General features: G+C 34.5%; 2 protein-coding genes, 1 long non-coding RNA gene and 1 other non-coding gene across 4 annotated transcripts; 1 reads left to right on the top strand and 3 right to left on the bottom strand.

Moving 5' to 3' along the window:
- The first annotated feature begins 22,287 nt into the window (after window positions 1-22,287).
- LOC133823181 (nucleoside hydrolase 5-like) lies at window positions 22,288-23,631 on the top strand. Its single transcript, XM_062255806.1, has 3 exons — window positions 22,288-22,479; window positions 23,150-23,329; window positions 23,469-23,631. The coding sequence occupies exons 1-3, from the start codon at window positions 22,288-22,290 to the stop codon at window positions 23,604-23,606; spliced, it is 510 nt and encodes a 169-aa protein (XP_062111790.1). The 3' UTR covers window positions 23,607-23,631.
- Window positions 23,632-35,931: 12,300 nt separating this feature from the next.
- On the bottom strand, window positions 35,932-38,101 carry LOC133819665 (uncharacterized). Its single transcript, XR_009886411.1, has 4 exons — window positions 38,039-38,101; window positions 37,178-37,253; window positions 36,310-36,392; window positions 35,932-36,145 (listed from the first exon to the last, which is right to left on the bottom strand). It is a non-coding gene; the product is annotated as an uncharacterized LOC133819665 (long non-coding RNA).
- Window positions 38,102-38,857: 756 nt separating this feature from the next.
- LOC133823177 (phosphatidate cytidylyltransferase 1-like) lies at window positions 38,858-41,380 on the bottom strand. Its single transcript, XM_062255797.1, has 7 exons — window positions 41,230-41,380; window positions 40,847-40,979; window positions 40,402-40,655; window positions 40,118-40,276; window positions 39,812-39,868; window positions 39,150-39,306; window positions 38,858-38,872 (listed from the first exon to the last, which is right to left on the bottom strand). The coding sequence occupies exons 2-7, from the start codon at window positions 40,916-40,918 to the stop codon at window positions 38,858-38,860; spliced, it is 714 nt and encodes a 237-aa protein (XP_062111781.1). The 5' UTR covers window positions 40,919-40,979; window positions 41,230-41,380.
- Window positions 41,381-53,084: 11,704 nt separating this feature from the next.
- Window positions 53,085-53,191, bottom strand: LOC133813294 (small nucleolar RNA R71). The gene has a single exon (XR_009884323.1). It is a non-coding gene; the product is annotated as a small nucleolar RNA R71 (small nucleolar RNA).
- Window positions 53,192-72,089: the final 18,898 nt, after the last annotated feature.

The following is a 72,089-nucleotide window of genomic DNA, read 5'->3' as shown; positions in this document are numbered from 1 at the left end:
TTCATCAAGATGTAGTACCCATCTTTGTCCCCCTTCCTCAGACACTGCTGAAAAGCTATAGACATACAATATCTTAGCTAGGAAAGGTACGAGTTAGTTCTGTCTCCTATACAGGACGTAGAGCCTGGACAACACCTGATATCCATTTGGGGACAGCTGGAAAAGAGCTATGCCGTCGAACTTGAGGAATTCGACATAGGACTGGTGTAGAGGCAGGGTTGCACCAACCTGGAGAAGAGAGGAACTCCAGGGTCCAAACTCGTGAATGCTTTCATGCGTCCTCTCGAGACAAGCACACCAAAATCTCACGAGTGTCCACCTTGTAGTGGGTGAGAATCTTCTCTAAGGCCCCCCGGTTTCGTAGCTTGCTAGGGATCGCCTTGGCCTTGAATCTCGTGGCAGTGTAGGGTTTTCCCGTTGGCATCAGACCCTCATTGGCTACTTCCTCCAAGATGCCAACTTGAAGGGGTCTTGTTGTTGCCAGGGCAGGGTCCTCTCGTACAACGAGGGCTTGACTACTACTAGCCGCTTGCTTCCCCTTTTTCGGGATGTTTCCTGGCTTTTCGAGCCATCTGTAAAATCTCAGCGTCGAAGGTGTAGAACCCTTGTGTTGTGTAGTTGGTTGAGCTCTTCGGACATCTGAAACAACAAACCAAGCAGTTAGTGCCTTGGCCCGAAGAAAGATGGTTCAAAATGAAAATCCCTAAGACTACTACTTGAGGACAAGAGAGGAAAGAATTTCTAAGGACGTGGGGTGTCCTCTGGGCAAAAGAGTCGACACCGAAGAACACCACAAGAGATTATGAACACCGCTGAAATCTAGGAATTTTCCAAATTCCGGTCGAATGCCCATAAAAGGCAAAAGTTGCCTAAGGTGTGCAGTAGGTCATTTTGACCACTCTTAATGTCAAAATATGCCAAAAAAGACCTATAAAAGGTCAAAATATTCCCTCAAGTGCCACAAAAAGAACGTTCCTAAGCATGCACCTAAAATATCAAAGAAACTCGATGCAAACGCAAAGCCAAACATAAACCCAATAAATACTTACTCGAGATATAGCCCCGATAAGTGCTAAAACGAGCCTGAACTCTGAAATAAGACGAGATATAACGCGATTCTCATATTTTTATACTCATAGAACATGGGGTGGAAGCAATCCCACCCCGACCCTTGGATTACCTACAATGTGGGTACTCAAGAACAATCCAACGATCAGGATCCAAATGGTATGGATCGTGCATCAGCATTTGAAAAGGACGCCTTGGGTGCAGGGTGAAGGGACGCCTATGGTACGGATTGGATGTTTTGGGCAATGGAGTTGGCCTCGCATTAATTTCATGGATTGATGGGCCTAGCAATAGGGAGTCAACGCGCGATGTGACTTTCCGAAATGACGTCAGGGGAAGCCCAAATGTCTTCCACTAAAGATCATGTCAAATTACTCCTTTTAGTCTAAGAGTGAAAGCTTGGGGGGCAAATGTTGTTCGTGTTTTTCCCACTCGACACGTGGAAATTAGGAGTAATTAACGACAAGACAAGGTATGATGTTCTCAGAGTGTGAACTCCTCCAGGTACCCTGAACTGGCCAGACGCGGATGTCTCCAAGGGAGGCCACCCCCCGAGGTTCGTCCTCGAGGTGTGGATGCCTCTATGTGAGATCACGCCTCGAGGACTAGTTTAGAGGTCCCCGTGCCTTCTTTAGTCAGCTGTCCTCCAGGTCTAGGATTTTGTCATCGGGACCTAGACGAGCATCCAGGTGTCAGTCACTGCGCATGTAAGCCACCAAAAGATCGTTTGGAAACTTTTTGGAAGAGACTCGAGTGGTGGTGTCGAGTCGTACACTTGATAATTGACATTTCCCACTACACCGCCTGACACGAAGAAAGCGTGCGATCGCACCCTAACATTGTCAGGGACATGCTCCCCATAAAGTTGGAGACAACTTTCTGCAATGGGCCTCGTGCAATCCGCCTAGGCTGTAGTCTTTATTTAGTGCACCCCTCATGTATTAATTCAATATTAATACCCCAACAATGGGGGAATTTTTATTAAATATATATGATTGACATTAATAACCCCAGCCTCTATAAATAGGGATGGGGTATTCTCTTGTAAAAGGGCCTGAATTTCAGAGAGAGAAACTTTGTAACTCAATGCAATATATACGTTCTCTGAGAACCACCATTGAAGCTTGCTCAAACAAGCTTCAAGATCACTAAATACCACAAACTCATGGACTAGGAATCTTTTATAGCCTGAACCACATAAAATCCTTGTGTTCTTTTCTATTATTCTCTTTAAACTCTCGAATAGGTTGATAGCAAAAAATGCAGGCAACAATAACATATTAACTTTTTTTTAACAAAAACGAAATATTAACTTGATTAGTTTTCTAAATAATGACATATTATAAAACAACAAAATAAATCAAATAAATTAGAAATTTAGTATTACATTAATATTAAATTCAGATTAATAAAAAAAATTATCACAAACACATTTTTGAAAATCCATACCTTCTTAAATAATCAAATACATCTCTAAAACAATATTATCAATCATAAACACCTATACATCATCAATATAATATCAAAAACTAAACAAAAAATCAGAAATTATATATAAATATTAAAAAAACTCATATAAACATGAGTTTAACGATCCATACCTAGTATTAAACTCAAACCCTTATATAGAAGCTGAAAATCCGTTGAAAAACCCAAAACAATGGGTATTTTCGATCACCACATGTACCCATTTTCCAGACACCATGTGTTTCACTCAAAATTGAAAATAACCAATTTTCAATGATATATTTGAGTTTTTTTTAGCAAGATTGATTGAAGAAAATGAAGAAAAACGGTGGTAAATAGTGAAACTCTCATCTTTCTCACAATAGAAATGGTGGGTTTTATCTTCTATTTGGGGTTTGCTATAAGTGGCAAACCAAAAGGCGAAGTTAAAAGTCCTTTAAAAGCTTTAACTTTGCTTTTTATGTATTTCTCAATATGCTAATGTGTAAAAATCGAAGTTAAAGTCTATTTTTGTAGTAGTGTTAGACGACATCAGAATTTGTGCTAGGACAAGAAATTTCCATGGCTTCTTCTTTTGTGATAGAAACTCTAATGGTGTGGCTCATTGTATTGCTAAGTTTGCTCTAAAATCAAAAGCAACAACTATCTGAAATGGGGGAGTTCCCCTATGGCTCTTTTTGCGTTGCTGAAAGATAAGCCTATTCCTTAAGGGGGTGTTTGGTATGGGAGTTTGGTTTGGTGGGAATTAGAATGTCAAATCTAACTCATGTTTGGTAAATTCATTTTTAATGGCTTGGGGGTTTGTGTTTCCAAGTGACACTACTACAAAATTGGGCTTTCCCGACACCCAACTACGACAGTCAACTCTGTTGACTGTCGTAATTGCTTAGCGGGACTCTACGCCGATAGTTAAAAACTGTAGGCATAGAGACCAACGCCGACAGCTAATAACTGTCACCGTTGCTTTTGACTGTCACTATTGACCCCAACGCCGACAGTTAATTCAAGACCAATGCTGACAGCTAAAATGTGTCGCTATTGACCCCAACGTCGACAGTTAATTCGAGACCAATGCCGACAGTTAAAATGTGTCGCTATTGACCCCAACGCCGACAGTTAATTCGAGACCAATGCCGACAGTTAAAAATTGTCGTTATTGACCTCAACGCCGACAGTTAATAAAAACTCAATACCGACAGTTATAAAATGTCGTCGAAATCCAAATAAAAAAATCTAAAAATATAATTAATAGATAATTTAATTTTAAAAATAAACTAATTTTTTAAAATATATATTTATAAAAATTAAATATGTTTATTAAAATCTTTTAAAACTAATTTTTTTTATTAATTTTTCATATTATTAACTTTTATATTTATAATAATTTTTATATTAAAATTTAAATTTAATTATATAATGGGATAATAGATTGATTTATGTCCCAAATTAGGTATTATTTCTTGGAATAATTAATAAGTGACATTAAATTTAGAAATAGAGAATAAATTGAATTTAAAAAGTTTTAATTTTTGTTAAATTTTATTATTATTTCAATAAATAATAAGAAATTTTTAAATTTGATGAATGAGATTTATCAAGAATTAAAGATTTATATTTTAAATTATGAGAATTATAATAAAAAAAAATTTGATCAACCAATTGGTATATTATTATTAGAAATAAATATCAAGATGCTTTTAATTTGATTAAAAAAGAAATTGTGTTAATTAAAAATTAATTTATATATTAAAAGTCAGATATTTTTGTAATTAAATAAATAAAAAAAGTTAAAAAAAAACTGAAACTTAAAACTTCTCTTTCCTTCTTCTCCCCCTCTCTTCACCAAAGCTCTCTCTCTCGCTATGCGTTGCCTCTGCCAAGCCCGACCGCTCGTTGTCCCATCGCCGGAGTCGTACACACGCCAGCCCAGTCGATCCGCCGACCCTCGAAACGTCGACCCCCGTGAGCTCACCACGGTACGCGCCGCCCAGGGCTGTCAACCAACCGTCCGAAGCCGTCCGCCTCCTGCATTTTCCGGCAAGATTTCGACTACCCCGAGCCTCCCCAAGCCTAACCACCATCACCACCATACTCCTCGTGATCTAAGCTTCAAAACCCACCATACTTTGTATGCTCTTTCTTTCTCTTGAAATCATAAGATTGTTTTCATTTCGATTAAGATTATTTTATACTTATGTATACTAACTGTTTGATGAAATGCTTCATTCAATGTATGGTGACTTTTGTGATATCACTCATATTCTGGTTTTTTGAATCAATATTATTATTAGTTCTTTGCTTTGAATTGAGTGGTATACATTTTCTGATTTTGTATGTTTTCATATCAACATATTTTCACTTTCGAAGGTTGTGAAGCCTTTTTTTTCAGCTTTTATTTTTGAAATGCCTCTGGTAATGCAAGAAAAATAAAACAAATCCTTTCTACAAATTAAAAGATGTGGGTTGTATTCATCAGAAGCTTTTGGGAGAAGCTACTACCATCTCTCCAGGTACACAGTTGCTCATCCATTTCTTTCATTTGTTTATGATATATTTGCTTTAATGCTTTCCTCACTATTTTTATCACCAAACATTCAAGCAAAAAAAAAAAAAAAAAAAAACTAAGCTTAGCTCTGTTTTCTTATTTGGAGGAAAGTCTAAATGTAAGATGAAGGAATCAAACACTATAAAGACAACTAAGTTGGTTTGGGCTTGCCACCTTCGATTTACAAATCTGATTCTTATGTTGAGATTGACAACAAAATGCTTTTCATTCATTGTTTTCTACCCTACTTGATTGCTATCAAGAATTATCACACACACACATATAAAAGTCTTCCTTCACAGCTGCTTATGTGCCTTGATTCATGATTAATATGTTTGTTGTTATATAAAAATGTTTAATCAGTTTGTGCATATTTTTAGTCCAGTGGCACACCATCTGTTTGATAGAAGGTCTGAGTTAAAATAAAATTTCTCAGTGAATATTTTTCTTAATAACGTTGGCTATAACATAGATTTGTTTTTCTTTTCTTTTCTTTTTTTTGTTTGTTAGTTTTGTTAATTCATCTAACCTATAGACATAAATTCTTGTTTAACATTCTTAGGGCTTGATATAAAGGTTTGTGACATCAAAACCAATAATTTGATTCAATTGGATGTGTCCTTCCGTGGTTGAAACTACATACGATTCAATTAGATTTGAATAGTTATAGTTTCTATGTGGTTTGTTAAGTCTGTAGTGCAATGGAATTCAAAACCAAAAGAGCTAGTCTGAGATGATTTGTTAAGTCCGTGATTGAAAGTGTTAATTGATTCAATTCAACCAAAGTTTGTCAACTAGTATGTCCAACTTTTCAAGAAATTTTATTGCAAAATATATTTTCAGACTAGAAAATATATAAAGAAAAGAACACTCCCTAGCAATTGTGTTGCTGTGCTTAAGATTGCTTCTCATATATACTACCATGATGAAATATTAAAACTAGTATTTCCTTCTTGAATGTCATGGTTACCATTTTTTGAAATTCTCCAGAAGTTGCAAAATATATATACACACATTATTATGCAAAATCAAGAGGAAATGATTATATTTCACAAAATATCTATAGTAACAGAATCACAGCTTACCAAAATACTTGACTTGTTTCAAAATCAGAAACAATTTGATGCACATCATTATTTTTCCATTCATTGGTAATTAGCCAGTAAACTTGTTTTAAATCTTATTCAAGTAATTGCTATTATGAATCATCTAAGTTTTGTGGTTTCTTATCATTGCATTAAAGTCTCTTCTCTTTGCTGTATATTATTTTTTTTAGTGAGAATCTGGTATGGTGTAGCCTGCTGTAGGGCTATTCTTTTTGTCTATTTCAGATGAAATGGAAATGAGGTTTGATAGTTTGGTGAGCACTTCAAACTGTTCAATCCGACTTAGATCTTTTGTTAACCATATCTCTTTAAAAGCATAGTGTTGCTTGCTTGATTTGAGGTGCAAAACACTTGATCTCAAGCTTCTCTTCATTCAAGGGTTCACTTAGAATTTATCTGCCTAAGACAACTTTCTTACCTGCCAAATTTGGAACTTTCTTCCTCTCTCATTTGATTTAATATTCATTTCAATGTATATAACATGTATCCATTTACCAAGCATTTTTTCTTATAATTTTAAATATTTTAGTACTGGCATACTCATGAGGAAATAATTATTGATTTTTGTTTGTTTGTATATAACATATAGATCGTTGGTTGTGATTCTTCTACATGCACATAAATATTATAAAGATTGTAGGTATAAATATATGTGTAAATATATATATGTTAGTTTTATGTCAAAAGTGTAATCCATCTTTGCATTTTGAAAATAGTATAAACTAAGTTATGATGTAGTTTTCTATGTATTTTAGGTGGACAATAGATTTATATCAACTTTCAATTGGAAAAACAAAATGTATATAAACTTTTAATATTACCATTCATACCTTAGTTATATTTTATTTTTTCCTCTTTGCATTATTATTTAATCATTTTAATTCTGATTTGACTCACTTTCATTATATATTATAACATTGTAAATGTGTGTATGTGCTGAGACAGACTTCAAAGAAACTTTTTTTGCAAGAGTTTGCAAGAGGTATGCCTCTTAACTTTTATTTTAATAATATGCAACTGTTAGAGGAGTTTGAATATCTTAAATATTCATCCATAGTGAAGTAGGTTCTGGGATTGTTACTGTGTGCTGCGGTGATAACGGAAGGTTGAGAACTTGTGTGTTTTAGTGAAGTAGGATCTGAGAAATTTGTGTGCTGTGGAGATAAGAAAGAAAACTTGTGTGTTGTTTGAATTGATATTGACAGATGGTAGGTTGTTAGTTTGGGGAAAATGTTGTTCGATTTTATGTAGACTTGTCTATGATTATCCTATAATTGAATTGTGTTTGATTGGTTTGATTATAGCATATACTTGTATGAATGTACTTATTGCGTGTTGGCATACACATATAGCATAACTTTTTGTTGGATATTTCTTTCAAGTATTATTATGGTTAATTATATTTATGGTATTTTTTTTTGCCAATAAAGTTAAAATAATGAGTATGTTTATTATGTTGGTGATTATAGGACTTATTGTGCTTTTATATTTTTAAAAGTATACAAAGTGTCATAAATGCCCATAATAAGTCATTCTTTTTTCTTTATGAAATCTTTATGATGATTAAATTGGGGATATTCTATTATTAAATTGAGAATTTTGTTATACTGTAACTCACAACATCATTGGTCTCCCAACCGTCTCAAATCTTGTGGGCATTCTTACAATGTCAGTTTTTATTTAATAATTTCTAAGAGAGATTAATCAACTAATTTTACATATTTATATTGTTGGTTCTCTCATTCATTCATTAATATATTATGGTAAGATATATTATTTAATTATAATTTGAAGTCTTTAATTCATTGGTGCAGGGAATATCATAAGACCGACTTTTAAGGTGGATGCCTAGATTTATTAGGAAGAATATTGAGAAAAGAATCATGATTGAGTTTGCAGTGATTTGGAGGAGAATTATGTTGTCTTGTTGATATTTGTTGTATTATATATTTTTAAGTTTATGGATTTATAATATTATAACAAGTTTTTATTGAGAATTATTTAATATCATGGGAATTTGATGTATTATGTACATTTTAATTGTATGAATAAATGTTATATGTAAATGAATTTTTATTATGATAAATATAATTTTTTTTACAAGTTATGGTAATAATAATTAATTATGTGAGTAGTTTTTTTATTTAAATTTATATCAAATTTTAATTGTTAAAAATATAATTAAAAGTTTTAAAAAATATATATCAAAAAAATATTATTTATATATATATAAATTTAATGTTACGGCGACACGTATTAACTGTCGGCATTGCTAGCAACGGCGACACGTATTAACTGTCGGCGTTGCCAGCAATAGCGACACGTATTAACTGTCGGTGTTGCCAGCAACAGCGACACGTATTAACTGTCCGCGTTGCCAGCAACGACGACACTTATTAACTGTCGGCGTAACTACCCTACGCCGGCATAGGCAAATACGACAGTTAGTCGACTGTCGTCATTGCTCAATAGCGACAGTTAAAAACTGTCGGGAAAGCCCAGTTTTGTAGTAGTGTGAGTCTCATTTTTTAGCTTGATCTCAGGGTAATCTTAATCATTTTAAACACTTAAGTTTTTTATTCCCTTAATCTAAAACCCTTCTAACTTTACTCTCCCAAACTCAATACTCGTACCAAACACCTCCTAAGTGTTCTTTGTTTGTATCGTTTTACCCTAAAAAAAAAAAAAGTCTTATTTATTTTTCTCTTAATTAGCATATTTGGGTCTCTAGTCATCTCCTTTTGATATTTGTAATTGCTCTGTGAACTTTTCTGACGTTATTAATTTGGACTTTGTGGGTAACCATTAATGAAATTTCTGTTTTCCGTAAAGAATAATAATATATAGATTGTTAGGATTATTTTGTTTAGTACATTTTTATTTTATAACTGGTACGCAACCAGAAATAGATTAGGTGGTTCTCCAACCGTAACTAATCAAACTAACAGAACTAATAGAAACAACAACAGGAATAGATACTTTAACTGAACAAACAGAAGCTAAACAAAACTAGCTAGACATAAAATTAAGTGAACAGAGTAGATTGTCCGAAGCACTCCAATTATCCAGGGTCAAATTCCTTGTTTAGTTAATTACTATAGTTGATGGAGGGTGAAGTCAGGCTGACATGTCCTGCAGAAAACGACCCAAACTTCATATTTAAAAAAGAAAAGTTGACCTTACTATTTGCTTTTCATACGAAAATTAAGTACACTTTAATTTATATGTTTCAACTCTATCTTGCACACGTACATTGATATCATCCACTTGTTCTTTATTATTAACTTTATATAAGTTTTTTTAGCTCAAGCTTGACAGAATATTATTAGATCAACTAACAAAAGATTAGATATAATGGACGAGTTGTGTGTAAGTGTGCAACTTTTACCTAACTTAATAATGTACACCAATATATTGCTCCTTAAAATCTCATTCATTTTTTGACCTCAACTTTTTTCTCTTAAGAAATTTGTTAGTTTGCTTAAAAAATAAATTTGTTAGCCTTTCTAACTTTTCCATTAAAAATAAATCGATTACTGCTGAACTATAATTAAATATTTATATATAAAATTGTATGGGGCGTTTGAATTACATTTCAATTAAGACTCTCTAGAGATTAATAGTGGGTTTGGCACTTTCTGCCAATAAAGTCAACTTCAAATTTGCACCATATAATAAAAATGTGCGAATTTGGAGTTGGACTCGTACATAACTTGTGTAGCTAGTTGTACGTTTATCTTTACAAAGGTGGCTTTAATCATACAAAATTTTCTGGGAGGGAAGTTTATATACAGGGATAGATTCTATGAACACATATATGTAGCTATTTTTACACTACTTTTACACCAATAGATAAAAAAAAATTAATAATCAATATTAAAACATTTTAATAACATACAATTAAAATTTCTGTTTATATATACACATATTTAAATAAAAGAGTTTTAAATAGAATTTCATAGAAATTTAGAATAAATATGTATCCATAAAAGATACACCATAATCAAATTAAAATCATATGAGAACAAAATACATGAATAATAAAAACAAGGACTCACTCTATGATTACTAACATTGATAATTAAACTTGATATTTTTAAAAGAAAATTGAAAATTCAATCCATATTTTGTATTTCCTTTCAAAAATTTGAAGATGTTATTTTTGTCATACATATCTTTCCTGTTTAATGCTTGCTTACTATCTTTATCTTCTTTTTTTTTTTGAAGTTATTTAGTTTCTATTTATTCCAATTATTATTAATATGTTCTAATCCTGACTATTATATATTTTTCATAACTAGTGTAAAAATATACGTTTGCTTAATTTTAATTAGAAAATGCAATAATTTATTTTTATTATATTTTTTAACTATCAAATAAATTTTAAATAAATAAATAATTTCATATATTATAAAAAAAATGACATAAGCATATTAAAAAACATAAAACAAATATTGTCTATAGTTTTAAAAAAAATTAAATAATATTATATTTTTTATTTTTTTTATAGAAAATAATAAACTGTTAAACCAAAAATCCATTATGTATAAAGATATGGTGTATTCTACTTTTAAAATTAAATACTTTTTTCTAATTTTCTTTTAGGAAAAATACATATAATTTCAATATAATAAAATTTAAAAATTATAAATTAAATGAATTTAAAAATGTCATTTCAATTATTTAATTTAAAAAATTTTAAAGCCAAAAAAATATTACATATAAATATATATAAATATTATTTAATTAATGGCTAGAGCAATTAAAATAAGTAATTTTTTATTAAATAAAAAAACTAAACATCAGAGAAAATACATTAAAGGACAAAATAAATAATTAATAAAAGAAAGAAAAGAATAAATTTAATCACAAAAATATTTTTTCGATTATAATTTTGAAATAATAATTGATAGAGTAATTGAAATACTTTAATATGAAATTTTAAATTATATGAGGAGAAAGTATTATGGCTCATTTATTATTTTTTATTTAATTTAATTATTTACCTTACTTAAATGACTTTATTATTTTTAATTTATTTACCTATATTTAGATAACTTTAATACTAACCTTCTTTAATAAAATAATAATAAAAAAGTTAAATCTAACGGATAACAACAATTTCTTTTAAATACACATTTATAATATATACTATGTATAAATAACGTATAATGCACGTTTGCATAATTTTATTTAGAAATTATTATATTTTTTAATTTTAAATAAATAATGAATGTCATATATTATAAAAGAATGATACAAACATATTAAAAAAATTAAGTCAAAACATTGTCTATATTTTTAAAAGAAATAAATAATATCATAGTTTTTATTTAAAAAAATCGTTAAACTAAGAATTCATTAGGTACACACTTTTTATATATAAAAATATGATGCATTCTAGTTTCAACGTAAATTATTTGATGTTGTATATTAGTTTAAATTTAGTGTTCATAATAACTTAAATTTTAGTATTATTTATGTTTTGATTTATATATTATATATGGTAATTTTAATTTTAAAATTAAATACTTTTTTCTAATTTTCTTTTAGAAAAGATATTCAATTTAATAAAACATTATTAAGAAATTTGAAATTAAAAGTATGATTTTAAAAAGTTTATTTGATCAAATTTTAATTATTTAATTCAAAAAATCAAAGTGAATAAAATTTATATATAAATATACATATATATATTATTCTATTAATGTCTAGAGAAATCAAAATAAGTAATTTCTCATTAAAAGATTAGGGAAATTAGCACGTGTACAATTTTTGGTCTAATTTTTTCATTTTTACGTTATTTATTATTTTATTTCATTTATATATATTGTTTCTTTCATTTTTACGTTAGTAAATTTACACTTTTATTTATACGGTCTAGTTATTAAACCTAAACTTTTTTAGTCTTTTCATCTTCTTTCCCAATAATAGACTTTTGAATGCAAATTATACTTCCTATAGATAACTAGTTTTGGATATGCTGAATATATATATATATATATATATAAATGATATCACTACTTGTACTTAGGAGAAGAAGAAAGTGTAACTTTTTTGTTTTGGAGCCACACTCATCTTTTTCCATGCACACATAAGCTGAGTTGAATAAGTGCATTTTATATATATACATATATTCAAATAAATACTAATTAATCTCACTGCAACCTTAAGTACAAGCTAATGCAACCCAGTGTAACATAAAATACAACTAAATCAAGTTAAGCAACCTCATTATGCATCTTAATCATCCTAATGCAAGTCATGCAATCTAGTGCAACCTCAAATATAAGCTAATGCAACCCCAAGCAACCCATTATAACCACAAATGCATGATTATGCAACCGAATGCAACCCCAAGCAACACATTACAACCTCAAATGCAAACTCAATGCAACATAAAACAACTTTAAAAATCTCAATTGCAAATTTCATCCTTATGCAACTCATGCAACTCAAAGCAACCTCAAGTGTAAGCTCAATGCAACCTATATCAACTCACTGCAATCTCATATGCAAGCTAAATGCAACCCCAAACAATCTCAAATGCAAATCCAATGAAACCTTATGCAATCTCAAATGAAAGTCCATGCAACCTAATAATTCAACTTAAAAAATCATATGCTAATTTTATCCTTATGCAACACATGGAATCCACCGCAACCTTAAATGCAAATTATAGCATGCCAAGTAACTTGTTATGCAACTACAACATCTTAAAAAAATTCATTTGCTAATTTTATCATTTTAAGCAACTATAGCAACTTCATTATGCAAATTAATCATCCTTATGCAACCTTAAACAACTTGTTAAAAAACCTAATTAACATGTTAAAACAACTAAGTCGATTTAGAAAAGAAACAAAAAATAACATGTAAAACAACCCATAAATATATCCAACCCGATGCTTATTCTTATGCAACTCACTACAACCTCAAATACAAGTCCAATGCTACTACGTGCAATCTCAAATGTGACCCAATGCAACTCGGTGCAACCTCAAATGCAACCCAATACAACCTAACAAACCCACTGCAACTTCTAATGCAAGCTCATACAACCTAATTATAAGTATAGAGAAATTCTTCTCAACTTTATAATGTGTATTATTTGATAAGTGGATCAAACTTTTTTTTAAATCTGAAATAAGTGGATAAAACTTGGGCATGTGATGTAGATGACATTTTTTTTTATCCCAATTACGTGTGAATCGCATGATTTGTATAACTTGATTCTAATTGTCAATATATTCTTAATTTTATTTTAATATTTTAGGAACACTATCTTAATTAATTGTGTTATTATTACAACTTTATAATTAAATTGAATATTAAAGAAATACTTTTTAGTACACATGATATAGCTAGGCTTTAATAAAGGATATATAGGAAATCTTCACTTATTAGTCCACATTAAATTAGTCATATTTCTATAAATGTAAACATGTATACTATATATATATGCCTTTAACATGAAATATATATTTTTATTTAATGATTTCTTTAGAATGTGAACAAAGAAATCCAGTATCAACACAAACCGTAATTTTGTAAAAAAAATATTTTGAGTTATATATAAATGAAACAATTTTTGAAACACCGTATAAATGAATTAAAAAATTTCTACGTATGAATTATTAAAAAATCCCAAAAAATTAAACGAAAAAAAAGAAATGTGTATATTTATATCTTATGTCACTATTACATATATGATTGGATAAACAAAATATATTAAGTGACAAAAGAAGTGATTAATAAAAGAAAGAAAATAATAAATTTAAACACATAAATGTTTGTTTTATAGTTTTTAAAACATAATTGATAGAGTAATTTAAATATTTTAATATGAAATTTTAAAATATGTGATGATAAATTAATATGACTCATTTATTATTTTTTTATTTTTATTTTCAATTTATTTACGTTATTTAGATACATTTATTTTTTAATTTATATATCTTATTTAGAAAACTAACGAAATTATAAAACATTAAAAAAAAAGTATTAAATCTAACTGAAACTAACAATTTTCGTTAAACTCATATTTATAATATATAAAAATATAGGAAAATTTGAAAAATTATGCCTGAAGAGCACTCTAACTATACACTACACCAAATACCCCCTTCCATAACACATAAATATAAGTTTATTAAAAAAGTATTATAATATCTAATGTAAAATAAAAGCGGTAAATAATAAATAGTTAAAAAAAAAAGTCGGGCTATGTTAAGTGGCAAACTAAAATGAAATGTATAGTTATACTTTCCTTTTCCCTCTTCCCGTTCTATTCTCTAGACCTAAACCCAAAGCTCTCGTTTTTTTTCCTCTAATCTAAAAACCCTGTCTCTAAGTCGGTCTCCTCACTCACTCTTCCCTGATCCCTCTCCTTCTCTCTCTCTCTCCTGCTCCCTCAACTATGACGGCGAAGGGATATACGAGGCTTCAACCACGGTGGAGGTCGATGGGGCTGACAGAGGCTCAGCGGGACTGCCGGAGGCTCGACGACGTGGACTCGGAGACTCGTTGCTGCAGGTAAAGATCTCTCTCTCTCTCGTTCTGTTGGTGGGTGAAAGATTAATATTAATATATAATAATAATATTACACGATTCAACAATGGCGGAGATCACATGCGAGTGCGACAATGTCCCACCTTCTAAATACCAGTGCCAAGCTCTACTTTGCCCCCAGAGCCCATCTCTTTACCTCTTCTTCTAGCTTTGCTCGTAACCCTTTTCTCAGAATCCCTTCTTCCATTCCAAAGCCCCTTTCTCCTCTCATTGCTAGGGTCTCTCTTTCTTCTAAAGCTTCCAATCCCACCATGGGAGACTCTGCCGACGTTGGAATGGACGCTGTCCAAAGACGCCTTATGTTTGAGGACGAGTGCGTTTCTGATTACCCTTTTTCCCATTTCTTCTTCTTTTTTGTTTGTCTTCTGGTGTGCTTTGTTTGGTTGCTTGGATTTTGAATAGGAAAAATTGTATTATTGATTTTTTGGGTTATATACTTCGTGGGTTTATTAATGTAGTGCACCAAATTTTTTTTTTTTTAGATTATTTAAAATTTTGTGCTTTATTTGATTTAAATGTTAAGTGTGATGAATTTTTTTATTTAAGTGTTGTTATTTTATTTAATTGTTTATTTTTTTTATTTGATTGTTTGTTATTTTATTTAATTGTTAGAAATGTTTTGGTTAATTAATTTAATAAGTGAATAATTGTGTAACATGTTATTTTACTATTAGTGTTACATTTTATTTAAGTGTGACAAATGAGGTAATTATGTGAGCTATGGTGGAATGCACTAAGGTGCATGATAGATAGTAATGCACCCTAGTGATTTAGTGTGTGCTAGTGCATGGTAGCATGGTGCACATGTGTAGATTTTCTACACATTTTATGTTTCCTTATTTTAGATTTATTTGGGTAATTTATTTATAAAAAAAAAAAAAGAAAAGAAGAGGGAAACAAGGAGTTGGGCGTGTGACCTAGTGGGAAAGGAATACTTTCCTTAAGATGGTAAAAATAAAAAATTGAAGACCATGATCATTTGGGGATAGGCATGATCACATTTTATTCCTTTGTATCTTTTTGAAATAAAGAGAAATTAAGAAAAATAAAAGAGAAATGGAAACTTACCTTATTGTCTTTGGGGAGACTTTATGGGGGGATTTGTGATAAAGGGGCTATGAAAGGAGAGAAGAGCCATTGCTCTTGTGTGTGTGTGTGGCTGCCGTGACCTAGAGAGAGAGAGAGAGAGTGGTGTGTAGAGAGAGAGAGAGAGAGAGAGGAAGAAAGAAAGAAAGGAAGAAGGAAGGAGAAAGTGAAGAGGAACCCCCTAGAGTATGTCTTCTTGTTTTTCTCTTTGCATAATCTTTTTTTGATAATATGATTTTGATTTGTGTTATTTTCTTGTGTGTGTTTGGGTTCTTCCTCCTCCTCATGGTGGCTTTCCCATAAAAACCCTAGGCTTGAACAAGGGTGTGGAGTTTGGGGTATTGATCTTTTGTGTTCTTGATTTTTACAATCAAGAGAGGTAATGGTCTTTTCCTTAGCCTTATATTGTTTTTGGTGGGTTGTATATGAGGTTTTGCTAATGGTGCTAATGGTTGATTTTGGTAGGATTGATGTATAGGATTTGGATTTTGTGAGAGTATGATTTGTGTTTAAGGGTTGTGATGTTGATTTTGCTATGCATAAAAAAATTGTAATAATCTATGAATACTTGTATGGTGATTTCGGCCTAGGTACACCCAAGGGTGTTCTTGATATGTTGTGTGATTTACAATATATTTGATCCATGTTTTAGGACCTATGATATATGGGTAAGAGAATAAGTGGTAATCTTGATATGTTGATCATGAAATTTTGTTAGATGCATGTTATATTTTGAATGATTAAATTATAAGATGCATGAAAATAATGATAGAAACATGTTAGGTTAATATAAGGCATATGTGAATATGGTGCTTATAAATTACTATATGTTATTTCATTGATAGTGTTTTGTTGGTTTTCATGGAATTGCAACAAATGGTTTTTAAAAGGATTCATGTGAATATGTTAGTGATATTAGAATCATGCATATTATAAGAGCATAATGAGATTTTAGGCATGAATGATTTTATGTAATTTTTAAGACAAAAGTTGAGTTTTACAAAGAATTAAGCTTGCTGTTTTTTTCAAAATAATTGGGTAAAAGTTGATAAAAAGATGAGTTGCATGCATAAATAATGTTCTTGATGAATGTGTTAATTTTTATGAAATTAAAAGAGGATTTTAAGTCTCATGTTATGATATTTTACCCAATTAATTTCCTACAGAATTTTTATTGAATTTTGAGAAAAAATGAGTTTATAAAATTGAATATGGTGATTTTAATGATAAAAAAATGGTTTCTGGAATTTTGTAATAAAATATGAAGTAAGTTTCACTAAAAATGAATTTGATTAATTTTTGGAATAAATTATTTTTCCTAAGTTATGGTAATATTGAATAATGATATTTTTAATGGTATGAATGCATATTTTGATAAGTAATGATTTTTCATTTATTTTGATTAAGAAAAATATTTAGACTCTATTTATTTGTGATTTTTGAATAAAATAATTGGTGGCTGAAAGTTGTTTTAAAAAGGTTAACAATTGTTATTAAATTGTCACATATGGATTTTTGCTACTTAAAAACTAAGTCTTAAATAAATTAAATCAAAATGTATTTTTCCACACTTAAAATATATTTTTCACATCATTTATGTAACACAATGACAAAATATATTTTTCTAAAGAAACATATTAAAATAGGTATTTTAATTAAATCCAAGCTTGTTGGGTAATTCTTGATAAATTAATATTTATTTAATGAAAATGTCACATTTTATTTTGAGCTAAGATAAAATAAATTTTTTGAGAAATTTAATCAACTTAGAAATTTTAAAGAAAAATAAAGCATGTAATATGGCTATTGATTTTCAAACAATAAAAGCAAGAAATGTAGAATTATCGTTTTTGAAAACGTTTTTATTACGCAACATTCCCACGTATGCATGTCACATGCAAATAAACTTTTACGTCCAGAATCATGATTATTATTCAACTATGTAATTTTTATAAAGCAATCATGTTAGTAAAATGGGTAGAACGGGCATTATTCTTTTGGCGATAATTGCATGTTTTAGTGTAACTGTTATCATGAGTGCATGGCCCATGCACACATGAGTTGTATGGAAGGGCAAAATAGTAATTTTATGAACCTAAGAAACGTTATTTTGATTATGATATAGGCTTGTTGAAAAGATTGTGAAATTCTTAGCTTGGACCTGAGGTAAGGAAGTTAGATAGATTTTTTATGACTTTATGCTATGAATGGTAAGGTTGTTATATGAATGAACTGTTATGAAATTATGAATGCCTTAATATGATGATCTGTTGAATGTGAAATGTGTATGGATGTTAGATACATCAAACAGAATGCGATGTTAGATACATCAAACAGATTTCGATGTCAGATACATCGAACGAGTTACTAAGGACATTGAGACGTGACTCCTAGGGCGGACGCGCCGAGGTTATTCAAGGACCAGTGATCTCCTGTTTACCTCATAGGGTGACATGGACAACTAGCGTTCCATGCTCATCATGTATGCTAAATGATTGTGATATGATGATATGTCACATTTATGTTATGATATGTTGATATGTCACATTTATGTTATGATATGTTGATATGTCACATTTATGTTATGATATGTTGATATGTCACATTTATGTTATGATATGATGAAATGTTACGATTATGTTATGATATACCATGATGTTTTTAGATGAACGTTAGTGTTTGGTTGTTTGTTGTTTTTCTTACTTGCTTATTTGCTTGTACTTCCTTACTGGGCTTTTAGCTCACCCCCTTACTTTCCTTCCAGGTAGCAAATAGGATTTCTCTATGGCACGCGTGGTGACGTGAGGAGTTCTTCATCATGGGGTGTATGGCATGGGGTAATCCTATGGACGATAAAACGATCAACGTGGAACGCCATTTAAATTATGTTTTGTTTTAAGAGACTTTCCTAAAATTATCAGTGGGACTCTGTTATTTAAATTATTTGGTTTCTTGAACCTTGCATAAAAACCTATGTTTTATTTTAAACTTATGGCGCCAACTTGCATGATTTTAAATAAGTCCCCCTGAGACTTTAATAATGGATGGTATTCTTTTATAAATTATGTTATGCGAATGTTTTGTAAGTATTAGTCTAGGGCGTTCGTTACAATTAATTTTTTGGTCTTCATTGTTTTATTTCAATTATTGTACTTTGTTTGTTTGATGTTCTTCTTCTTCTTCTTTTTTTTTCACTGTTGAGGCAACGAAGTATATATATCATGGGGCTTAATTTTCTTCCTTAATCTTGCTTCATTACCATGATTTGTTTTATGTTGTGTTTGCTTAATTTTTTTTGGTGCTACAACATTGCTATTATCAGTATCCCCTTTAAAATTTCGGCCAACCGAACTGAACAATTGTTGTGGTTAGAAAGCATCAAGATATTATTGTTCTTGATATTATAATATTCCTTTTCTTGCTCTCTTTGGCTGTTCAAAGTATGAGAAAATGAAAACTTGGGTTTCATTTCTTTGTTGTTTGTTTTTGGTAAGAAATGAAAATTCAGTGACTGAGGTGATACTTTAATTGAGTATTAACTATAATCAAATGAGTTGAGGTCTATTTTGAGCCAAATATTCATGTGGTTTTGAGATTGGAGAACATTCAAAATCTGAATGAAAATTTTGCGTTTAGATCTACATATCTTTCTTTGTGTTGTATAGGAGCTGATTATGTTTCTTCATGTGAACTTTCTATAGCTGCATTATAGTGGAAGAGAACGGCCGGGTTGTTGGTCATGATACAAAATATAATTGTAAGTAAAATTTGATCTGCACAATTCTTTTTGGGTATTATGTCATGTCTTTATGGTACTTTGCATTTTGCATACTCCAAGGCTTTCTATCCTTCCTAAATCTTATACCCTCTTTTGATTTTGGATACCTTCACGTTATGGAAATGAACTGTTTATTCATGTTTTGGGCATTCTACAACATTTTCAAATCATATACTTTGTATATAGATCATGTTCATTTTGTTGGATCAGCTGGACCTCTGTGGTTTGCTAATGCTTTTGTACCCTGTAGGTCACTTGATGGAAAAGATTGAAAAGGAAAATTTGCTGCACAGGGATTTCAGTGTGTTTTTGTTAAACTCGAAATACGAGTTGCTTCTTCAGGTATTGCTTACAATATTTGAGGGACATCAAGTTATATGATTTGCCAATTAGGTACCCGAACCTTAGATCTTGTGGGAGCAAACAACAGACCTGACTGTTTGAACTGCCCTCCTAGGTGCTTACATTTATAGTAATAAGTGTCATGTGAAGAACCAAGTCAAGATCTAGATCAATTAGGAGGGCATAAATTGAATAATTGTGTCATATTCTATTTCCCATTTTAGTTTTCTATATTCCTGAAATTTCATGCACTCATGACCATGTCTACATATCTTTTCTTGTTTTCTATGTGTTTTCCCTTTTCCCAAAACGTCTTGTGTGTGGCTAGTTATATTGAAGGCCAATTCATATCTGTTGTGCACATCTATTCGATAATATAAGTCTCAAGATATGATATTCTATCTGTTTATCTTTACAGCAACGTTCTGCAACAAAGGTAACGTTTCCCCTTGTGTGGACAAACACCTGTTGCAGCCATCCACTCTATCGTGAATCTGAGCTGGTAAGTGTTACTTCATGTTAAGTTAATGTACATATAAACATCAACATCTTTTGGGAATATACATATTTTTGTAACATTATCTTGTAAACTGGTCCGTTTTGATGATATTTTGTAAAATGGCTTCTAGACTATAGATATAATATCAAATACATAAGCTATCATGCTAAATAATTACAAAAAATGCTGGAAGTTTTAACTGTTACATATTTGATAAGATTTATACATAGTCTATATATATATATAGGCTACTATAATCATCAATTATGGTGTGCTTGATAGGTAAGGATGGTGGTTGATGAGAGCTCAGGAGGATTTGGTTTCACAGGGAAGAATGAGATAATAAATGGGAAGGCAGCTGTAATTGGGTTCTTGTTGTTGTTGGATTTTGAGCTATTGACTAGTAAAGGTATTCTTAAGGGAACAGGCTTCTTGGACTTTATTTATTCTATTTCAAATGCTTTGCAATAGTCTCAGGAATTAATCATATTCCTCTGAAATGAGATGAGGAAGTTTTAGAGGCTTTGTTGAGTTCACTGTGTTTTTATGTTATAATCTTTCTTTATGTTATTGTTTTGTGTAGAAAATAGGATGTTCTATATAGTTTCTTCTTCTTCATATTTTCTACAATATATATCTTTTACCAAACTGTACAATAACGCTTTTGAAGTAATGAAAATGTGTTTTTATTTTTTTACTTTTGGACATATCACTCTGTTTGTTTGTTTTTCTTTTCTGCTTACATAGCCAGTCAGGTGGATAAGTTAATATTTATCTATTACATATTTGGTTTTGAAAAGTAGTGGATACAATAAGTTACTAAAGAGTAACTGAAATAATAAGTTACCTGGCAGAAAAATAAATTCAGATTTTTTAAAAATGTATTCTCTAAATTGGAGCCTCTTTAGAGAAATTTTGTTTGACCAACAGCATGCATTAAACTTTTCCAGCTGTTTTGACTGTCAGTATTTTGATTTTTTTGTACAATTTTTTAGGACTTGGCATTTGGTTTATCACTTTCAGCACTGCTTGGGGATAATATCTACAACTTTGGCGAGCTGCTGGCACATCCTATTGTAAGAATATCTCTGCCCTACTCTGTGTGTGTGTATTTTTTCCCTTCTTTCTACTCAACTTGCCTTAGTTGCTCTACTTTTTTTTCCCATTTTACAATTGGAAATATTTCATGTTGAATGTGCTTTTGATGTGTAACAATTTTCCATTTTGGTGATTTAAAGTTCATTCTTCTCTGGATTCTTGTAGTGCCTTGACATACTTACTTACCCTCTTATATATATCATCCTTGGGTGTATTAGTACAAGGTGAAATCCTTATTAGTATCTTATTGAAAAAAATCCTTTACATCACCGGTAGTGGTTTACAACGGATGGCATGTATAGGGATGATATTCTAAATCCATTAGCCATGTATCTTTCTTACTTCTCATTATTTTTTCTTGTTATTTATTGATTTGTTTTTGTGGTCTTATTTTTTTAGTCTTATTCTTGTGGTACATGTAGCTCATCTAAACTTTAGTTAACAAGAAAGAGTAAAAACATGATAAAACTGAAGCAATTGTATTATTAAGACATAAATAATATATACAAGTCATGTTTATCAATAGTTATCTAAATAAGAAACTGTGGAAATATTGAGTTTGAATCTGATTCAAAGTATTGTATTGTAATGTTTATTGGTTTGAAACTTTGTTTGTTTATTTGTTCCATGGCTTAAACACAAACCTTTTCTCAACAGAATTTGATAGCTTTCATCAAGTTTGGTGAGGACTGCATACTTTTCTGGGGTGTAAATGATCACAGTGAAAATGGTGTTGAAAAAAAACTTCTGGGTTGTTTTTGTTCTACTCCTTTTAGGATTTGCAGCTAATTTGCACACTGCAAAATGCGCTCCTCGGCCTAGGCCTCGCCGGATTCTCTTGGATACAGATGTTGATACGAATGATTTCTTTGCTCTGCTCTACCTCTTAAAGCTTAACAGATCAGAGTTTGAGTTAGAGGTAATTTAAGTCTTCTTTTGGTAAAAATAATCTTTTCAGTCTTCACGATTTGTCTATTACAAAGTTGAATATAGTATATCCAACTCAATTTTAGCCACTTAAAGGTTGGATAGCAGCACAAATATGAAAAAGTACATTTTTTTTCCCTTTCTATATTGATTCAATGAGTAAATTACGAGTAGATTATTTCATATTGATAGTTACATATTTTAATCCTTGATAACAAGTCATTGAGTTTTCTTTCTTTTTTTCTTTTTATATTTCTTTTCTTCTGGTATTGATGATGATAAGTATTAAAATAAAAAACCCTACTTTTTTCTGGACCTTAATCTCTCAAATATTTGGTCCTACTAATATTTATGTATATATGGTCAAAGGATAAAAGAACTCTTGGCCTTAGGACCATAATGTCGGATCAAATAATTCAATGCTGGCAGTTAACTTGTTCCTAGTCTTTTACCAATTACTATAATAACATCTTTTACTTTTAAAAGCTTCTTGCTTTGCTTTTTCTGACTTTAGCTCCCAAAGTCTCCAATTTTTTGAGCTCTCTTAATTCTCATTAAAAAATCTATCTCCTCAAAAGCTAATTTATTTTCGAACCATATATAGTACATAACCAACTTACAACATAGTGACACATAAGAATTTTCTTTTTCTTTTTTATTAGGGTGTGACTATCAACACAAATGCCTGGACTAATGCTGGACATTCTGTGAATCAAATCTATGACATCCTTTACATGATGGGGCGTGATGATATCGCTGTTGGAGTTGGCGGCGAAGGTGGAATACTAAAAGATGGTACCATTCTTCCTAATGTTGGTGGATATCTTCCCATAATAGAACAGGCATGAGCTCATTGATTGCCTTCTACATGTTTGATTTTTGTTTTTCCTCATAAAAAAACTTAGTACATTGCCATAACATGTATATCATACAATCTCAGTTAAAAGCCACTCTAATTTGTGTTTAGTTTATGTATGTCAGGGTGTTACAACCACTGGGGGATGTAGATATAGACAAGCTATCCCAGTAGGTATTGGAGGTCGTCTGGATGTTGATACAAATTTTGGCATTAGAAAAGCTTTTCTTCCTCAGGTATATATAAACTTTTATTTCCACTGATCTGTTATGCTTATTCTATGTATGATAAAAGAAATGTTTGCTTAAGTTGAGTTGGTAATTGGCTATCTTCCAGGGAGAATAGAATGTGGTTTATTAGTTATTAGAAGTGGAGAATCAATCTTTTTGCATTGTAAATTTGAATCTCAATGAATTGTAAAAAATATTTACCAACATAAATGAATCTCAAATATTTTGTTATGACTTAGGGAAGCAGGAGAAATAGACCTATTAAACAACCAACTACTCAGTAGGTAATGTATGAGAAAATATCTGCAGGTCCTATAACTGTTATGGTTATAGGAGCATTTACAAACTTAGCCATTTTCCTTATGTGAAATCCACATTTGAAGAAAAATGTGGAGCATATTTTTGTCATGGGGGTTGGAGTGAGATCAAAGAACCCAACAGGTTGTTATTAGTCTTATGACTTCCTACACTTTGGTTTTGAGGGTACTGCAAGAGTACTGATAGAGTGGCTATTAAGCATGTGAAAAATTGAATTCATAGCTTGTTGCAGTAATTAGCTAGAAAAGGAAAGCCAGACTTGTTCTGTTCTGCTTCTAGTTTTGTTGATGTTGTTATGTCTACCATTTCTCTTGCTTCTGATGGTACATTTAGGTTTGCTTCTGATGTTGTACTTCCTTTGATAATTCTAGATATGCATGTGTTTTGGTTTCCTCTGTTTTTATAGCTTAGTACTAGACCTTATATGCCTAAATTAGTATAGCACATAACGTTATGGATACAAGAAATAGATGACAGAAAATGAAATAGATTTTCTTTTGCTTCTGGCTTGCAACTAAAGTTGAATGATCAAGCATAAAGTATGATTGAGTTCTTCTATATCATATATAGACATTTTTCTTCAAAAATCATAAACTTGACACTAAAGCCAAGAGTTTAGAACACAAACAGGAAACATAAATTTAAGACATACCAGAAACCGTCTCCTCAAAACATCGATTCTTGTCATGTTTGATTTTTTATTTTATTGTTTTTCTTTATGATTTTGTTGTATAAGAAGTCAAAGTGTGATTCTGTTCTTATTCTTTAATTTTTTTGGGGATATATTGACAGAATTTAGAGTTCTGGATTCAATTCTTCCTTACATACTTTTTGATCATTGAGAATGATATATTTTTTATCTTGATACATTTCACAAGCCTTGTTTTAAGTTGCATGTTTTGTTGCTTCAGTCGTTGTTTTGCATGGTAGTACATCTTGCTATACCCTGCTGTTTCGTTAAGTTTTGGAGTTATTACAAATTTAATTTAAACTTTATATGCTTACAGGTGGAAACTAGCTTAAGTCTTATGTTCTTAATAATAAAAGGACATTTTTTTTACAATGTGCAGGTATATTGAGATGATTTCTTTGGAGCAATTCTTGACAACATTTGTAGTTGAGGCCTTTAGAATGGAAGAATGTATTTCACTAATTTTTGTATACATTTCTTGTTTTGTATTTAGTGATAAAAGAATCTGAATTTGGAATAAATTATGTTGTAATATGATTTCTTAAGCCTAGACTAGTAGACTAAATATTGTAATTACATTTGAGTAATTAATAAAAATCTATTTATGTTACCTTATTTGTCTTCAACTTTCATATTTGTTTTCCTAGTTTTGTGTAAGTAAAAAAATATTATGTTTCTCTAAGCTAATATAACACATGTGTTATACTAAAGTGTAGTATAACACAAAAAAAAAAGTTATACTAAAGTGTAGTATAACACAAAAAAAGTGTTATACTGAAGTGTAGTATAACACAAAAAAAGTGTTATATAATCGACTATAAATAAAATAATAAAACACTTATCTATATATTAAAATAACACAGAAATTGTGTTATCGTTGACAGTACAATAACACATCTGTATAACACTGATAAAGTGTTATGTAAAGTACTCTGACCTACGATAACATAGTCGGTCTTAACACATCAGAAAGTGTTATCGTATGTTTTGATAACACATTTTCGGTGTTATTAAAAGCATTTTTTCTTGTAGTGATAGCAATATACCCCTATATCAAAAATTAGAATATTGTATTTGAACTCAAATACCACTATTATAATTTTCAGACATGTCCTCTCTCTCACAAAAATAAAATTCTAAACCTAAAATCCACCTCAACTACAAATTCTCAAACTTATTTCATCAATTTTTTGAAATTTTCGTTCTGAAATAGCGCAACTATCTATGAATTCCACCTAATAAAAGTCATAAATTATGTATCTTTTACCAAAAAAAAATACCAACTTTTACTATTCATGGATAAGTACCTCATAACCTTATATAATGATGGATATAACAATAAAACATAAGTATACATATATATTAATATATTTATATATATATCAAATAATTCCATACAAAATTTTGTGGTGATTTTGCCAACTTTTTATTCTACTTTTCAATATGGGTTTTGGCTGCATTTTTCAATTAAAAAAAATTCAATATAAATTCATGGTATATTTGATGTTGTTCAATGCTAGTTAATGGTACATCGATAAGTACCTAACTATAAATTGTTACACTCCAAATTTTGAGACGAGTTTATTTAATCTCAAAATGTAGGCTCGCAAGAGTAAAAGTCGAATAAGAAAAGAAAAAGAAGCATGTTCATCTGTACAAGTGACTCACGCAAGTGCCATGTCATAGGCTCATCTCAGAATGAGGTGTTAGCTAGAAAGGAGAACTCCAATTTAGAGATAAACCTCAAAATCTCGGAGGATGGTAAGAACTCAAACCACGATGTAGGCTGGAAAACACTTTCATGGTGGACACCAGGCAGTTACAGTACAAGCCTACAATCGTGGGCTCGGTTATAATATTGTTTAATTAACGCTATGTTTATAGAATATTTTGTATTTTAAATGTTTGCTTGTATTTTGAATTCAAATTAGATATTAAAGTAACTCCCATAAAAACGTGGGAAGTAATATATGTAACCAAGTCTATAAATACTTGGAATGTAGTCACTTATTGGGGACAAATAATTTCTTGTACTCAAATTATGGGAAATTTCTTTTAGAGCTCTAACTGAGAACATTTAATAATAGTGACGCGTGGACTAGGTAGAGTTAACTACTGAACCATGTAAAAAATCTCTGTTCTTTTCTTTTATTCCTTAATCTTTGAAATAAGCTTAATTACTCTTATTATTATTTTTTGTTGACAAAAAATGTCGTCAATAGTTTGGTGCTTTCATTAAGAGCATTAATCTTTTTTTCAAATCTCCCATATAAATTTTTGTACATCATAAAATTGGCTGCACCTACTAGAAACATTTGCAGATCTGGAAGTGGACGACACTAGGAATAACCGAACTGCCCCACAAGCAGCTCAGAAAAATAACCTGAAACCTACGAGGCCTGCCACAAACAATGAGAGACTGCCTCCATCTTCGATTAGGCATCCTCCTTCTCCCTTAGGCCTCCATCAATAGTTTGAGACATACCGCAGCAGGCCCCAAGCAAACCTCAAATATGCGAGTGGGTACTGTTATCCCCAAAATTTGAAAATGATGATGTGGCAATAAAAGTGACAAGTGGCAAGAGATACTTGACTGATCAGTTACCTGCTCCGGCCGACCAGGTAGGTGTTTGGCTGACCGGTGGGGTTCATGGCTGGTCAGTCAGGTGTTTGGTCGACCGGTGAAGTGCTTGACCGATCGGTGGAGTGCTTGGCCGACTAGTGAGGTGTTTGGCCGATCGGTGGAGTGCATGGCCGGCCAGTGAGGTGTTTGGCCGACTGGTGGAGTGCATGGCCGAACAGTTTTTCTCCAAGGAGTGAAGTCGATTTACTGAACAAATTATTGTTATGTAAGCGAAATTCTAGCAATGACTTAGACTAGAATCAGCCGTGCCTAGGCGGGAATCTCTCAGATTATCCCAAAGAATCACGTATTGTTGTATTTTAAATATATTATTAATTAAATATTGTGAAAGTAATAGAAAGATCCCGATTATGAGGGATTTCGGTTTGTACGATCCTGGGCCTATAAATACAGAGCTCATGACATCATTTAGGGATTCAGATTTAGATTTTCCTAAGAGAGTATTTTTATTTTGAGAGAAGTATTGTATTCTTTTTGTTTATACTGAAGAAACTCAGTTGACTCAGGTTCATCTGATCTTTAGTGTGGATCTATAAATCGTAACTCTAAGTGGACTAGGCTATTACCAACAAATTGGGGCTGAACCACTATAAAAATCATTGGTGTCGTTTTTTCTCTTGAAGTTTTAGTGTAGTTTTGACGTTTACTCGTCGTTGGCCAAATTTGTGGTCAACATTTTGGTGCTTTCATTGAGAGCCTAAAAAGAAAAACAGACAATTTCCTTATTATTATGGCACCTAAGAACACCAATGCAGCATCCAAGAAGCCAGGTTCCTCTAAAGAGCCTGCTAGATCAGAAGGTCCTGGCCCTCAAGACCACGAGACTAAGCCTAGAGTCTTGCTTGAGGACATGACTCCAGAGGCTGAAAAACTCCAGAAAGCCATGGGGGTCTTCCAGGAGGAGATGGCGCAATTCAACGCCCGACAGGAGTCATTCGATGAAGAGATGGCTAGACAGAAGGGCGTGTTTGAGCTGTAGAGATGGGAGATGGATGCCAGGAGCGAAGAGATCAGGCGACGGCAGGAGGAGGCCGATAGGCGACACCGTGAGGCTGCACTCGCTCTGGAGGAGGCTACGTAGTTGACCCAGGCCAATGCCCAAGCTGCAGCGCGAGGAGCAGCTACCCAAGGAGCAAGGACCACAGATGCTGGTCAAAAAACTACTGACAGGCCCAATTCTCGAGGACCGAATAGAAGCGGGAGTAACCCTCCTGCTCGGGAAGAGGATGGGATCCGATCGGGCATTGCCTCTACTCAAAGGGGGAACTCTAGAACCCCCACTGGGAGCCATTGATCAGAAACTTCCAGATCTGGAAGTCACAAATCAGGCAGTAAAAAGACTCCACCCGGGTGGGAACAAACCAAAACTCCTCGGGGTAAAGAAACTTCGCACTTCAAAAATGGGCATGGTCGTGATGAAGCTGATAGTCATCACACCGACTAGTCAAAGGAAAAAGATGGCAACGACCAACGAGGAGGAAAAGACCGCTCGGCACAGACAAGAAGGCCACCACTGCATCCCAACCAGCAATGCAGTGGCAAGGAGCATGTCCCGCGCAGTAAGCCTTCCGAAAATACTTGGAGCATAGTGTTCGATCAATTAGGGAGGCATACCTCTCAGAAGGATTTAAGAGGCATCATTTCCGATAGGAGAAGGACCGTCCTGGTCGAAGGGAGAGATCCAAACCGGCCTACCAGTCAAGTAGAAATACTTGATGATGGTGCGCTGGATATGAACGCCCGACCAGGCGGTCCAGACCTTGAGCCCCCAGCGGTCGCCCCAGGCACCCAGGCCCATCTTGATGCGCTAACGGCTGCAGTTCAAGGTCTATCAAAATAACCTTCTGCAATCGATCCGGTAAACCACAGGAGTGGTAGCCCATTCTATACTCAAATTAGAGCAGCCCAGCCACCAGCAAAATATAAAGCACCGGTACTGCCAGTTTATACAGAAAAGGCAGATCTGATAAGGCATGTGGGGAAGTTCGAAGACCAAATGGAGTTGCTCGGAGTGAGCGATGACTATCGCTGTAGAGTTTTCCCCATTACGTTGTTTGATACTGCCCAGGAGTGGTATTGGAAATTTAAGCCAAACTCCGTTACTTCTTGGGAGAGTTTCAGGAAAGAATTTTGTAGGCAGTTCAGTGTTGCTCGGACCCCTCCAGTTTATGCCAATCACTTGGCATATATTAAACAAGGGAAAGATGAATCTCTCAAGAACTACATATAGAGGTTCATGAGCGAAGCCAACCGAGCAACTGCAGTTGGAGAAGAGGGGAAGATGGTTGCCATTTCTTCTGGCATAATCTATCGGAGTCCTTTATGGGACAGCATTCATCGCAATCCAATTTCAACATTACAACAATTTCTTGACCGGGCGGACAAATATGTGAAATTGGATGATGCGATTGAGAAGGGAGAGCAAGGCCTAAACAATCTAGGTGGATCAACTGATTCTCCTAAGAATGGTGGAAATGGACAAAGTGGTGGGAAGAAACGTGGAAATAACGGGTCTGAGTTCCATGAGGAAAAGAAGGCTAAGTCGGGACCAAACGACAAGCCAACTAAGTATGAGCCTCGGTTCACCAATTACACCACTCTTTCGGCCAGCTGAGCAGAGATATATCTCGCGAGTCATCAAGAGGTGCCCTACCGGAAACACCCACCCATCAGGAAGGAGATGAGTAAGAGAGACTTGAATATGTTCTGTTGTTTCCATGGAGACTATGGTCACGACACAAATGAATGCAATCATCTCAAAGATGAGATAGAGTTTCTCCTCCGGTTGGGGAAATTAAAAAAGTATCGAGCAGAGAAGACCTAGGGAGAGGGAAGTAACAATAATCATGGGTTTAAGCGATAGCGGTCTCCACCCTTGCAACCCGAGCATGTGGACTTTACTCTAGACACTATATGTGGAGGTATACATCTGGCTAGGGATAGCAACAAGGCAAGAGAGAGATATGCTCGAACACTCCGACATGAGTTGGACGCAACATCAACGTCTGAGGTCATGACTGTAGAAGAGCAACCTCCGAAGAACCCACGGTATGAAAGTGAGTCCCTCACTTTCACTGAAGATGATGCACGACATGTGAGATATCCTCATAATGACCCCCTCGTCATTACAGTCCAAATAGCAAACATGAACGTGAAGAGATGTCTGGTCGACACAGGGAGCTCTGTGAACATCATTTACAAATCATCCTTTGAAAGGATGAAACTATCCTTTAATGACTTGAAGCCATGCTCTCAAGTCATTTATGGATTTACTGGAGAAGGGTTGTCACCGGCCGGAACGATCAAGTTACCAATCACAACAGGAGATGCTCCCAAACACGAGACAGTTATGACGGAGTTTCTGATAGTTGACTGTTCGTCAGCTTATAATGTGGTGATCGGTCGACCACTACTCACAGCTTTGCATGCGGCAGTCTCTATATGGCACCTTTCTATGAAGTTCCCGACCAGTGCAGGCATAGGTTGTGTCCGAGGAGACCAGAGAGAAGCTAGAGAATGTTATAATGCCTCGGTAGCTAAAGCGCGAAAGGGGGCTAAGGAAAACAATATGATTGTGTGTGCAGATAGAGAGGAGGTAGAGGAGATGGATGTCGACCGAAAAAGCATTCAGTCGTAGCCGATCAGGAAAGAATGTTAGAAGAGGTTGGCCAAGAAAGCACTCTTGGTTTCAGTGAGCAACAATCCCCATCCGGTGATGAAGTCACCAAATAGGGCGTTGCCCAAAGTGAGGGAATGGACTTTGATTCTCGCTTTGGGGATTATGATAGTGAGGTGGGACCTACAGAAGAATTAGAGGAGGTCCCAATAGATGAGAATGACCCGGCCAGAGGGGTCAAGGTTGGAAAAAAGTTGATGTTAGAAGTAAAAGCACAGCTGGTAGAATTTTTGCGGAGGAATCAAGATGTCTTCGCCTGGTCTCACAAGGATATGGTGGGTATCTCACCAACTGTGATCAGCCATGTGCTCAACGTGGATGAAAGCTATCCAGCAGTCCAGCAGAAGAGAAGATTGCTTGACAAGGATCGGGCAAAGGCTCTCAAGGAGGAGGTGGAGCGACTAAAGGAAAACAGGTTCATAAGGGAGACTTATTATCTCGCCTGGGTTTCAAACCCAGTATTAGTGCCCAAGTCCAATGGAAAGTGGAGGACTTGTGTGGACTTTACCGATCTGAACAAAGCATGTCCTAAGGATTGTTTTCCTTTGCCAAGTATAGACCAGTTGGTTGATACGACCTCTGGTCATGAAACTTTGTCTTTTATGGACGCTTACTCAGGGTATAATCAGATTAGTATGCAGCCTCCCGACGAGGAGCATACCATAGGGCTGTACTGTTATAAGGTCATGCCATTCGGCTTGAAGAATGCGGGAGCCACCTACCAGCGTTTAGTGAATGGCATGTTCTGTGAATTAATCGAAAAAAACATGGAGGTGTATGTAGACGATATGCTAATAAAGTCAAAGGAATCTGAAGGACATGTACGAGATTTGGAGGAATGCTTTGCAATACTGAGAAAGTACAGCATGAAGTTGAATCCCCTCAAATGCTCGTTCGGAGTAAGTCTTGGAAAATTTCTTGGGTTTATTGTTAACTCGCGAGGAATAGAAACGAATCCAGAGAAGATAAAGGCGCTCACGGAAATGAAGTCTCCAGCTAGGATTAATGATATGCAAAGCTTGACTGGGCAGATTGCTGCTCTAAGCAGGTTCATTTCTAAATCAACGGAAAAATGTGTCCCGTTTTTTAACTTGCTTAGAGGGAGCAAAAAATTTTAATGGACAGAAGAATGTGAGCAAGCTTTTCAAGTCATAAAGGAACACTTGGCTCAACCACCTGTTCTTTCAAAGCCAGTAGATGGGGAGGACCTTTTTGTTTACTTAGCAGTCACCGAGCATGCTGTCAGTGCTGCTCTGGTACGAGAAGAAGATAAAGTGTAGCATTTGGTGTACTATGTTAGCAAGCGGCTGATAGGAGTAGAGTCAAGGTATCCCGTGATCGAGAAGTTGGCCTATTGCTTGGTACTTTCATCTCACAAATTACGACCGTACTTCCAGGCACATCCCATTCAAGTACTTACCGACCAGCCCCTACACCAAGTCTTACAGAAGCCAGAGTCATCTGGTCGTTTACTTAAATTGGCGGTTGAATTGGGCCAATTCAAAATCAAATATCAACCAAGGTCCGCTATTAAAGGATAAGCTTTGGCGGACTTTATTATTGAATGTACTGGGATTCCTGATATTCCCGACTAGCAAGAGCATGCGACTGGGCAAAGAGAGGATTTTCCTACTTGGCAACTTTTTGTTGATGGATCGTCAAAAGAACATCATTCGGGAGCAGGAATTATATTAATCACACTGGAGAGGCACCAAATTCATTACGCGCTGAGGTTTGGATTTAACGCTTCTAATAATGAGGCAGAGTATGAAGCCCTACTAGTAGGATTGTGCCTGGCTAAAGATGTTCGTGCCCGGTCGGTTGAAGTAAACAGTGATTCCCAATTGGTGGTCTACCAAGTCTTAGGGGAATATCAAGCAAGGGGCTTGCACATGATGGCATACTTGAATAAAACAAAGGATCTGCTAGCACAATTCAAAGAGTATACTATTAAGCTAGTACCACGGGAGCAGAACTCTAATGCAGACGCTCTAGCAAAATTGGCTAGTGAAAAAGATGCTGAAACTTTGAATATAGTACCAGTGGAATACTTGGCAGAGCCCAGTATTAATGAAGGAGAAGCCATGCCCATCACAATAGCTGACACTTGGATGACACCCATCATTACTTACCTTGAGCAAGGAGTCCTACCAGATAATTGTAATGAAGCCAAGAAGATTATGAGGCAAGCTGCTAGGTATATTATGATGGATGGGGTATTGTATAGAAGAGGGTACTCTATGCCACTGCTTAGATGCATAACACCCGACCAGTCGAAAAACTTGTTGTCCGAAGTGCATGAGGGATTCTGCGGAGATCATGCGGTGCGGCAGAGTCTATCTAAAAAGATTTTGTAGCAAGGATTTTTCTGGTTTACAATGAATGAGGATTCCATGGAATATGTGAAGAAGTGTGATAAATGCCAGAGATTTTCTAAAGTACCAAGGGCACCTCCGAATGTCTTAAAGCAGATGCAGAGTCCATGGCCTTTTTTAGTATGGGGAATTGATCTAATCGGAAAACTGCCCAAAGAAAAAGGAGGAGTACAGTTTGCAGTAGTTGCTGTGGATTATTTCACCAAATGGACCAAAGCTGAACAACTAGCAACGATCACCTCAAAGAAAGTGTTAGATTTTGTAGTTAAGAATATAATATGACGCTATGGTCTGCCCAAGAAGATAGTCTCTGACAACGGCACTCAGTTCGATAGTTACTTGTTTACCGATTTCTGCACTAGACATGGCATTACAGAGAGTTTCTCCTTGGTAGCTCATCCACAAGCTAATGGGTAGGTTGAAGCCGTAAATAAGACTTTGAAGGATACTCTAAAAAAAGCGTCTAGAACAAGCCAAGGGTGCTTGGGCGGAAGAATTTCTAGAGGTCCTTTGGTCATATAGGACTACAGCCCGGACAGCGACTGGTCATACCCCTTTTTCCTTGGCATATGGATATGAAGCCATGTTGCCTATCGAAGTAGACCCACCGTCTCATCGGAGAGCCACATATGACCAGGAGGAGAATCACCAGTTGTTAGCTAAATCTTTGGATTTGTTAAAGAGAGACGAGAAAAAGAAAGCCTGAGAGTTGCTGCCCATTAGCAAAAAGTGGCTCGCTATTTTAATTCCAGAGTTAGAAATTGGAAGTTCCAGGTCGGAGATTTGGTCCTTAGAAAGGTGTTCATCAAAGACCTAGCCGTTGGAGTGCTAGGACCAAATTAGGAGGGACCATGTCAGATTGAGCAAGTCCTACCACCCGACACTTACAAACTTTCTCGATTAAATGGAGAGCTGATCAAGAACTATTGGAACTGCGAGCACTTAAGGAAATATTATCAATAAATACTGCTTATAGAGCAGTAGCTTAGTTTCAAGTGTTTAACTTGTTATTTAAGTTTGTTTGTAAACTGGCTATTTGCTAACCAGTCATTTTATTTTTAAAAAAATTTATTTTGTTTGAGACTCGTAATTAGACACGCTTTTTCCTTTTCTTTTACGAGTACTAAAAGAGATCACGCGCAGCGCGGTTGAATCTTGCTAAAATTTTTGCATATGTGTTGATTATTCTTACTTTGGCAGTGTTCAACTGTTAGTGCATTTTAAAAAAAAAAAAGGTTTCTGAGAGGAAAAAACCGGGCAGTGTTCAACTGGTCGGTCTTCGTCAGATAAATGGCTAGTATGTAAATGGTCGAATGTTTGGCAGTGTTAAACTGCTGAAATATCCTCTTTATATTCAATGTGTTTCACGAGTAATAACCGCTCGGACAAATTCGGTCAAGTAGCAAGTGATCAAGGATTTTTCAACCCTCAATCACTTGGGGGGCACATAGGGTATACTGGTATATAATTCAACACAAGCAATGAGAACACGAGCAAAGATATTTGTTCTCAGGGTGACTTATAAATTTTTGAAGTCAATAAAGGCCGTTAAGCTAACATGTTTTACAAAGCTTAAGTAGCTTGGAATTTTTTTCAAAATTTTAAGTTAAGAACAACTATTCGTGTGTAAACAAAATGCTATGCTCATAAAATGTTAGAGCAATAAGAATGTGAGAAAGCATACTTAGTAGCGACTTATGAAATGTTTAGAATTTCTAAGTTAGAAAACTAAGTACTCATATGAAAATGTAAGGCATCTATCATAATAAAACTTTTAAATGGCTCAAGTCTAGAAAAGTAAGTGTTCATGCCAACAGCTCGGTCATACGAGCAAAGTATAATAACAAGATATAATATAAATGTCTACTAGTTGGATAAGGAGTTCTCTGGTCAGCTAAAGGCTCACTGGTCGGCTAGGGGACTCCCTGGTCAGATTGTCACTCAGGTTGATCAACACCATCCTCAACATTGGTGACTTCCTCCGGTCGGAACGATAACGTAGGAGAAAGGGGTGTAACACCAGTAAGATTGGCTGCCTCCTCAGTGGCCTTTGCCTCGTACTTGGCAAGTTCTTCTGCCTTGGCCTCTTCTGTGAGAAAGTCAAGGTTGAGTGGCTTGTCACTACAAGAAAAAACAGTATTCATAACACTTAAAAAGTGCTATCGGGGACTATTGATAGCACTTCTGAAAATGCTAACGTAGCCCATGTTATTAAAAGTCCAGTCTTTTCTATAACATTTTTTGAATGTTATGTTCGGTGTTATCTTAAACTATTCAATAACACATTTTTAGGTGCTATAATATTCAAATAATAACATTTAGATAGAGTTTTTGATTATAAATTTGAAGTTTAATCTTGTATTTTTTTCATAACACTTTTCAACTATTACATTTGATTATTTTGATAACATTTTTAGTTTGTTATATTATATAAACCATAACGATTTTTTACGCTTATAATATGCTTTTAAATCATAACATATAGTAATAAAATTTTAAATTTTATTTTGATAAATATACTTATATGGTTTTTTTTTAATTAAAAGATTTTCATTATTGTATTTTGATAAAAAAAAATTCAAAATTAATCATAAAATGTAATTCTCAATAGATTGATAAACCATAAGTATTACATTAAACAATAACTAATTCAAACCATGAATGTGTCTACTTCATGAGATCTTAGTTCTAACTTAAGTTTGAAAGCATAACATAATAAAGTTTTATAATCTTGAACAATTTTTACTTCAAAAATGAAAAATAGAAACATTACAAGATACACAAAAGTAAACCATGCGTGAAACTTGCTCCATCCTTCAATTCATCATCCTTTGTGCACTTGTCTTTGTTGTGAGTCCATTTGTTTAGCTACAACAAAATTTAAATAAGTAATGCTTCAACTTAAAGTTATAGTAAACTAAAAGAGTACATAAAAAAAGTTAATTACCTAATTATAACTTTATCAGCTGTCCATGCAATTATACTACAAGCAAAATCTGCTCTATAAAAAGATAATATTAGGGCCTTCTCACCTTAAAGAATGCAACCGTCCAACAACAGCAGACTTCTCATGCCAAAAAAATGGTGTGGGTTTAACATGCTTCTTGATGATAGACTGCATAAACATAATACCAAAAATCAGCTTGACCCAAATTATATATTTGTGTTTGTGTGTGTGTGTATTATATACATGCGTTTATAATCAAAGCAAGAGAAACTGGGAGCATCAAATAAAGTAAGTTTTCTCATTGAAAAGTTTCCATCAACACTTTGTCTCAAATTAAAAGGTAGGTGTAAAAATCGAGTCATTTAAAAGTTAAAAGATGCCATTGGTGCTCAAAACCAAATGTTTGTTTTCCAATCCAATCACACAATTTAATTGATAAAGCTGAGATGCCAGGCATCATTAATGCCACACAAACAATTACTCTAGAGTCCAGACTAAAACTAACAAAAAAGGTTAATAAACTGATTCATAAACACAAAAATAAATCATTGGTAATGAAAGTTACTACAACCAATTTTTTTTTTTAACTAGGCTCTCCACCTAAAAAATTTGAACAAGAAACCATAGCAATTGCTATGTAGGTGCCCAGGAAAAATTTGAACAACAGATCTTGTTGGAGTAAATTACATGCCTCACCATTTGAGCTACCCCTCTTAAGTTACTACCACCAAATTAACTAGTTCAGATTAAAATATTTTCAAAGGTTTCCTTACCAAAATTTATTTTCATTAGTTCCAATGAGAATTGTTTGGAAGCACATGCTATAGAAGAAAGTTGTATATCCTTATCTAGTAAAATTTCAGAACTCTTTTCAAGTCCCGCATAGAATTATGTTGCATTAAACTTCCAAGATTTAGAATATTAACTGCTATAAAAAATACAAACCATTGTACCTTATTTGGATAATGAACTCCACTTGGTGGTCTAGGAATGTGTACATGGAAGGCTGGACACTTGTAGAACACTGACCTAAATAAACAGAAACAAAGATTTATCAAATATGATAGCAAAGATTCTCATTTGTATACGTCCAGACGTGATGAGGAAGTAACATGCAACTTACAAGACTTTATTATCAGCAATCATATCCATGCCAGAAACTACTACCAATTAAACATGCATCTGCAAAAGAAAACTCTACAAACTTAGATAAACTATGCAATTAAAATTAAAATAACTAAAAAAGAAAACTATTCAAACAAAAAAGTTGGCAAGGAGTACAAATCCTCCACATCTTTTATATCAAAGAAAATTATCATCTTTTAAATAAATTGTGAACACTTTTTTAGAAGTGACATTTTTGGTTTTTGATAAGAAACGAAACTTTGTTTTATCACAATATGCAAGACAGACATAAACAACCTTTAATCCTTTATTATTTATTTATTTTTCAAAAGAAACAAACTTGTATTTATTGTAAAGCTAATACAAGGAAAATGTGGTATGAATAAGCACAATATGCAAAACACTTGGGGATTGTAAATTAACAAATTACAAAACACAATTCCAATCCCTGGCAAAACCAGAGAACAATACTACCTTAAACTTTTAACATTATACACCAATTTTGCTACCCAAAATTCAAACTTAACCCAAAGAGTTTCCCTGGTAGCTTCAACATCCTAAAAAAACTTCTAATTCATTTCCAGCAATATCTTGTGTACTGAATTAGTACACAGCAATAATGTAATATTATTAATGTTTCAAAAACTATTATATCGTAAATAGATGCATTACTTTAAAGCAATACCTACCCGGAACTTGGCACACTGTAGGTTTGCACGTGAGAAGAATACATCTCTAAGACAAGCATGGATTAAGTCCACATAAGACAAATCCTACAATTCCACAGAAACATATTAAGTGAAACTTCAAAAATAAAGTAAGCAAGAGTGTTGTCTTTATTAAATGAAGCTTTCCTTCTTTCAATGAAGAAATATTGCTCTAGAAACCATATCTTGGCTAACCAAAATGTGAAATTCTAATGCAAGACTTTCATTATTTTTCTTATAAAACCAAAACTGTTGTTGCAAGCACAAGGTTGTGAAAAATTACCAGTTTTGAAAGATCAAGGCCAGAAAGTTTAACACCTCGAAATCTAACTTTCTACTTAAGACAGCATTGATTTCCTCCATAAGTCCCTGCAATCAATAATTTATGGTTGGCCAGCAGTCACTTATGATGAGTAACAAGAAGATGAAACATGGAAAATCAGATATATTATATCATCTTACATAAGTAAACACACGAAGCTGAAGGAATATAAAATGAAATCTGAAGGAATAATATGTAAACTAAATACCATTTCAGGATCCTGACACACAGTATGCCAACCACTGAACATTGTAGCAAGCATTGAATAAGGCTCTCGTTGAGTCAAAGTATCAACAGTAGTGTAAAATTTCTTCCCCCCTGCAACCAATAATAAATTACATTCAGTCTACCATGCATAGATATGCACTCAATATATTAAGATCTATCTTTCAAAAATAAATTACATTCAGTCTACCATGCAGAAAGAAAAGTTTTCTGTATAATTCAGTGCTTCCAAACACAGTAATATGACTGGCTTACTACTGATTAAGTATCTGAAACAAGTCAGAAGGAAAAAATAATAAATCCTATCTCTGGTATTGATTCATGAGCCAAATAGAAACCAATTTCCACATATCTACAACCAAACTATAGTGTGGATCTACACATAGACAATCCTTAACAAATAAGATGGTGACTGAGGCTGGACCACAACCATCACTTTATAACTGAGAAGGAAACTAAATTTAACTTTGTAATGCTACAGTTCCTAAATCTCAGGAATATGCACAAGAATGCTAAATGTGCATCGCATAGGAAAAATAAGCTTACCAAAAATGCAGATATGACAGTTGTAACAGAAGCATCAATGAATCCCTCCCATGTTTTTTTTGGAGATAATTTGATCAATGGGGTTCTTCCAAAAAAGAACCCAAAGAAATATGCAGCAATGTCGTTGATAACTATAAGTGTTGCTGGAAGAAGAAACCTGCATGCATATTTGACGGTGCATCAAGAAAGAGAAACAAGATTTGGAAAAAAAATAAAAAAGAGTCTACATTGAAGACACATAAAGATCAAATTTGGGGAATAACAATCTTACATAAATAAGCTCAGCATTTCCATAAAATATTAAGCACGTAATTAGTGAACACAAAATACAATATCAGGCAGGTATGAGGAAATAATTTATTACTTTTATAGCCTTCTAAAGATATTATACAAGACCCTTCACAGTTCTCATTTATAGAGGATATAAAAAAATGTAATAAGTACAACCATCATGTAATTTCTTGATCCAATAATAATAATAATAAGAAAGCTGCAAAAGGTCGAAGACGTGGAATTAAAGAAATATTTAGTAAGAAACTAAGCAACCTGAGATTTCCATAAAAAGTTGTTTTACAAGATAATTCCTTCGAAAATGTTGGCTACTGTGAAAGAGGACTGGGTAAACACAATAATCATGATCATGTGTGTCCATGCATACTGACCAAATTGATATTTGTACATCCTCTTCTTCTTCAATGTAATGATGAACCACACAAAACCTAAGCCAAAGCACAAAATAAAGAAGAAATATATAAATATAAGCCAGTTAAACATAACCAAAAAAAAGAACTAAAGCCAACAGAAAAATTAACCAAAAAGCAATGAGCAATAAGACAGGATTCTGGATTCAAAATTATATATAAAGCTAACTAAAAAGAAGCAAGTAAATGAAATGCTAAGTGATATTTAAACTAAAACATGGCTTTAAGATGAAATGTCTGATAGCAAAATCCAAATTGTCACCATACAACAAACTTGCGATATATAAGGTGTAGCAGATAACCATATGATACTTGATAAGGCTGCTAACAAACTGATGGAGAAAGTTGTCCGAAGTTATAGTATTAAAAAGCCGTTGACTGAGAATGCGACCATATACAAATAACATGGCAGTGAAGAAGAAGAGCCTGAGCATACAAGTCAACAATGAAAGAAAACAAAATACGTCATTAGTTATCATTATATAAGTTGACTGTTTCAATTGTAAAATCACACTTCAACTATTACCACGACAAGAAATTAGTAATCTGACCAATTTAACAGCCTAAATCCTGGGAGATGCCTCTCTTCATGGTCTCGCCTTAGTAGGTTGAACAACTCTTTCGCCATAAAGATTTGGATAACAACTATCATAACAGTAATACAGAGATGACCCATATATATAATGAATGCAAATCCCCCAATCATCCAAACAGAAGAGCATGCCCGTATCCACATAGACCTGTACTTGTTACTGTCATCAACAAGTAAATTGCCTCCATTGGCTATACTAACATCTGGAACAACCTGAGAGGCCAACAGGATATCTCAAAAAAAAAATCCAAGGTTGAATATCAGCTATTATTAGAAAATTTTCAAATTTCAATTGTAACCATCATCCCATCTCTTATAACAAATCCAAAACCCAATAAATACAACATCATTAATTTTAAATGTGAATGACAATGACCAAAACCTGATTTTATGATGTGACTAACCTCATTTGAACGTCTTCGATGTCGAACCCGACCAGTTGGTGTTAATGGGGTGCTAGTGTTATCCTTCTGCATGCTCTTTAGTTTGGATTTCACTCTTACAAAAAAGCATACATATAATGCACAAAAGCCCTACCTGAAAGATTCAGACCATATAGTAGGCAATTATAAGCAACCACCTATAACTCTTAGATTTTCAGCTAATATGTACACATAATTCTCCAAGATTCTGAAACTGGGATGTGCATGATTTCTATTATTAGCTTTAAAAATAATCCAGGTTTCCCATCAGAAAGCTCCCCGAATAAATTTTAGATCCCAAAATAAAATAAACGATGAAAAATTGCATATTATACAAACTGCAATAGAGGTTTTATTGTTCTCACCTACAAGAAGAGGAATGAAGCTAAGAACCAAACAACTAAGAGCCCCAGACCACCACAACCAAAGATCAAAATGTCCACCAATAAATATACAACTGTGGTACGACCCCCCAACAGCTCCTTGAACTAAAAATTGGACAAGAGGATCAAGAATTTAAGCATTAAAGACATGGAAAGTAGAGCTAATAATTATAAGAGATACCATCTACGATGACCTTGGAAGCAATGACCCATAATTTTCAAATAGGACCAACAAACCAAAACTGGAAATGGAGGCATCGAACTAACAGAAAACAAAAAAGTCGTTAAATTTTAGCTAGAAGATCAGTATCCCACAAAATGTTCAAAACCATTTTGAAAAGTTACCATGTGAACGTAAATTATAGTACTAGAAGTAGTAACCATTGCTAGAAATTAAGAAAAACAACAACCCATATATTCAATGTCAAAAACAATATACACCAGTCTATATTTAGCCTAGTTCATCCATGTTAAATAACTCAAGCACCTTCACTCACCCTAGACAATGGAACTACTTATTTTGTAGAATAGAATCTATAGAAACAAACGTTTCGATATATTTATTAACTTTGAAGTGAAAAAAAATTAATAGTCAATAGAATACTCAACAATCTAAACCGAAACATTTGGTAAAAATAAGAACAAACTTATTGAACTCGTAACTATATTTATATGAGCTGTGGATGGGCAAAAAAACTCAATATCGAAAGGTGCAATCTGGGGATGGGCAAAAAAAAAATATGAAGAATGAGATAAGGTGATTAGTGGAACATCCACCACAAAAACAGGGTAAACATGGATCACCTGAAATAATGAATTTACTCTCACTTTAGAAATGGAAAGCTCCAGTTTTTTTTTTTTAAATGAACTTTATAAGAAAATCTAACAACGATTGAATAATAGCAGAGCAATACCAGCCACGATCGGAAGAGAGTGAAAGAGACTCCTCGTCGCTGAGGCGATCGGTGAACACAACAACTGTCCAGATGGAGAGGCAGAGAGACGCGACTCTGGAGCGAGTCTTCGTGAGGTAGAGACTTCGGTGAGGGCGGAGAGACTTCGTGAGGGCGGAGGCAGAGATGAGTTGAGGGCGGTGAGTCTTCGTGAGGGCGGAGAGGGCGGAGAGGGCTTCGTGAGTGAGAGATTGAGGCTGAGAGAAAGGGTAACTTAGAGAAAGGCTTGAGAAAATCTGAGAGAAAGGGAATTTTGGCATAAATTCATTCAGCCGCCTGGGATTTTAGTCATATGGCGCCAAAAATTTTAATCCCCACTATTCATCAGTTCTGTGTTAATTTTAATCCCCCATTAATAATAGCATTTTTAAAAATATGCTATTCTTTAATGTAATATATACTCAATATTGTTGTAGTGTGTTCAACTTCCATACCTGGTAGAAGCAGTTGAAACAAATCTCTTCATAGCGGGCAAGATCGGCTTCCTTTTCTCACTTCAGCTCCTCGTTCTCGCAAGTTAGTTTTTCCAGCTGATCAGTCAATGTCTTGTTAATTTGAATTTGTTTTTGGTTTTTGTCAGCCAGCTCCCTAAGAGATCCATCCCGCTCGACAATGGTCTTCTCCACCTGCTCAACCTTGGATCTGAGATCCTTTTTAGAGGAAGTTAGAGTTTCTACTTTGGTTTGGGCTTCCACCAGCTGATCATTCAAGACCTTGATCAACTCCTTGTAGTCTACTGCTTGGTGCTAAGCATGGCTGATTGTAATAAGCGACTGCAGTGGAAAACAGAAAGTTACCACAAGTAAAAATAATTAATAACAAATTGGGATGTTTTATGATAAAATACTTACATTCATCAGTTGGGCAAGCCCCCTTTGCAGGACGACTTCAACACTAAGCCAAGGAAAAGATTCAAAGCTTTGAATTGTTGAAGCATCATGAAGAGTTTGCTCAAGCAATTCCTTCCCAATGTTGCCAGCAATGCGAAGAGGCTCACTTAAGCCTGTCGAGCGAGTGGGGGTTAAACTCGCAGAGGGAGAAATTGATGAGGGAGTCAGCTACGGGATCGTGATGGGCTGCTCGAGTTGTCTTCCCTGGCTGGTCGAAATTGTCCTTGGAAATTTGTTTGGAGGATTTGAGCTACTTCCCTCCCCAGGTTTCCTCTTTTGGGTAAGGGTAGTGTTGAATTGCTTGAACATCTCTAAATCTGCAAAAGAGTGAACACAAGATTTGTTAGTAAAAATTAGAGTAATATGTAGATAAATATTTTTACTACTACCAGACAACTCTATAGATTCCGTATAACCAAACATCAAACTATGACTACTGAACCTGAGTTTAGGATTTGATCAAGAAAGTCATCCTCTTCTTCAGATGATGAGCTGAAGTCCCTATGAAGCTCAATGGTCTTTCCTTTCCCAGACTGTGTGCGAGCGAAACATCTATGTTGATCCTCTGGCAAGGGTTCCCTTATAATAAGGTCGTCTGGTCTACGAGAGTAGGGAGATGGTTCAGGAGAGAATTGATCAGTCACTACTTCAGTGTCAGCGTTGGACTGGTCAGTTGCATTCGCTTCCTCAGTAGTGCTTTCTCCTATGATGTTTTGGTTGCTTGGTAATAGCCCCACCATCTGAAGATTGTCCACATTAACCAACTCTTTTACATTCTTGTCCTCGGTGGACATGTTGGCCAGTTCTTCTGCTCAGGAACACATTTCCTTGGTAGGCAGAGGCTGGTTTAACAGACCCGCATGTGTGAAGGCTAAGTTGTTGGCCTTTATGAGCAATACCGTGGAGGTATTTGATCCCTTTATGCCTGTGGAATAGGTGGAAAAAACCTGTATTCTTGTGGCTTGGGTTGGTCCTAAAGTCGAAGAGGTAGTGTACTTCATGAGGTGTGGGTGGATCCCAACCTTGCAAGAAGTATAGAATGTATAAAGCGGACAATGCCTGAATTCCATTGGGAAAAGGAGAGACATTGAAGTAATCCGCTATTGACCGGAAGAAAGGGTGCAGCGGAATAGTAGCTCCTGCGAATACATGGTACCTAGACCAGGCACAGTAAGGTCCACCAGGCTTGTTGGCTCTCTGATGAGGATGCGGGCATATCACGTTAACCCCTTTTAGGCCCGAAGCTTGAATGTGTTTATCAAACATGCAGGGGTTAAGTTTGGAAGGTTTGGCTGTGAACCAAAAGGGTGTTTCGTCTTCGTCTTTTCTTGGTTTTTGAACAGCTAGTTGTTGAATCTCGGTTGTAAATTTCTGGATGATTTTTCTCTGAGATTTGCTGGTTTTTTGTATCTGTCGAGGCAGTCATGCAGAAGCCGCAGTTTGGACTTCACTACGTTCCACTACCTTCTGTGCCGCTCTGCGAGCCACCTGAGGGTCTTGGTCCTGAGGAAGTCGTTTGGATTTCTTCACCCTCATTTCTGGATGTTCAGCCTGTTGGTTAAGAAACTGTTCTTCGTGAAGGAAATATAAGGCTGACCGGGGAAGGATCTTTTTAAGGCAGGGAAGGCGATCTTCGGGGGTGCGACTGCTAGGAGACTTGGATGAAGAGTCACTACTTTGAGGAGTGTCGCTTGATTGCGGAATTGAAGTGTCAGAGTTTGTATGGTTGTCACCTCCCCTATAGTTGAATCGATTCATTTACAAAATAGAAAGTATGGGGAGGTGAGTAACCAAACAAACACAAATTAATCAGTGCAAAGGAAAAATATTTATTTATTGCTCGGAAAATATTTTTCTGGGTGGTAAAAATATATTCTACTCCCCAAAATAAAAGTGCATGAGGGAAAAAGAAATTTTGATGCCTAAAATGCGTGGGAGCATTCATGTGTCCGAGTAAATGCATGCACATGACTGATCAGATGGGTGTGTATGCCCGAGCAGCTGGGCTAGTTCGAGCAGCAATCCTTGCATCCAGGCGGCTGATGCGTTCGAGCAGACGTGCATGGTGTCCGAGCGGATGCGCGTAGTATCTGGGCGGATGGTGTGATAATCTGATCCGGTGGCTGCGTGTGCGCGCGTCCGAGAAGAGGGTGTCGAGGGGTTGCTGGAATGCATCCGAGTAGCTACACAAGCGCGTAGTCGAGGAGTTGCTGCATGGTGTCCGAGGAGCTGCGTCAGGCGTACATTCGAGGGGCTCCGCCTTGTGTCCGAGGAGCTACAACAGGGCGCGTCCGAGGAGCCATTGCGTGATGTCCATTTGGCTGGGTGCTGGTCCGATCGGCTAGGAGATGATCCGAGTAGATGAGGTGCGCATCCGAGGGGCTGGGCTAGTCCGTGGTGGCCGATCGGTGGGGATCTAGGTCAAGCCAAATGCATTTACATCCGTGCAGTTCGTGGAGAATGGCCGATCGGCCACGCCGCATGTGCCCCTAATAATCTAGTTCCGAGGGGCTAGATTTCACCACTAACCGTGCAAGAATTTAAAGACCATTTTCGAGAAGACCCAAATCTGAAAGGGCATATACACAAACATATTTTTATCACTCAAAGTACACTACAACAAGATCAAAGTGTGGGATTTGAAAGGTTTAAAAAGTTCTAGGGATCCTAGTTATTCATCAAATACCCATAAACCCAAATATGCACTTTGGGGTGAAAAATTAGTTTTTCTTCAAATTTTCATGAAATTGGAGACAAGATTGATTTACCCATAGCCTAAACTACAACAAAACAGCCACAATATGCATCAGTCATCAAAGATTCAAACACAAATTCATGGGTGTATTTTAAATGGGGGTTTTGGCCTACAAGTTTTCTTTAGCTTTAAGAAAAAAAAACCCATAAATGGAGATGAAGAAGAAGTGCTTACCCAAATGTGTTGATTTCTTGAGGAACCCTTGGATTTGCTTGAAGAAAATTGGAGCCCTTCTTGAAATTCTTGGAGGTTTTCGGCCAAGAGGGGGAAGAGCTTTGGGAAGTCACGACCAAAGGGAAATGAAGAGGTTTGAGAGCCTTTTTGGTTTTCTTTTTGCTTGTGAGTTGTGAGCACACTTATGGGTCTATTTAAAGGGAAAAGTGGAAATTGTCACTTATTCTTAGACTCTTTGAATTCTCTTGGGTATATTCTCTCCCCCACGATTGGGAGCCGTTAATTACAGTGATCGTGGTCTGGTAAGACGTCGTGGTTTGTTGCAGAGGCGGGAGAATGTGTAAAGTTAGTTTTTTTTAATGTCGTCAGCAGTGGAGAAAAAAGTTTATTATGTGAGTATATCATATAATAAACTTGGCGGGCAAATGTTATCCCCAAAATTTGAAAATGATGACGTGGCAATAAAAGTGACAAGTGGCAAGAGATACTTGACTGATCAGTTACCTGCTCCGGCCAACCAAGTAGGTGTTTGGCCGACCAGTGGGGTGCATGGCCGGCCAGTTAGGTGTTTGGCCGATCGATGAAGTGCTTGACTGACCAGTGGAGTGCTTGGCCGACCAGTGAGGTGTTTGGCCGATCGGTGGAGTGCTTGGCCGACCAGTGAAGTGTCTGGCGAACTGGTGGAGTGCATGGCCGACCAGTGAGGTGTTTGGCCGACCAGTGGAATGCATGGCAGTAAAGAACGCCCTAAACTAATACTTACAAAACATTCACATAACATTGTTTATAAAAGAAAACCGCTTATTATCAAGGTCTCAGTGGGGACTTGCTTAAAACCATGCAAGTTGGCGCCATTAGTTTTAAAAGAAAACATGAATTTTTATGCAAAGTTTAAAAGAAACAAAAATTAAATAACTAAGTCCCACTGATAATTTGGAAAGTCTCTTAAAACATAACATAATTTAAATGGCGTTCTAAGATGATCGTTTTTCCGTCCATAGGATGCCCCACGCCATACACCCCACGACGATAGAACTCCTCACGTCACCACGCGTGCCTTAAAGAAATCCTATTTGCTACCTTGAAGGAATGTAAGGGGGGTGAGCTAAAAGCCCAATAAGGAAGTACAAACAATAAGCAAGTAAGGATACAACAAATACAAACACTAACGTTCATCTAAAACATCATGGCATATCATAACATTATCGTAACATATCATCATAGCATATCATAACGTAATCGTAACATATCATCATATCACATTCATACAGCATACATGATGAGCATGGCCCGCTAGTTGTCCATGTCACCCTATGAGGTAAACAAGAGTCTCTGGTCCTTGAATAACCTTAGCGCGTCCGCCCTAGGAGTTACGTCTTTATATCCTTAGTAACTCGTTTGATGTGTTGCGTTCATCACGCTAACATCCATAAACATATCATATTCATACAAGCCAACATATCATCACATTATGGCATTCACAATTCATAACAATTCATTCATACAACAGTCTTACCATTCATATCATAAAATCATAGAATCTATCTAACTTCCTTACCTTAGGTCCGGGCTAAGAAATTTCGCAACCTCTCAACGAGCTTATACCATAACCAAAACAACATTTCTTAGGTTCATAAAATCACTATTTTGCCATTCCATACAACTCATGTGTGCATGGGCCATGCACACATAATAACAGTTACACACAACATGCAATTATTCTTAACTACACATAAAGCCATAAACGAATAATGCTCATTGAACCTATTTTACATGCATGATCTTTCTATAAAAACCACATAGTTAAATAATAAACATAATTTTGGACGTAAAAGTGGATTTGCATGTAACATGCATACGTGGGAACATTGTGTAATTGAGACGTTTTAAAAACGATAATTCTACATTTCTTACTTTTTCGTTTTAAAATTAATAGACATATAACATGCTTTATTTTTCTTAAAATTTCTAGGTTGATTAAATTTCTCAAAACATCATTTTATTTTATAAAATAATTTGATTTAGCTTAAAAATAAAATATGTGACAATTTCATTTATTAATCTCAAATTACAAAGAATTTACAAAAAGCTTGGAATTAATTAAAATACCTATGCTTAATATGTTTCTTTAGAAAAATAAATTTTAACATTGGTTAATTGTGTTACACAAATGATGTGAGAAAAATATATTTTTAAGTGTGGAAAAAAAATATATTTTTATTTAAATTATTTAAGACTTAGTTTTATGTAACATAAATCCATATGTGACAGTTAAATAATCATTTTTTTAACCTTTAAACCAAACTTTCAGCCACTATTTAATTTCTTTAAAAATCACAAATAAATAGAATCTAAATATTTTTCTCAATCAAAATAAAGAAAATCATAACTTATCAAAATATGCATTCATACCATATTAAAATACCATTTTAATATTACCATAACTTAGGATAATAATTTTGTTTCAAAACTCATCAAACTCATTTTAGTGAAACACACTTCACATTTTTTTACAAAAATTCCAGCAACCATTTTTATCTTTAAAAATTACCATATTCAATTTAAAAACTCATATTTTAACAAAAAAATCTGTAGGTAATTATTTACACACAATATCATTTCAAAGCATAATTAAATTTCACATTAAATTTCTTAAAACATCAAAACATTTGCAAACTTTATTTGAGCACTCAAAACATTAATCTCATCATGAACAACATCATTTTTGTACAAATTTAAATTTAGCAAGCACATTAAATCATAAAATTCATGCTTTTCATTATATTCACAAAATTCATACTCATTTATGCACAACATTTCAACACAAACCCTAGCATACTTCTAACCTCTTTATCCATTCTAATCACACCATGAGTATACAATAATTCATCATTCACCTTAGAACTTATTCACAAGTCATGAACAAATAACCACCATTGATCTTGTATTAAATATATCTCAATACATTATTACCATGCAATTATTCCAAAGATCACAACCATCATAACCTCATACAAGATCACAACCTATAATGTTTCTAAAATTTTCATTGACATAAAACATAATAAAAATAACCATCATGCTTTTGAATATCACCTTTAGGCCGAAACACATTCAATAAAAAAAAATAACCCATTCTTTTCATGCATTTTAAATATTCATCATCACTACACATATTCTTAATACACAACCATAAAAATCAACCCAAACAACATTAACCCATGCCCATGCCTAGGTCTATTTTCCCATGCATCAAAACATAAGAAAAACATTCCATCAACACAACATATTATCCTATTTAATACAAATCACTTTCAGCCATAAACTCTCCAAAACATCAATCATCAAATACCCATAACCCAAAAGATTGAGGGAAAAATTTCAATACCTCTCTTGATTGTAAAATCAAGAACACAACTAGGACCACCTCCTTGCTCAAACCCTAGAGGTTTTCTTTTGAAAAGTCAAGATGGAGAAGAAGTGGAACAACAAGTAAAAAAAAACTCAATCAACATACTAAAAATTTAGAAGAAAGAAAAACATAAGCAAAAATCAAGACCATACCCTAAGATTGATCCTTTCTCCTTCTCCTTCTCTCTCTATCACGCCACACTCTCTCTCTCTATTCTCTCTAGGTCACGGTAGCCAAGAGCAAAAATGCTCTTCCAATATTCCCATTCCCTCTTAACCTAATCCTCTCATAATGACCAAATAAAAGAAAAAGGTAAGTTTCCTTTCTTCATTTTATTTTCTCTTAATTTTCTTATTATTTTCTTTTATGATAATTGATATAAAAGATAAATGGTGATCTCATTCCTATCCTAAAATAGCTAGCTTCTTCAAATATTTGATTTTATTGCCTTAGAAAATAAATGGAAAATCAATCCCTTTCCCACTACACACTACACACTACACGTCCACCACTACTTACCTATTCCTTTATTTATTTATTTTCCTATCAATTAAAATAAAACTACCCAAAAATATCAAATAAATGGCAATTTTAAAATGTGTAGAAAATCCACACATGTGCACCCTATTACCATATACTTGCACACACTAAAACACTAGGGTGCATCACTATCTACCATGCACCTTAGTGCATTCAACCAAATCCCACATAATCACATCAATTGTCACACTTATATAAAATGTAACACTAATAGTAAAATAAACATGTTACACAATTATTCACTTATTAAAATAAATAACCAAACAAAAAATTAACAAATTTAAATTCAAAAGATTTTACCAAACAATTCTAACAATTAAATCAAACAAATCAAATAAAACAAACAACAACTAAATAAAATAAACAACATTTAAATAAAACAATTCATCACACTTCACATTTAAATAAAATAAAACACAAAATTTAAATATTCTAAAAAAAAATTTGGTGCACTACAATGGCCGACCGGTCAAGTGTTTTGGTCGACCAGTTTTTCTCCTAGGAGTGAAGTCGACTTACTGAATAGATTATTGTTGTGCAAGCGAAATTCCAGCAACGACTTAGATTAGAATCAGTCGTGCCTATGCGGGAATCTCTCAGATTATCCCAAGTATTGTTGTATTTTAAATATTATTATTAATTAAATATTGTGAAAGTAATAGAAAGATCCTGATTATGAGGGATTTCGGTTTGTATGATCCTGGGCCTATAAATACAGAGCTCATGGCATCATTTAGGGATTCAGATTATGATTTTCCTAAGAGTGTATTTGTATTTTGAGACAAGTATTGTATTCTTTTCGTTTACACTGAAGAAACTCAGTTGACTCAGGTTCATCTGATCTTTAGTGTAGATCTATAAATCGTAACTCTGAGTGGACTAGGCTATTACCAACACATTGGGGATGAACCACTATAAAAATCATCAGTGTCATTTTTTCTCTTGAAGGTTCAGTGTAGTTTTGACGTTTACTTGTCGTTGGCCAAATCTGTTGTCAACAGGTACCTCAAAGGTCGGCTTGAAGTGCAAGAAGTTGATAACTTCATTTTAACATCATTTTCGAATGTGTTTTTGTGGTAATCTTGAGTCTTTATGTGTGTTTTGTGCAAGATTATGCTTTTGATTGTCTTTGTTGTAGGATGGTGTGATGAATCATGAGAATAATGTAAAAAGAAGTGAAAATGGTGGAAAAACGAGGCTCTTGGCAGTTGTTGGACTCAAAATGATGCCAAGGATGAATAAAAGACGAGTTTTGATGAAGAATTGAGTTGAAAGTCCTAATCTGAGAAAAAATTGAATTAGGGTCGTGACTTGGGCTTATAAGTCGTGACTCAAGGTGAAGTCAGGGACATATAGCTGCTGGATGGAATTAGTGTCGCAACTTGGACTTACAAGTCGCGACTCGAGAGGAAAACAGAGGCTCAACTAAGGCGAAAAATTGACACGGGCCGCAACTTGATGATGTTTAAGTCGTAGTGCGTGAAGATTGATCACGGAAGCACAAGGCTAAAAAACAGACACGGGCTACAACCCAGAGAAGTACAAGTAGCGTCCCGCTTGAAAAAAATACAACCTTTGTTATTTTGTTATTATAAATTCATATTTAGGGTTTAATTAAGGGAGGAGGTCAGTTTTTAATTATGTTTTTAAGGACTAATTGTGATTCTTAGGCTAGTTATTCTGCAGTTTTGTATTTTTCTTTCTTCTTTAAGTTTATGAATCTTATGTTTTGAAATTATTATTTTCTTGATTTAGTCATGTCTAATATGAGCTAAACAATATTTATTGAGGGTTTAATGTAGTCACTTGGATTTCTACCTAATTTAATTATGATATTCTTTTGATTTGTCTTCTCTATTCTAATCTATATAATGTGTGTTTAATGCTAGTAAATACTTGATCAATATTTTCTTGATTTTATGATTTTGATTCAAAATTCAAAAGATGAGAATTGAATATGCTATCATTATATAGACATAGGTTGCATATTGGATGAAAGTACCTGTATGACTTGTGTAGTAATTAGATTTCCATGCTTAATGCCTCCTATATGTTTATGTTTATCATAGAGATGTAGAAAGCCTGCATATAGGTTGAGATCTTATATGTTGAAAATGAATGGGAATTGATTTAGGTTAACATGCTATTAGAACAGGAAGAAAGAAATCTAGAATTGATTAATAAAATTAGTAGAATGAAAAATTGATGAAATTAATGCCTTAGGTTTTTTTAATATTGATTTAAATATTTTAATTAGTTATTTTTGTTCAAGGTTATTTTCAATTTTAAAATTAAATTAAAAAATCTAAAATTTGATTACCAAATATAGATTAAAAAAAACAGTTGTTGGTAATTGGAAAATAGTCTTCGTGGGAACGATACTCTACTTATCATATATTACTTTAATCGATTGCGTGCACTTGTGTACATATTTATTTTCGATATCAAGTTTTTGGCGCCGTTGTCGGGGACTTAATTTCCAATATCATAGTTAATTATTATTTGTTCTAATTTGGTATTTTTATTTTTATTGTTTCACTTTTATTTGAATCAAGGCTAAATTGTGTTTCAAGAATTGTTGGTATATGCGAGGAAGTAGACAAAAGGAAATCATACCAATAGATCTTGAAATTGTGAGAACGTTCAGAAAGAATCGAACGATGAAGAAAAGGTTGGATTTCACCATGGCTGAGAATGCAAATAATGTTGTCAACAATGCAAATATAGGTAATGCAGTAGAAGCTTATCCACCATGAAGGAATTATGTACTCCCTACAGTTACGGGGATACATTCAAGCATTCATCCTCCCACTTTTGAGGCAATATACTTTGAGATAAAATCCTCAATTATTCAAATGGTGCAAAACTGTGTACAATTTAAGGGGTTCCAAAATGAGGATCCCAATCTCCATATCACAAATTTTTTAGACCTGTGTACGACATTCAAAATGAATGGGGTGAGTAACGATGCTGTAAGATTGAGATTATTTCCATTTTCACTAAGGGACAGAGCTAAGAGTTGGTTGAATTCTTTACAAGTAAACTCTATACTTACTTGGGAAGATTTAGCGCAGAAGTTTCTTGGTAAATATTTTCCTCTTGCCAAGTCAGCTAGAATAAGAGGAGAGATTAAAAACATCCATAAACTAGATGGGGAGTGTTTATATGATACATGGGAATGATTTAAGGAATTGTAAAGGAAATTCCCACATCATGGAATAGCGAAGTTGCTGCTAGTTCATACTTTTTACAATGGTTTGGGGGGCAATACAAGGACAATTATAGATGCATCATTGGGACGAGCGTTTATCAGAAAAAGTGCTAATGAAGCATATGAGTTATTGGAAGAGATGGCTATGAATAATTATAATTGGCCTACTGAGCGTGAGAGAAAGAAAGTAACAGGAGTCTTAGAAGTTGATCCAATAGCGCTATTAACCACTTAAGTAGCATCTCTAACCAATCAATTGTAGCAAACTAATCTCGCCGCACAAGCAATGCACGTACAAAATGTCGTGAGTTGTGAGATTTGTGGCGGACCTCATTCTTACGAACAATGCCCAAGCATAGCCAGTTGCTCAAATGATGTGAATAATATGCCCTTGGAACAAGCACAGTTTATAGGTAATTTTTCAAGACCTGCACCCAACATTTACTCAAATTCTTATACGTCTGCTTGGAAAAATCACCCTAATCTATCTTGGAAAAATAATCAAGGTTTACAACCACAATATCCACAGTACCCACCTCAACAACCCCCCTATCAACCAACTTATGGATTACATTTGAGACCATATTATGATCCAAACCCACGTCCATCTCATCCACCACCACATCCTCAAATGAACCCACCAACAATTCAGCCAGACCAATGAAATCAATTTATGACAGAGACAAGGTCTTCAATTAGAAGTTTGGAGACACAAATAGGTCAATTGGCTCAAATATTTTCTAATAGAGTGCAAGGGAATTTACCTAGTTCAACAGAGGTAATTCCTAAAGAATTGTAAAGAACGCCCTAGACTAATACTTACAAAACATTCGCATAACATAGTTTATAAAAGAATACCATCCATTATTAAAGTCTCAGGGGGACTTATTTAAAACCATGCAAGTTGGCGCCACAAGTTTAAAATAAAACATAGGTTTTTATGCAAAGTTCAAAGAAACCAAAAAAATTAAATAACAGAGTCCCACTGATAATTTAGGAAAGTCCCTTAAAAACAAAACATAGTTTAAATGGCATTCTACGTTGATCGTTTTATCGTCCATAGGATTACCCCACGCCATACACCCCATGATGAAAGAACTCCTCACGTCACCACGCGTGCCATAGAGAAATCCTATTTGCTACCTGGAAGGAAAGTAAGGGGGGTGAGCTAAAAGCCCAGTAAGGAAGTACAAACAAATAAGCAAGTAAGAAAACAACAAAAACCAAACACTAACATTCATCTAAGACATCATGGTACGTCATAACGTAATCGTAACATATCATCATATCATAACATAATCGTACATATCATCATATCATAACATAATCGTACATATCACCATATCATAACATAACGTAACATATCATCATATCATAACATAACGTAACATATCATCATATCATAACATAAATGTGACATATCATCATATCACAAACATACAGCATACATGATGAGCATGGAACGCTAGTTGTCCATGTCACCCTATGAGGTAAACAGGAGATCACTGGTCCTTGAATAACCTCGGCGCGTCCGCCCTAGGAGTTACGTCTCAATGTCCTTAGTAACTCGTGCGATGTATCTGACATCGTAATCTGTTTGATGTATCTAACATCGTAATCTGTTTGATGTATCTGACATCGTAACTGGTTTGATGTATCTAACATCCATACACATATCACATTCAACATATCATCACATTAAGGCATTCATAATTCATAACAAATCATTCATACAACAGTCTTACCATTCATAGCATAAAATCATAGAATCTATCTAACTTCCTTACCTCAGGTCCAAGCTAAGAATTTCACAATCTTTCAACGAGCCTATATCATAATCAAAATAACATTTCTTAGGTTCATAGAATTACTATTTTGCCCTTCCATACAGCTCATGTGTGCATGGGCCATGCACTCATGATAACAGTTACACTAAACATGCAATTATCGCCAAAAAGAATAATGCTCGTTCTACCCATTTTACTAACATGATTGTTTTATAAAAATCACATAGTTGGATAATAATCATGATTTTGGACGTAAAAGTTGATTTGCATGTAACATGCATACGTGGGAACATTGCGTAATAAAGACGTTTTCAAAAACGATAATTCTACATTTCTTGCTTTTATTGTTTGAAAATCAATAGACATATTACATGCTTTATTTTTCTTATAAATTTCTAAGTTGATTAAACTTCTCAAAACTTTATTTTATTTTAGCTCAAAAATAAAATATGTGACATCTCCATTAATTAATCTCAAATTACAAAGAATTAACCAAAAAGCTTGGATTTAATTAAAATGCCTATTTTTAATATGTCCCTTTTAAAGATATATCTTATCATTGTGTTACATAAATGATGTGAAAAATATATTTTTAGTGTGGAAAAATACATTTTGATTTAAATTATTTAAGACTTAGTTTTTATGTAGCAAAATCCCTATGTGACAAATTTAATAACAATTTTAACATTTTTTTAAAACAAACTTTCAGCCACCATTTATTTTCTTCAAAAGTCACAATTAAATAGAATCTAAATATTTTTCTCAATAAAAATAAAGGAAAAATCATTACTTATCAAAATATGTATTCATACCATTAAAATATCATTTTTCAATATTACCATAACTTAGGAAAAATAATTTATTCCAAAAACTCATCAAATTCATTTTAGTGACATTTACTTCATATTTTATTACAAAAATTCCAGCAATTGTTTTTATCATTAAAAATCACCATAATCAATTTAAAAGCTCATATTTTCTAAAAAATCAATAAAAATTCTGTAGGTAATTAATTGAGTAAAATATCATAACATGAGACTTAAAATCCCCTTTTTAATTTCATAAAAATTAACATAACATCAAGAACATTACTTATGCATGCAACTCATATTTTTATCAACTTTTACCCAATTATTTACAAAAAAAACAGCAAGCTTAACTCCTCATAAAACTCAACTTTTGTTCCAAAAATTACATAAAATCATACATGTTTAAAATCTCATCATACTCTTATAATATGCATGATTCTAATATCACTAACATATTCACATGAATTCTTTTAAAACCATTTTTTTCTATTCCATTGAAAACCAACAAAACACCAACAATGACAATAACATATAATAACTCATAAGCACCATATTCACATATACCTTATACTATCCTAACATGTTTCTATCATGATTTTCATGCATCTTATAATTTAATCATTCACAATATAACATGCATCTATCAAAATTTCATGGATCAAAATATCAAGATTGCCAATTATTATCTTACCCATATCACATAGGTCCTAAAACATGGATCTACTATATTGAAATTCACTCAACATCACAAAAATATCAAGAACATACTTAGGTATGCCTAGGCCGAAATCTCCATGCATGCATTCATAGATTATCACAATTTTTTTATGCATAGCAAAATCAACATCACAACCCTTTTAACACAAATCATACTCTCACAATATACAAATCATATGCACCAATCCTACCAAAAATCAACCATTAGCATCATCATCAAAACCTCATAGACAACCCACCAAAAACAATATAAAGGCTAAGAAAAGACCATTACCTCTCTTGATTGTAAAATCAAGAACACAATAAGATCAATACCCAAACTCCACACCCTTGTTCAAGCCTAGGGTTTTTATTGGAAAACCACCATGAGGAGAAGAAAGAACCCAAACACACAACAATAACACAAGTCAATAACATATTATCAATAAAAGAGATTATACAAATAAGAAAAACAAGAGGACATACTCTAAGAGGGGTTCCTCTTCACCTTCTGTTTCCTTCTTTCTTTCTTTCTTTCTTCCTCTCTCTCTCTCTACACGCCACTCTCTCTCTCTCTCTCTCTAGGTCACGGCAGCCACACAAGAGCAAATGGCTCTTCTCCTCTTTCATTTTCCCTTTATCATAATCCTCTCATAAAGCCTCCCCAACACAATAAGGTAAGTTTCCTTTTTCCATTTATTTTCTCTTAATTTCTCTTTATTTAAATAGATATAAAGGAATAAAAATGATCATGCCTATCCCCAAAATAACTATTGTCTTCAATTTTTGATTTTTATTACTTAAAAGAAATCATTCCTTTCCCACTAGGTCACACGCCCAAACACTCTTCTTCCCTTTCTTTTTATTTTTATTTTTTATAAATAAATAAATTAACTCAAATAAAATCTAAAATAAGGAAATATAAAATGTGTAGAAAATCTACACATGTGCACCATGCTACCATGCACTAGCACACACTAAATCACTTGGGTGCATTACTATCTATGATGCACCTTAGTGCATTCCACCATAGCTAACATAATTACCTCAATTGTCACACTTAATTAAAATGTAACACTAATAGTAAATTAATCATGTTACACAATTATTCACTTATTAAATTAATTAACCAAACAATTCTAACAATTAAATAAAATAATAAACAATCAAATAAAACAAATAATTATCCAAATAAAAATAACAACACTTAAATACAAAAATTCATCACACTTAACATTTGAATAAAATAAATCACAAAAATTTTAATAATCTAAATTTTTTTTTGGTGCACTACAAGAATAATGTAAAGCTGTCACTCTGAGGAGTGGGACTAAGTATGATGGACCTACAGTGGATGAAAAAGGGAGAGAATCAACAAGTTACTAGTATAATACAAGAGGAGGTTACCGAAGACCTTCCAAAAATAGTAAAACCAAAATACACTGAGCCTACACCGAAGATTCCATATCCTCAAAAGTTTTGAAAGGCTAACCTTGACAAACAATTCTCCAAATTCCTTAAAGTATTTAAGAAACTTCACATTAACATCCCTTTTTCAGAGGCTTTAGAACAAATGCCTAGTTATGTGAAGTTTATGAAAGAGCTATTATCTAATAAAAGAAAAATGGAGGATTATGAAATAGTTGCATTAACTGAAGAATGTAGTGCAATTATTCAAAAGAAGCTTCCTCAAAAGTTAAGAGATTCGGGTAGCTTTACTATACCTTTCACTATTGGAAATCTTCATTGTGAGAGAGCTTTACGTGATTTGGGTGCAAGCATAAATTTAATGCCGATGTTTGTAATTAAAAGACTTGGTTTAGGCGAAGCTAGACCTACTGCTGTTACACTTTAATTGGTTGATCGTTCATTAACACATCCCATAGGTATTATAGAGGACGTTCTAGTAAAGGTAGATAAGTTCATTTTCCTAGTAGATTTCATTGTATTAGATATGGAGGAAGATGAGGATGTGCCTATTATATTAGGATGACAATTTTTTGCCACGGGGCAAGCATTGATAGACGTTCAAAAAGGATAATTAAAGCTTATAGTACAAGGATATGGGGTTGTTTTTAATGTTTTCAAAGCTTTGAAATATCCTTCAGCGAGTGACAGTTGCTTTTGTGTTAGTGTATTGAAAGAACCAAGTAAAATGGTCCAGTCTATTAACGATCCATTGGAGTTGAGTTTGATAGCAAGTCCTGAGTGTGCTGGTATTGAAGCTAGTGAGTATGTTAAGTGGTTGAATTCATTAGGGCAGATCTATAAAAATAAACATGAGGAATTAGGGCAAGTGCCTGAGAGACTTCTTCCATCCATTCATAAGCCACTAGCTCTTGAGTTAAAACCCTTACCTGATCATTTTAAATATGCTTATTTGGGTAAGAATGACACTCTCCCAGTAATTGTTCTCAGCGTCTTCATCTGAGCTAAAGAAGAGAAGCTTCTTAGGGTATTAAGGGCTCACAAACTTGCAATTGGATGGACTTTGGTAGATATTAAGGGTATTAGTCCTTCAACAGTGATGCACCATATATTAATGGAGGAGGATAGTAAGCCTAGTATTGATGCTCAAAGAAGGCTCAATCCTTCAATGAAAGAAGTGGTAAGGAAAGAAATTCTTAAACTGGGACAAATGTCACTTTATGGTGATAGAAGGGATAGTCTTGGGCCACAAGATTTCATGTCATGGAGTTGAGGTAGACAGGGCCAAGATATCAACAATTGAAATTTACCACTTCCAGTGTCTGTTAAACGGGTTCGAAGTTTCTTGGGGCATGTTGGATTTTATAGGAGGTTCATAAAGGATTTTTCAAAAATTTCAAAGCCCTTATCAACCTTACTTATGAATGGTGTGGTATTCAATTTTGATTTAGATTGTTTAAAGGCATTTAACACTCTTTAGGAAAAATTAGTAACAACTCTAATTGTTGTATCACCAAATTGGGAAATTCCTTTTGAATTAATGTGTGAATCTAGTGATTATACAGTAGGAGCAGTTCCTGGACAATGAGTTGACAACGTATTCGAACAATTTATCATGCTAGTCGAACCTTGAATGATGCTCAATTAAATTATGCAACTACTGAGAAGGAATTACTTGCAATAGTCTTTGCATTTGATAAGTTTAGGCCATATTGAATTGGTAATAAGGTGATAGTTTACACAGATCGTTAAGCTATTAAGTATCTTATGGCTAAAAAGGATCCTAAACCTTGCTTGATTCGTTCAGTTTTATTATTACAAGAGTTCGAGAAAAGAAGGGGATAGAAAATCTAGTTGTTGATCATTTATCTAGATTGAAGAAAGAAGAAGAGCATGGTGCAAAAGAGGAGCCAATTGATGAAAATTTTCCAGATGAACAATTATTTTCAATTGAATGTGAAGAGAATATACCATGGTTTGCAGATTATGTTAACTATTTGGTAGCTAAAGTTGTGCCTCCAGACATGTCAAGGCAACAACTAAAAAAGTTCTATTCGGAAGTGAAGCATTATTATTGGGATGAACCCATTCTTTTTCGTCATTGTGCTGATCAAGTGATTAGAAGATGTGTCCCAAAAGAGGAAATGATTTCCATACTTACTCACTGCCATCTTTACATTGGGGTGGTCACTTTGGGGGAACAAGAACAGCAGCAAAAGTTTTGCAATGTGAGTTTTATTGGCCTACATTATTTAAAGATGCTAGTGCCTTTGTTAAGAGTTGTGATCATTGCCAAAGGACCGGTAATATATCCAGAAGAGATCAAATGCCAATGATTGGAATTCTGGAGGTTGAGCTGTTTGATGTGTGGGGAATAGATATCATGGGAACTTTCCTATCTTCTTATAATAATAAGTACATTTTGCTGGAAATAGATTATGTTTCTAAATGGGTAGAAGCTGCAGTAACTCCTACTTGTGATGGTAAGGAGATACTTAAATTTCTTCATAAAAATATTTTTACTCGGTTTGGTACTCCAAGAGCAATTATTAGTGACAGAGGCAGTCATTTCTGTAATAAATCATTCACAGCTCTATGTGCTTATTATGGAGTTCATCACAAAAATGCTCTTTTTTATCATCCACTTGCTAATGGTCAAGCTGAAGTGTCAAATCGAGAAATAAAATGTATTTTAGAGAAAATTGTAAACACATCAAGGAAAGATTGGTCGAAAAAGCTTGATGATTCACTGTGGGCTTATCGCACAACCATTAAGACTCTGATTCGTATGTCCCCATATCAGTTAGTATTCAGGAAGGCCTCTCATTTACTGGTTGAACTTGAGCATCGAGCTTATTGGGCGGTGAAAAAGTTGAATGTTGACTTATTTATGGTGGGGAAGAATAGGCTTCTAGAGTTGAATGAGCTTGATGAATTTAGAAACGAAGCTTATGAAAATGCAAAGATTTATAAAGAGATGTCTAAGGATCATTAGAAAGGATTTCCAACTGGAAGAAAAAGTTATGTTATTTAATTCTAGATTGAAACTATTTCTAGGAAAACTAAAGTCTAGATGGTCGGGACCCTTCACAGTTGTGGTCTCATTACCTTATGGAGCAGTACAGATTCATAGCGAGAAAACAAGACATTTTAAAGTAAATGGTCAGAGGTTAAAGCATTATTTGGAAGGACTGGTGGAAAAGTGCAAATCAGTGATGGTTTGGGAACCCCTTCAAATGGGGTATTCAGCATCTGGCTAAATGGTATTAATGACATCGCTATAGGAGGCATTCCTATATTTTATTTTTGTTTTCATTTTTATTTTTAATTAGTGGACAATTTTATTTAATTTTATTTTGGATTTGTAAAGTTTAGTTATTTTAATTTTATTTATTTTTCAATATAAAGTTTGTAAAAATCGTGAAAATCGTGAAAAAGTTGTTTTTCAATTAGTCATTGGGCCAAGTTACGACTTGAACTAGCAAGTTGCGACATTACACAAGTAAGAGAGCTTTTAAATGTTTGAAGGAGGGGCAGGTCGTAGCTAGGGCTTATAAGTCGCGACTCTAGGCTGAAATAGAGAGCATGGAATTTTTAAACATAGGGGCGAGCCGTGACTTGAAGATCTAAGTCACGGCGTCAGGAGAAAGGATTCTGAAAAAAATCTAAGGCATACCGCGACTTGCCCTATTTGGGTCGCGGCGCGCATGTGTCTGACAGAGGGGAATGGTGTTAAAAATCTATTTTTCAAAGCATTTCTCTCATTTTTCAAATACTATCATACCAAGCCAAAATTTCTTGTAAAAATAAAGCTCTCAAATTTTTCCTTCATCCTTCTATTTCAAATTCCCTTAAGCCATCTTCCTAATTTATAATTCCTAATACTTACTGATTTCTTTCTTCAATTTTTTCCTAACCCTAATTTTTGTTTCTATTGGTGCTATTTGAAGAACTGGAGGAGAAATCAAGAGTGGGCACACATTCAGATTTCAAGGCTCGTAAGTTTTCTCTTTTTGAAGTTTTCATTGAAGTGAATTTATATTAAGGGATTACATTGGATTGTTGGACTGTTTGTTAGTATATTTGGTGTTTTTGGGTGAAATTTTTGGGAGTATTTAGTGAGGAAATTTATGAAATTTAGGGGAAGTGTTGCCAAAATTTTTGTGTGCCATTTTTTATCAATTGTGTGAGGATGGGACCAAGGAAACAACCAACTATGGCTGCCTCTTCAAAGAACACTAGTCGCCCTTCATTATCCCGATCCCAACAACCCCAAACTTAGCCAATCCTGCCAACACCTCAACCAATTTTAGAGTATGATCCCGTGCGATTCATTGACAAGGATGCCCACGATCATTATCAATGACTGTCCCAGCATCCAATCATTCAAAAGCTTGGGATGGAAAGTAGAGAAGAACTGTACCCTTACGAAACATATAATAATATTAGGAATCAGATTCTACACTATTGTTGGCAACTATTTGTGGATGATAAGATGCCAAAGGCCAATTACTCACTGGTCTATGAGTTTTACACCCACTTTCCTGGGGCTGTTAATAAAAAGGTGCTTGTTAGAGGGGTTTCGGTTAAGTGCACCATTTATAATATTGATGCACTATTTAGATTACCCAAGTTGTATCCAAAAGAAGATGAATATTATCAATTGGCATATCATAGTGAAATAAATTGGACTGAGGTGGCAGAAACTTTAGGAATTTCTGGTGCTTCTTTTGTTATGAATAATGGGGAACCGAAACACTTAAGGAGATATCAAATGAATTATGTGGCCAAAGCCTGGACTCTTTTTTTGAGTGCATGGCATATGCCCAACACCCACTTGTCTGAGGTGGGGACTGATAGGTGTCTTCTTGTGTATGTAATTAAGAAGGGACTCTCTATTGATATTGTCCGAGTTATATCCCAAAGCATAAGGGATTCATGTACATTGACTACTATTGCTGGGTTGGGACATCGATCCATGATAATTGATTTTTGTGAAGTCTGGGAGGTACCTAAATATTCCAGTGATCTTTATAGGAAGGCTATGTGGCCTATTTCTCATGCTACAGTAAATAAATTCAATGCCCCATCCTTAGAGCCACCAGCACCGCTACCCAGAAATGTAAGAGTTGAAAAGGACAGAGAAGAAGCTGAGGAACCCATACCAGCCAATGATCAACAAGATGGATCGAGCACATCTTAAGAGGAGCAGAGAGAAGAATATCCTCAATATCTAGCACTTGAGGCTCCACCGGATCCGCACTTGTCTAGATTAGATTAGATTATATCATTCGGCAAAACCAGCATACTCACAATTATTTGGCCAAGCTTCATGATTTTCATAGAGCTCAGGTTGATAGACAGTATGAGTTGGTTTACCGATGGTCAAACCAAGAGGCGAACTGCCAGTACTTCCCTTATCCACTGCCTTGGCATCCATTTCCAAATCCACCACAATTGTAGAAGTGATTGGCTGTAGCCTCTCGAAATTTTACTTAGCTAGATAGTAGTAGCAGTACTAGTAGTAGCTTGTAGTATTTTAGTTTTCGTGGTTATTGATTCAAGATGGGATTTAGTTGAAACTCGTAGAAATAGTTATATATTTTATAAGTTTAACCTATAGTTTAGAAATACTAATTTTAATATAAGGTTTGATTAATATAGCTGGTCCTAGAAATATTATTTACTATAACCTAAGGTTTAGATAGAATAATTAAGAGTGTGACCCTTGTCGCAAGCTTGTTTATTAAGGATTTAAGGATTTTAGATGAATAATTTAAACAAAGGATAAATCTAGAAGCTCTAGAACCTTCTCGAAGCTATTGGGATCATGCTTTACTCATTCAAAGTTGTTTTAACAAACTTCAAGTGTGCTGAAAATGTGCAAAATGTATTTAAAATATCAAAGTATGCTAATATATCGTAGCTATGGGGGCCGATATGTCGCCTAAGGTTGATACGAAAAACACGTCGACTTCGTACGAACGAAAGCATGGAAGCTCGGGGCGTAGGGTAGCCAATATATCGGATCTTGGAGCCATTTTTGAAACTTTGTGGTTTTAAATTAGAAACAGCCCTCAACCACTTGGACTTGTTCTTGAACGTTTTTGACCGAGTTTCGGGCATCTGTTGAACAGAAAATTCAAGTTTATTCAATTTATATTAATTTATTTATTCATTTTAAAAGTGGTTAGTTTCACTCCTTGAACTCTATAAATAGGACCTTGTACTCAGCCATTTCATTCACAATTCAAACATTCTTCAGAGGATCCAAGATTCTAAGTTTATTCTAGAGAGAAAACACTAGGGTTTTGGGATAAAAACTTTTTCAATCTAAGCTTTTCTAAACACTTGGGAAATAAGATACAGTGTTAATTCGGTATCAAGGTGTAGATTGGAGTTCTAGTTCATTCAAGGTATTCTTATCCTCGGGTTTAATCAATTATAGTTCTTTTATTAATCTTTCATTTTCTTTCAGATCCTAACTCATTATTACGGATTTTGGCTAGGTGTTTAAGATTCTTGAAACTTAAGGTTTTTGGTAAGTTTCTATCTTGATGGTTTAGATCTCTTTTTCATCTCCATTTCTTTAGAACTCATGATTCTTACTGTTGATTTTATGATATGTTTATATGCTTTGATATGTTATGTGCTATGTAAATATGTATAAATATGTTTTGTAGTCACTTCGGGCTTATAGTTGCTTAGATAGCAAACCCCAAGATTTTTATCATTATCGTGGATTAGAGTTATGATTTACCCTACCTCAATTAGTGGACAGAGGACCTAGATGGGTTATCATATACTACTTTGTGATCTAACCTATCTCAATTAGTAGACTGAGGACCTAGACGGTTTAATCACATACCACGGTAATGAGTTAATGACCATTAATAGTGTAGTCCTACATGATGTACGTTTTTACATCATATGTTTTGTAGTATATGTTTTATGATAGTCTTATGATGTATGATATATGTTGCTAGTAGATTTTCCTTGCTGGGCATTAGGCTCATTCCTTTTATTTTAGATGGTTCAAGAAAATGAGCTTGGAAGGCGGGATGGATTCGTGGCAGCTTGGCATGTGGATTCGAGATGGATTGATTGAATGGACTACTGGAATATCGAGGATGACGTTGTTTCAAGTCTTTTAATTTATGTTCTTATGTATTTACACAGTTAGTTTTTAAACAATTAATTAAAGTTTATGTTTATGTTTTTATGTAAATAATGATGGGATCCCATATTTTATATTCGTATCATATTTTGTATTCCGTACCGTATTTTGGATTCTTAATAAATTTCTAATATTTTATGTATATATGTATTCCAAAATAGTAGCTATGTCTTAGTAGTTTTTAATGGTCTGAGGTTTAGAATTAGTCGGGGCATTACAGTTGGTATCAAAGCCCACAGTCCATATGCATGAAGTTCTCCTTGATACACACGCAAAAGCTCCGGATCTAACCGCCAATGTAAGTGTTTATGTTAAGATTATTATGTTTATGTTAATAGCTAACGTTTTAGTCATTATGTCTTCTGTTAAAAATGGATGGAGCCTTGACCTATCATGATATCTGAGTCATTAAAGCATTGAAAAAAATTAGAGAGCCAAGGAATACAATAGGAGTGTTAGAAAGAATCAGTCAAAGATTGATCCTATTTCACAAGGAGATAGTTCACCTTCAAACAACTAAGAAAATTATGATGAAAGCTATGGAACAATATGTCCTAGTAATTAGGCTTTTTAAAGATTTTCCTTCTGTAGTTTCAAAATTAGAAGAATTATAGGAGACTATAGATGATGAAGATAATTTACCAGTAGCCATGAGATATTATTTCCTTACACTAAGGTTCGCCTCTAAGTTGAATTTCAATTCACTAATGAACAAACGCATAATATCTTAATGAATATTATAAGAGGTAGTTTCGAGGCTCATAGTAATGATGATTTTGAAGAAATAAATGATGATATGCTAGATGAAGGGTCAGATGTAGAAGATCCTGAGTTTTAGATTTTACCCTCGCTATTTTTAGTTTATTTATTTATTTAACTTTGAATTTATGATTGTACTTAGTGAAAATATTTTTTTCCAAATGAATAAAGTTGTTATTTTTGAATGGCATGTATGAGTTTGATTTTCTTTTCTAAAATCATAATAAATTTAGAATAAATTCAATAAATAATGACTGAGTTCAGTGAGGGTGGATACAAATCAATGGTCTGGGTTTTGTATTGAGAGTTTAGGGGGCCATAGTAGTGGGAACAATTTTACTGATCCCAGCCCTCCCTCAATATGGTTAACTTTGGATCAATGACAAGTTTCGAGCCTGAGAATTAGGTCATATAGGATGATTAGAAATAGACTTAGAAAATACTAAAGATTGCTAATTTTATAAGTATAGAAACACACCTTAATTATAAAGAAGGCTTACATAATTTTTCATAAGAAACCATAACTAATAGGTCTGAGTTATGTTTGGTTAGACTAAGTTTTTCCTTAGAGCCTATTAGGGTAAGTTTTAACATGTTTTCTCGACTGTTAGAACTTTGCTGAAGATGTCGCTATGAAGGTTTGCACGCACGAACGACAATGCCTCCAGCGCTGCCTACGAGACTAATGAAGCCCCTCTAGTACAAAGAAGGGAACGCATGCTACAAATGCTGCTGCAAATAAAAATGCACCACCTCCGATGGAAAACACCTCTGAAATTGTCCGACTACGTCAACAAGTGGAAGAACTACTGTAGCAACAACGACAATAGGCTCAGCCGCAGCCTCAAACTCAACCCCTACCTCATTCGCAACCGTAGCCTTACCCAGCGGCTCAAGCACCCCAGCAAGTAGGTCCATATGGTGGATGAACGATAGAGAAATATTCACCTTATCCAGCTCAGTACATAGAGCCAGTCTACGAGCGATTCCGTAAGCAGCACGGTCCAAACTTTGAAGGGACAACCAACACCTTCAAGGTGGAAGAATGGCTCACGAATGTAGAGCTTATACTAGCACATATGAACCTCAGCAATGCGAATCGCATATCCCGCGTCTATTCTCTTCCAAAGAAGGATGCTAGAATCTGGTGGGATTTAGTACAGTAAACTCATGACGTTGCCACCACGACTTGGGCCAGATTTGTAGAATTGTTTCACAAGAAGTACTACAATTCATCAATCATCGCTATGAGGGTAGAAGAGTTCACCAATCTGAAGCAAGGAAACTTAGCAGTAGTCGAGTATGCTCGACAGTTCGATCGCCTATCCAAGTTTGCACCAGAGTTGGTCCCAATTGATTTCTTGAGGGTTACCAAGTTCACCAGGGGATTCAGACCCAAGATTGAGCTGGGAGTAAAGCTTGAAAATCCTAGAACCATTTCTTATGCCGATGCCCTAGAAATGACTATAGAGGTGGAAAGGCTTCAGGCTAGCAAGTCTGAACCCAAGAAACATAATCAGACGCAAAATGGTCGGAACCACAACAGCAACCACCAGCACAACAATATTGGCCAGAAAAGAAAGCATCCTGATAGTAAGCAAGTTGATGGTGATAAAAGAGCACGGAATAGTTATGGAAATAATAGGTTGGGTTGAGTAGAATATCCTCAGTGCTCCAAGTGCCAGAAAAGACATCCTGGGGTGTCACGTGTGAACACCAAAGGTTGTTACAATTGTGGCCAGGAAGGTCATCGGAAGAAGAAATGTCCACAAATCAAACAAGAAGAAAATAGGGACAACAAGATGGTTCCAGCCAGAGTCTTTGCCTTGACCCAGGGAGAAGGTGAAGCTAGTAACAAAGTAATCACATGTTAGATTCCTATCCTCGATAAAATATGTTCAGTATAGTTTGATTCGGGAGCAACACACTCGTATATCTCATTAAGAATGATAGAAAAATTAGACAAACCATGTGAAAGATTTAGAACTAGGTTTGTAAGAGAATTTCCTTTGGGCAAAGTAGTCCTACCATCACGAATAGTACGAGGAGTGCTGATCAAAATTGAGGGCATAGAACTAGAAGGAGATTGATAGAGCTAGAAATCAAAGACTTCGACGTAATACTAGGCATGGATTGGCTAGCAAGGCATGGCACAACTATCAACTGTAGACGTAAGAAAGTGACATTCGAAACTCCTGACGGTCAGAGACTATGTTTTATAGGAAAGGTTTCAGGACTACGGACACCACTTATCTCATCTCTCAAAGCTCAGAGGATGATAAAGAAAGGATGTCAGACATTCTTAGCAAGCATCACGAATGTGGCAACAGAAGCACTACTAAAGGTTGGAGATGCCCGCATTATAAAGGAATTTCAAAAGATATTTCCTGACGACTTACCAGGGTTACCACCTACTCGATAAATTGACTTCACGATCGAACTAGTACCGGGAACCGAGCCTATCTCAAAGGCACCATACTGGATGGCACCTACGGAACTCAAGGAGTTGAAAACGTAGTTACAAGAACTCTTAGACTTGTGTTTCATCAAACCAAGCCATTCGCCATGGGTAGCACCGATTCTATTTGTGAAGAAGAAGGATGGAAACATACAGATGTGTATAGATTATCGCAAGCTGAACAACGTGGAAATTAACAATAAGTACCTGCTACCCTAGATCGATGACTTATTTGATCAACTCAGAGGAGCGACCGTGTTTTCTAAGATTGATCTACGGTCTGGTTATCACAAGCTCAAGGTACGGGAAAATGATATACTAAAGAAAACTTTTAAAACTTGATATGGACATTACGAGTTTCTAGTAATGTTTTTCGGTCTTACCAACGCTCTAGCCGTATTTATGGATTTAATGAATCAGGTCTTCAAGGATTACTTGGAAAAATTCATTGTAGTGTTCATTGACAATATTTTGGTGTACTCCAAGGATGAAGTCGAGCACGAGGAACATTTAAGATTGACTATGCTGCGACTGAAGGAGCATCAACTTTACGCCAAGTTCAAGAAGTGCGAATTTTGGCTTTCGCAAGTAGTGTTCCTCGACCATATAGTATCCAAAGATGGAGTTGTAGTAGACCCAGCTAAAGTAGACACTGTGAAGGATTGGCCAAAACCTAAGAATGCGTCAGAGGTTAGAAGTTTTCTCAGTCTAGCAGGCTATTATCAAAGATTTGTAGAAGGCTTTTCTAAGATAGCCACTCTGGTTACCAACCTGACTTGGAAACAACAAAAGTTCAACTGGAGGGATAGATGTGAAGAGAGCTTCCAGTTGCTCAAGGATAAATTATGCTCAACACTAGTAGTTTGTGTACCGAAACCCAACGACAAGTTTGTAGTATACTGTGATGTGTCGAAGCAAGGTTTGGGTTATGTGCTGATGTAAAATGAAAAAGTGACAGCCTATGCCTCAAGGCAGCTGAAGGAATACAAACAACACTATCCAACACATGATATGGAGTTGGCAGCGGTGGTCTTCGCATTAAAAATTTGGTGCCACTATCTTTATGGAGAACGGTGTGAGATTTATACGGATCACAAGAGCTTAAAATATTTCTTCATGCAGAAAGAGCTCAACACGAGGTAGTGCAGGTGGTTAGACCTAGTAAAGGATTATGACTGTGAAATCCTATACCACCCAGTAAAAGCAAATGTAGGTGTAGATGCGCTAAGTCGGAAGAGTTATGGAAATCTAGCAGTATTATTCGGAATAGAAAAGTCGCTTCAGCAAGAGCTGATTAATGTCAGAATAGAACTAGTCATTGGTCAACTGGCTAACTTGTCCATCCAGTCGAGTCTATTAGAAGATATACAGATTCGGCAAGGGCATGATGTCACATTACTATCACCTATGGCTGCAGTAAAAGAAGGTAGTACTACAAATTTCTCCATATCATGACAAAGGTTCTTGAGATATAAAGGACGGGTGTGCGTGCTGAATGACCATGGAATTAAGATGAAGATTTTAGAAGAGGCACATACTACCTCATACTCTGTTCACCCAGGGTCGACCAAGATGACTCATGACCTTAAGGAACTATATTGGTGGCCGGGAATGAAGAAAGACGTAGAAGAGTATGTGTCCAAATGCCTTATATGACAGCAAGTGAATGTAGAACATCAGCGACCTGCAGGCTTATTGCAACTGCTTAGTATTCCAGAATGGAAGTGGGAAGACATAGCCATGGACTTCGTGACAGGATTACCATGAACAAGTAAGCAACACGGCTCAGCTTGGGTTGTAGTATATAGACTCACCAAGTGAGCTCACTTCCTGCCTGTCAAGACTATGTACACGGCAGACCAGCACGCATAAATTTATGTTTGACAAATAGTACGATTGCATGGAATCCCTAAGACCATAGTATCAGATAGAGGATCGGTGTTTACATCGAAATTTTGGGGAAGCGTGTAGCAAGCCATGGGTACCAAGGTAAGCCTTACTATGACATTTCATCCTCAGACCAACGGTCAATCCGAGCATAAAATACAGATTTGATAAGATATTGTGCACGCTTATGTACTAGACTTCAGAGGATCGTGGAGTAAGTATTTGCCACTTATAGAATTCTCCTACAATAATAACTACCAGGCAACGATCGGTATGGCACCCTATGACTTACTTTATGGAAGGAAGTGTCGATCATCGTTACATTGGGATGAGGTAGGAGAAAGACAACTTCTTGGACCTGAAGCTGTTAGAGAGAATCAGAATGCAGTGACGCTGATTAGAAAATGTATGCTCGCTTCTTGGAGCCGACAAAAGAGTTATGCGAATGCCAAGCGGAGAGATGTGAAATTCAAAGCCAGAGATCAAGTCTTTTTAAAGATATCTCCTATGGAAGGAGTGAAGCATTTTAGGAAGAAAGGAAAACTTAGTCCCCGATTTATAGGTCCTTTTGAGATATTGGACAAGGTGGAGCAGTTGCATATGGATTAGCCCTACCGCCAGCTCTAGCAGATAGCCACAATGTGTTTCACATCTCGATGCTGCGTAGATATGTGTCACACCCATCTAACATCCTCAAGTACGATACGATAGCAATCCAAAAAGACCTGAGTTACGAGGAACGATGGGTTTGGTTAATATAGCTGGTCCAAGAAATATTATTTAGTATAACCTAAGGTTTAGATAGAAAAATTAAGAGTGTGACACTTGTCTCAAGCATGTTTATTAAGGATTTAAGGATTTTAGATGAATAATTTAAATAAAGGATATATCGAGAAGCTCTAGAACCTTCCAGCAGTTGTTAGGATAACATTTTACTTAGTCAAAGTTATTTTAACAAACTTCAAGTGTGCTGAAAATGTGCAAAAATGTGTTTAAAATATAGTGTATGCCTATATATCGCAGCTATAGGGGCTGATATGTCGCCTAAGGTTGATACGGAAAACATGTCGACTTCACACGAACGAAACCATGGAAGCTCGGGCCATAGGTAAGGGAGATATATCTCCAAGGGTAGGCGATATATCGACTCTTGGAGCCATTTTTGAAACATTGTGGATTTATATTAGAAATAGCTGTCAACCACTTGGACTTGTTCCTGAACGTTTTTGACCGAAATCTGGGCATCTATTGAATCGAAAATTCAAATTTATTCAATTTATATTCATTTTAAATTAAATTAGTTTCACTCCTTGAACTCTATAAATAGGATCTAGTACTCAACCATTTCATTCACTATTCAACCATTCTACAGAGGCTCCAAGCTTCTAAGTTTATTCTAGAGAGAAAACACTAGGGTTTTGGGATAAAAGCTTTTTCAAGCTAAGCTTTTCTAAACACTTGGGAAGTAAGATACAGTGTTAATTCGGTATCGAGGTGTAGATCGGAGTTCTAGTTCATTCAAGGTATTCTTATCCTCGGGTTTAATCCATCACTGTTCTTTTATTTTTCTTTCATTTTCTTTCAAATCCTAACTCATTATTATGGTTTTAGGTTAGGTGTTTAAGATTCTTGAAACTTAAGCTTTTCGGTAAGTTTCTGTCTTTATGGTTTAGATTTTTTTTCATCTCTATTTCTTTAGAACTCATGATTCTTATTGTTGATTTTAGGAGTTTTCCAATCCCGTTCTTGTCTCCTATATCCCCATTTTTTGGGTAAGGAAAATAGGTTATATTATATGTATTATGATATGTTTATATGCTTTGATATGTTATGTGCTATGTAAATATGTATAAATATGTTTTGTAGTCACTTGGGGCTTATAGTTGCTTAGATAGCAAACCCCAAG

The sequence above is a fragment of the Humulus lupulus genome, chromosome 1, assembly GCF_963169125.1.
Source record: "Humulus lupulus chromosome 1, drHumLupu1.1, whole genome shotgun sequence".
Lineage (NCBI taxonomy): Eukaryota > Viridiplantae > Streptophyta > Magnoliopsida > Rosales > Cannabaceae > Humulus > Humulus lupulus.
Note: the sequence above shows the minus strand (reverse complement) of the source record. Positions and strands in the feature narration are given on the sequence as shown.

Bases quoted from the DNA above. Each gene is read 5' to 3' on its own strand.
- LOC133823181 (XM_062255806.1), top strand. From the start codon at position 22,288: ATGGTGTTGAAAAAAAACTTCTGGGTTGTTTTTGTTCTACTCCTTTTA. The intron at 22,480-23,149 runs GTAATTTAAGTC...CTTTTTTATTAG, and splicing joins GATCAGAGTTTGAGTTAGAG to GGTGTGACTATCAACACAAA. The intron at 23,330-23,468 runs GCATGAGCTCAT...TATGTATGTCAG, and splicing joins ATCTTCCCATAATAGAACAG to GGTGTTACAACCACTGGGGG.
- LOC133823177 (XM_062255797.1), bottom strand. From the start codon at position 40,918: ATGCAGAAGGATAACACTAGCACCCCATTAACACCAACTGGTCGGGTT. The intron at 40,277-40,401 runs GTCAGATTACTA...TTGTATGCTCAG, and splicing joins GGATTTAGGCTGTTAAATTG to GCTCTTCTTCTTCACTGCCA. The intron at 39,869-40,117 runs GTATGGTGACAA...GCTTTGGCTTAG, and splicing joins TTATATATCGCAAGTTTGTT to GTTTTGTGTGGTTCATCATT.